This window comes from Chenopodium album, chromosome 8, assembly GCF_948465745.1.
Source record: "Chenopodium album chromosome 8, dcCheAlbu1.1, whole genome shotgun sequence".
In the NCBI taxonomy this organism is placed as follows: domain Eukaryota; kingdom Viridiplantae; phylum Streptophyta; class Magnoliopsida; order Caryophyllales; family Amaranthaceae; genus Chenopodium; species Chenopodium album.
In genome coordinates, this window is record NC_137841.1 from 56,925,143 (window position 1) to 56,997,231 (window position 72,089).

At 37.2% G+C, this 72,089-nt stretch overlaps 1 protein-coding gene and 2 non-coding genes across 5 annotated transcripts; 1 reads left to right on the forward strand and 2 right to left on the reverse strand.

Annotated features, from left to right (window-relative positions):
- Positions 1–18,980: 18,980 nt before the first annotated feature.
- On the reverse strand, positions 18,981–48,825 carry LOC145641889 (solanesyl-diphosphate synthase 1, mitochondrial-like). Of its 3 annotated transcripts, none has more exons than XM_081692913.1 (13): positions 48,711–48,825; positions 48,431–48,574; positions 48,249–48,341; positions 43,317–43,397; positions 43,143–43,214; positions 42,497–42,613; positions 40,656–40,742; positions 26,296–26,367; positions 26,133–26,218; positions 23,066–23,198; positions 21,182–21,271; positions 20,767–20,865; positions 18,981–19,576 (listed from the first exon to the last, which is right to left on the reverse strand). In XM_081692913.1, exons 2-13 carry the CDS (start codon positions 48,563–48,565, stop codon positions 19,397–19,399), a joined length of 1,245 nt encoding a protein of 414 aa, XP_081549039.1. In that variant the 5' UTR covers positions 48,566–48,574; positions 48,711–48,825; the 3' UTR covers positions 18,981–19,396. The 3 variants fall into 3 exon arrangements, with proteins under 3 accessions (XP_081549039.1, XP_081549041.1, XP_081549040.1); XM_081692914.1 differs by having other exon boundaries at positions 19,445–19,576; positions 20,814–20,865; XM_081692915.1 differs by lacking the exons at positions 48,431–48,574; positions 48,711–48,825 and having other exon boundaries at positions 48,244–48,323.
- Positions 48,826–59,128: 10,303 nt separating this feature from the next.
- LOC145557174 (small nucleolar RNA R71) lies at positions 59,129–59,235 on the forward strand. Its single transcript, XR_014092225.1, has one exon. It is a non-coding gene; the product is annotated as a small nucleolar RNA R71 (small nucleolar RNA).
- Positions 59,236–65,727: 6,492 nt separating this feature from the next.
- Positions 65,728–65,834, reverse strand: LOC145557171 (small nucleolar RNA R71). The gene has a single exon (XR_014092222.1). It is a non-coding gene; the product is annotated as a small nucleolar RNA R71 (small nucleolar RNA).
- Positions 65,835–72,089: the final 6,255 nt, after the last annotated feature.

Below are 72,089 nucleotides of genomic sequence, written 5' to 3' on the forward strand. Positions count from 1 at the left end.
TTATTCCCTATAAAGTTTAGTTATGCATATTAGTTTAGCACTTACTCACACTTTTAGCTCTTTGTAAATATGGTTCTACGAGTATTTTGCTTCTGCTGCGCCGGCGAGACCATCGCCGCGGGGATTTCCAGTGAGCGCCTCTTGGGGCGGCCACCATGTGGACATGTCCACTACACATGTCCGGAACTGGATTATCGCGGTACGACTTTTATTGTTTATTTGCTTTTTCGCGATGTTTTAAGTATACTTCCGCCTGATTGATGTTCGTTGTAGGGTCCTGAGGTGGTGTACCGGCCGTAGGGCGGTTGGACAGTCCCGGGGTTAGCCGCAAAACATTCTGCTGAGCGTCGCTATTTCTTGGGGACTTATGGAGCGATCGCGTACTTAGGAGAGAGGGTTGCTAGACAGCATTCCTCTGATGTCTTCGTCGTTCCTGCTGCTCCACCACGTCATATGTTCGACAAGGCGCGTTTGTCGAGCTTGTCTGAGGGAGCTGGTACCCCTTGGCGGTCCTATGTGATCCTCGGGCGGTGCTATGCTGAGGAGCTACTACCTTTGTTAGCTCCAGCCCCCGTACCGGCAGAGGATGTGAGGGTAAGCTTTTTCAGTTCTTTACTTTCCATGAAGTAACCCCCAAGTAATGTTTTACTGACTTTTTTGCCTTATCAAGATGGTGCTGCTGAGTTCGTGCCACCCCGTATGTTCATCCACTATCAGGGGATGTACGGGCCAATTGAGGAGATGATTTCTCCAGCTCCCGAGGGTGAGCGCTTCGTAGAGCGGTCGATTCCTCGCCACCAGACTCGAGTAAGCCTAGTTACCCACAATTTTTTGTTTTTGTCCTTATATCATGCATGTTTACTGACTTATTTCTCCTGACAGTTTTCACGCGAGGTGGTTTCGGCGATGGCACGATGTATAGATGCCTTCCGGAGCCAGCTCGTCCGGATGAGGAATGCGGCCACTTTCCGTCGGGATGACGTCACCCGAGAGGTAGTCTTTCTTTACATATTTTTTGCATTGCCGCTTTAATTTTGCCTTGTTTCTGATTTAATTCTTTTTGCAGGGCCAGCCTATTGCTTCTCACACCCGCACGAGACCTGAGGGGCGGAGGGATCCGGCGAGGTCCAGCTCGAGACGTCGTCGTACTTCGTCAGGGGGTAGAGGTGGTTGCTCCAAGGCTGCTCGTGCTGACGTTGTAGAGGGCTCGGGATCTTCTTTTGAGGGTGCTCATGCTGCACCGGTAGGAGAGGCTATCTCGGCTTTCAGAGGTGGTGGGATGTACGAGGTAGGCTCGTCATCGCAGCAGCCTCCGCAGCCTCAGCCTCAGGTTGATCTTGGGTGGAGTGGTCCTATATTGAGTCTTCCTCCTCCTACGGACACTGGAGCTGGAACTGGAGCTAGTGGAGAGGTGACTCCTCGTACGGCGCAATTTTATGATATGATGGGCCTACGTCCTCCAGCGCCGTAGTTTGTTCCTGTGTATATTTTATTTTGACTTTTTTATAGAACTTTGCCTTAGACTCATTATTTATAGACACATTTTGTATATTGAGTTTATTTATTATTATGTGTATGTTTGTGTGTGCAAGAGAAGTGTGACAACAATTTTGCACAAAAAAAAGCTGTCATTTTTATTATTGATGGAGGGTATCCGACTCTCTCCCCCAAAAAGAAAATTAAAAAAGGAAAAAGTCAAATGAAATGTTGGGTGTTTGGAATTTAAATAAAGTCCAAAAATATAATAAAAAAATAATAGGTATTTTAATTAATTAAGAAAAAGGATAAAAGAAAAAAAAATGCTTAGGGAAGATAATCGGAGCCATAAAGTCATTAGTCGACTCAAGTTTAGGATTAAAACACAGGTTAATCAAGCGCGCCTGCTGTGACAACTTGGCGCCAGCTGGCGCCACAATATGGCGCGTGGCGCCAGGCGCTACACTTAGCGTGTGGCGCCAATTACGGGATTTTGACGCCAATTGACGCTGATGTCGTATTTCATTCTGATTAAAACTTCTCGCAATTTGTGCATAAATATCCCCCTGCCCAGCCGATTCTTCTCATAATTCCATCGAATAAAATTATTCTTTTCTTTAGAAATATTAACTATGTCTTTAGTCACCAAAACCTTCACCCAATCTACTCATGAATGGTGTCGATCTCTTAATGCTAGGGAGAGAAAAGAATTAGATTTATGTCACTTGGGGGGAATTTATGGCATCAAAGGGGTAGATCTTGACTTAGATTTCATACATACCGCTCTAGAATTTTGGAATATTGATACTCATTGCTTCAGAATAGGGTATGATGAGATTAGCCCTTTGCCGGAGGAATTTGGTGTTATCTTAGGCTTCCCTGCAATAGACCTTATAGCAATCCCTAGAGTAGATGCATATTATTATAAGGATTTTGAGCGCTTCTTTAATTTAAAAGAAAGGGATTTATCAAAAATAGTAGATGGCAACATAGTTAATTTGAAAGAATTTGCACACCATTATTTTGATAAACCTCTTTCTGAATCTTTTCATATATATAGAAGAAGGGCGTTCCTATTTTGCATGCTTAATCAATTTTTTCTTAGTAGTGGTAAATATAATGAAGGCGAATCACTTATAACCACTGTTTTAGAACAAATTGAATCAGGGAGAAATCCAATGCCATTGATAGTTGGAGAGACTATGATTAGTCTTGATGAACTGAAAAGGGACCCAAAAGCACCTTTTCGCGGTTCTCCAATTTTATTACAGGTAGAAAAATAATATTTTTAATTACAGAAATCAAAAAATATATTTTTGTATTGTAATAATCATTTATTTGCATTGCAAATTTTTTTACAGATGTGGCTAATGGAGAGGTTAGGATTAATTAGCCCTCCGGACGATATTGAGATGTATACTCCCAATTGCTTCGTGAGAAGGAAGAAGCGCATCCCTAAAATTGGGCGCCACGGGTGGAGAAAAGTCTTCTAATCACGTGATTTTTCTATCAGGTGGGTCGTCCCATGGTGCAAAATAGAAAGGATGGTTGGTGTTAACAAGTAACCTTTCTGCCGTCTTCCAAGCTTGTCTCGTGTAACTTATTATTACCCCTGCAGGGTAAAAAGACAATACGGCTTGCTTCAGAATATTCCTTCCGGGGATCTTCGTCCTCCCTATGAGTACCCTGTATCTAAAGAAGTAGATAGATTTGATGCTTACTGGAGCGCTAGACCTTTATGGGAAGTGGTTACCCAAAAGGTTCCTCCTTCTTTGCCCAATGATGTAAAGAAGTGGTTACTGAAGAAATCTTCGAAGGATCAGGGTAGAACTGATTTAAAGAATCTTCTAGGTGACAGGGTGATTCCCGCCAAGGAACGCTTAGGTGCAAGAATTGAATTCAAAACACCTGCAGTGCCTAGGAAGAAAGGTGCTACCAAAGATAAAGGGAAAAGGAAAGCTAACACCACAGATAAAAAGGCTTGGGTGGAAAAGAAGCATGGAGTGTTAGCTGAAGGGGAGACCATCTACTCCAAAATTGAATGTAGGTCCTCTAAAGGATGCCTACTAGCTAAAGTTATGGATAAGGAGGAGGAAGCAGACAAAAATTGGAAAAAGGCTAGAAAGGAAAAGAAAGATTAGGAGCATTGCTTAGCTTTAAAATTTATTAGACTTAGATTATTATTTTTATTTAAATTTAATTCATTTCAGCTTTATTTAAATTCCATCAATAATGTAATTTTATTTTATTAATGAAATTTGAGCTTTCAATTAAATTATTTACTTTAAATTTATTTTATTAAAGCAATGAAAATCGAAAAAAAAAATTAATTTTCCAGAAATTCTTCGAGTACGGAGGTCGAAAATTTTCCGAAAAACACCGAACTTCGCCCAGAATTTATTTCCAGATTGGCGCCGCTTATTTGCAATTGGCGTCTGTCATTGAAGTCTGGCGCCAGGCGCCAATATCATCGGCTGGCGCTGATGATTGTTGGCTGGCGCCAGGTTCTTCTCTGCGACGCCGATGATTCGCCGATCTTCTGTCAAATTTTTAATTAATTCTGGAACGCGGGGATGTCAAAGAATAAAGTGGCCGCACCCGTAAAGGGTTGCCTACGTATCCTTTCTTAAGGAATCAGGCCGAACGTAGCTCTCTTGAGTATCCTACTCAAGTAATTATGGATAGTATTTCTTAAGTTGGTTAAGATTTGTCATGTTTGAGAATTCATTGCCATCCATATCAGTTAATTTTGCTGCTCCTCCTGACAGGATTGTTTTGACAATGTAGGGTCCAGACCAATTAGGTCTAAATTTACCCCTTTGATCTAAAACATTTTTCCTTAATGCTTTTAACACTAAGTCTCCTACTTTGATATTTCTTGTCTTGACCTTCTTATTAAAATGCCTAGCCATACGAGTCTGGTAACACTGAGTGTGATGTAGAGCTTCTAGTCGTTTCTCATCGAGTAGAATCAATTCTTCAGATCTTGCCCTAGTCCATTAAACTTCATCGAGTTTACTCTCCAACACAATGCGTAGAGATGGTATTTCTAGTTCGACAGGTTGTACGACATCCATTCCATATACCAAGGAAAATGGCGTATTTCCTGTTGATGTACGGATTGACGTGCGATAACCCCACAATGCGAAGTGAAGCTTGTCAGGCCAATCCTTATAATTCTCCGTCATTTTCTCGATGATAGTCTTTAAATTTTTATTAGCTGCCTCGACTGCTCCATTTGCTTGAGGTCTATAAGGGGAAGAATGATGATGTTGAATGCCGTATTTTTGTAGCAATTCTTCACATTCGGCCTGAAAGTGAGTTCCATTGTCACTTATCATTTCATGTGGGACTCCGTATCGACAAATAATATTTCTCTCGATAAAGAGTGCTACATGTTTTGCAGTGAGTTTAGCGTACGATTGCGCTTCGACCCACTTTGTGAAGTAGTCGATTGCTACTAGGATAAATTCGTGGCCTCCTGTTCCTGGGGGAGTGACTTTGACAATGATGTCAATTCCCCATGTAGAGAATGGCCATGGCGATGTGTAGGTGTAGAGCAAAGATGGAGGGACATGTTGTAAATTGGCATAAATTTGGCACTTAGGGCATCTTTTTACGTATTGATGGCAATCCCTATTCATTGTAGTCCAATAATATCCTTCTCGCATTATTTTCTGGACTAACATTTTGCCATTTATATGTGTTCCACAGATTCCTTCGTGGACTATTCTCATTGCTCTTTGTGCATCCTTCTTTCCTACGCATAGGAGAGCTCGACCTTTAGGTACCCTTTTATGTAGCTCGTTGTCTATGAGTACATATTGAGATGCCAAAAGTCTTAATGCTCGTTTTGCTCTTTTGTCAGCATGAGGAGGGTATTCTCCATTGGTGACATAATTGAGTATGTCCGTGTACCATGGTTCTTCTTCTTCTTCTTCTTCTTCTTCTTCGCCTTGGACTACTTCGTCGTCTTTTATGGCCTGGATGTATGCTGGTTTGTGCCTTTTTTTAATAGTTAGAGGCATTTGCTCGATTTTCGTGGGTAACCATTAAGGCTAATCTTGCCAGGGCATCAGCAAATTGATTTTCTTCTCTAGGTAGATATGTGTATTCTACCTTCTCTAACTGATCGGTAAGAGTTTCCAGATAGGTTTGGTAAGGGGCTAGACTTTCGCTCCTTACTTTCCACCTCTTAGATATCTGATTGATGATCAAAGAGGAGTCTCCGAATATCCTTAACTTCTTTACTCCCAATGCCAAAGCTGTTTCAAGGCCTACCACGCATGCTTCATATTCAGCAGCATTGTTGGTGACGTCGAAATCAAGCTTTATGGAGATTGGAACATGCTCCTCCTTAGGTGATACTAGTAGTACTCCAACGCCACATCTCTTTTGGTTTGAGGCTCCGTCGAAATATAAAGTCCAAGTATCATCTTCAGTAACCATTAGGTCTTCATCTGGAAATTCATTGTCTTGTATTGGCGTCGAGTCTTCTAATGGAAAATATGCTAGAAAGTCTGACACCACGGATCCTTTGATAGCTTTTTGTGGCATGAATCTCACATCAAACTGGGCTAGATTGACTATCCATCTTGAAATGTGTCCATTGAGTGTAGATTTCTCGAATAGATACTTGAGTGGATCTAATCGGGAAACTACGAAGACGGTGTGCACTAGCATGTAATGTCTTAACTTAGTTGTGGCCCACACCAAGGCGAGGAACAACTTCTCGAGCGGTGTATAGCGTGCTTCGTATTCGAGCATCTTTTTGTGCTTCGTATTCGAGCATCTTTTTGCTTAAGTAGTAAATTGCGTTCTCTTTGCCTTCTACTTCTTATGCTAGCATAGCTCCCATTCTCTCTTTGGTAACCGTCAAATATAACCTAAGAGGTATTCCGGGGAGTGCTGGTGCTAATACGGGAGGATTTGTGAGATAGGCTTTAATCTTTTCAAAGGCTTTATGACACTCGTCATCCCATATTACTGGTACATTCTTCTTGAGTTTTTTGAAGATTGGTTCACATATCGTCGTCAGTTTTGATATGAACCTACTTATGTATTGCAATCGGCCAATAAATCCTCGAATCTGTTTCTCAGTCTTGGGCGGTGGCATGGACATGATTGCTTTGATCTTGGTTGGGTCTACCTCTATTCCTCAAGAGCTTATGACGTAACCCAAGAGCTTGCCTGAGGTGACTCCAAAAGCACACTTAGATGGATTCAACCTCATATTATATTTTCTTAGCCTTTCGAAAAATTTCCTTAAGGCTACTTGATGACCTGGACGGTCTTTTGATTTTACAATCATGTCGTCGACATATACTTCGACTTCTTTGTTCATCATGTCATGGAGTAAGGCAGTTGCTGCACGTTGGTAAGTAGCACCCGCGTTTTTCAACCCGAATGGCATTACCGTGTAGCAGTAAGTGCCCCATGGTGTTATAAAGGTTGTTTTCTCCATGTCTTCTTCTGCCATGAGAATATGGTTGTAACCTGCGTATCCATCCATAAACGAAAGAAGCGCGTGATTTGCCGTGTTATCTACTAGAATATCGATGTGTGGCAAAGGGAAGTCGTCCTTTGGACTTGCCTTATTTAAATCTCGATAGTCGACACACATCCTTACCCTTCCGTCTTTCTTCGGAACTGGGACGACGTTGGCGACCCATTCAGGGTATTTGGATACCTTGATGAAACCTGCGGTTATCTGTTTTTGAACTTCTTCTTTCATTTTAAGTTCTACGTCGGGTTTCATTCGACGTAACTTTTGTTTTACAGGTTTCATTCCTGGAATTAGTGGTATAGTGTGTTGAGCTATTTCTCTATTAATGCCTGGCATGTCTTCATATGACCAAGCAAATACATCGATAAATTCTTTAAGTAGGTTAATTAAATCGGTTCTTTCTTGTTTATTCAACGTTAATCCGATTTTAACTTCTTTTTTATGAGTTGAATCATTTGAGATATCAATTGTTTCAGTTTCTTCAATTACCGGTGTTTTCTTTTCGAGTGTTTCCATTGCTTTAATAATTTCTTTGTCTTTTTCATCGTAAGTTAAGCAATGCTCGTCATCTTGGGTTAGGGAAGAACACAAGAAGTAAGGAGAATGAGAAATATAATTATACTCTAAGATCATTACATCAAAGAGTGATATGTCCTCAGGGACTGGATCACTAACTATCCTAGGAGAAGAAATAAGAGGGGGAGGTGTTACTACTAAAGACTTAGAAAACTCTAGAGGGAGAGACTCCGACTCAGACTCTGACTCAGACGACTCCTCAAACATTTGTCCCTGTCCTATCATGATTGATATCTTTCTTCCGCTTGGAGTAGTCACCTTGATAGTATTGCGCCACCCTTGTAGTGATCCTTCAGCTGGAGTAATTAGCTTCGAGGGGTCGAAGCTTTCACTTTGTAGGACGGTTTGAATGAGCGAGGAGTTATCTTCTTCATAAGTTGGCTTATTCTTTTCTCGACCAAATAGTAATCCCATGACGTTAAAGTCAAAGCATGGGGGTGCTTTCTCCTTGTGGATGGGAGTTGGGATTTCATCAATGAAATAGCAATCCAAGAAAATCTCGGATCCTAGTTGTCGTATGCCGTTTACAACAAATGGCTCGGGAAATTCATGGCATGGATGGTCCTCTCCTTCTTTTATGAACTGACCATTAAGCGTAAGAGGGTACTGATCCATTAGAATTGCTTTCTTTTGAATGCGAGCGTCCTTACGTGCTTTCAAATTTTCCTGGGCTCGCTTGAGATCTTTCCGAGTCGGTTCGAAACCAAGTCCGAAAGTATCTAACTTAGGGAGGCCAGGTGACTCCAGCGGTTTTTCCATTCCTTTCTTCTTTCCTATGGTCATCCCAGGAAAGTGTCCTTGTTTCTTCAGCATGGCGTTGACAATCATGTTGGAATGGGGGTCATGGCAAAGAGGGGTCCTTTCATCCTCCTGGATTAAGGAGGCTTCTTCGTTAAAGCCCCATAAATCTTCATCATCTTTGTCGTGCTCTACATTAATGATTGGATTCTCTATGGATTTAATCCTCATAGGCGAAGCATCGATAGTAATTGGAATTCCCCCAACTATAGCTTTTACTTGTTGGTGGAGGGATGAAGGGACGGCCTTTAGATCATGAAGCCAAGGGCGTCCCAACAATAAGTTGAATGAAGCTTTGATGTCCACTACTTGGAAAGTAGTAGCATGTTCTATTGCTCCTGCCGTTACATTTAAGGTAATCTTGCCAAGAGCTTGACGACGAGTGTTATCGTAGGCTCTTATTCCTTGTGTGGACGGAGTTAAGTCTTCATCCCTTATGTCGAGCATCCTCGCAGTTCTAAGTGGACAGACATTGATAGCCGATCCATTGTCTACAAGAGTCATGGGAACATTCATCCTCTTGCAAACTACTGTGAGGTTTAATGCCTTGTAATGTTTGTCACCTTCTGGGGGTAAATCTTTGTCAGAAAAAGTGATCAAATTAATCGGACTAGGAAGGTCACTTGTGAGGAAGTTGGATAGTCCCTCAGGAGTAGTGTCAGAATCTATCCCGATTTTGTTCAAGGCATTCATTACAGCCAACCTGTGTTCTCGAGATGTTGCCAGAAGTTTCCATACATTCATCTCAACATTTGTCTTCTTAAACTGCTTAACAATATCATTGTCTTCGATGATAGGTATGGGAACTTGGTGTATGGTTGGCATAGGTTGTGTTGAAACGGGAGGTTGCATTCTCCAAGATCTTGTGAGGACGTCTATCGATGAATCTTCTTCACCCCAAATGTCATCTGTGGTATATGACACAGAAGGTGTAGGTCCTATTACATCCTTTAGATATACATCTTCTTCATCACTGTCCCAAACTCCATTAATGGTTGTATCCTCTTCTTGTTGAACTTGGACTAGTTTCTTTTCATCAATCATTTTCTGTACCAAATCCTTGAATTTGAAACAGTTTTCTATAGTGTGACCCCCTGATTAATGATAGTGACAGTAATATCTATCTGTTCTTTTTAATGATTCGAATGGTCTCGGTTCGAGAGGTTTGACTTCGCCACTCTCGGAGAGCATTTCGAACATTTGCACATATGGGATCCCAATTGGAGTGTAGATTATATTGCTCTTCTTGGGTTTTTCAGTGACTTGTAAGGGAAAGTGCTTTGCCTCATGAGTCGTTCTCACTGATGTGGATTCTCTTTTAGGTTCTTCTTTCGGAAGTGGAAGCTCATCATATTTCTTATGGAGTTCGTTCATAACTTTGAGATCTTCGCGTAGTAGTTGCGATACCTCCCTCATAGACAGTGTGAGAAATTGTATATCTTCCTTATTTGTCGGTTCTGGAAGGCTATCCTTGACATCGAAAAAGATTTCCTCTTCTTTTTCTTTGACGGGTTTAATGAGAGATGAGGGGTCAACCTTGTTTTCTTCATCGGAGATAGCTAGGGTATGAGCGAGAGGTGCATTGTCAATGCTTGGCTTCTTACTGGCAGGGGGCAACGGCAGTTTGTTATTTTCGATTAGGTCTTGGATAGCTTCCTTAAGCTTCCAACAGCTTTCAGTGAGATGGCCCCTACCTTGGTGATACTTGCAGTGCGCATTGGGGTTCCAGTTAACCGACCTCTTCTCAACTGGTGGGTCCCCAAATGGTCCAATAGGAGTTATAAGACCTTTTGTATTTAATCGATCAAATGCGGTGTCATAACTCATGCCAATATGAGTGAAGTTCCTCCTAAATGGTTTCTTCTGTCCTTGGTTGTTCATGGCAAGGACTTCTCCTAAATTAAAGGTGCTAACATTATTTGAGTGGGCGATTTTGGAAGAAGAAGGATTGTCGTTCTTTTTTCCTTTCCAGCCACTGTTGGAGTTATTGTTGGCAACTTTTAACTTAGCCAAGTTATCTTCAATATTGATCCCAATGTCATAAACGGCCTTAAAGGTATGGAGATTATTTTGATACTTGAGATGCTTGGAATATTTTTCTTGAAGATTTTTGATGAACAGTCTCACAGACTCTTTTTCACTTGGCACCTCAATCATCTTTGCTGAGGTTTCTCTCCATTTGTTAAAGAAAGAGGTGAAGCCTTCATTCTCTTTCTGCTTGAGGATTTCAAGTTCTCTATGGTCAGTCTCGACTTGAATGTTGCACTTGTACTTATCAACGAAAGCGTTTGCTATGGACTCCCAGGTAGAGGTCTTTTCTTTCTCGAGAGAAAAGAACCATTGTTGGCAAACGGTCTCGAGAGATAGTGAGAACAGAAAAGGGAAGACCTTCTTATCGATACCCTTGATACTCATGATTGTTTCAAATGCTCTTAAATGAAAGTAAGGGTTGTCAATTGCTCTGAATTTTGGGATGTCGTTGGCGCTGATGTAAGCTCTTGAAACTTGTAGTCGCTAGACAACTTGCTTAGACTCTCTTGCATGAGGTCCATCTGTTGTTGCTTCACGGGATCATCAATCTTGAGTGCGAGAAGCTTCAGTGTCTCAGTCACAGTAGCCAGTTGGTTCTTAAGATCATTGACTTCTTCTTGTGTTGCCATTATAGTCTTAGCTTTTCTCTTGCGAGCTATGGGTTTGTCGAAAAGTTGGACTTGTACGAAGAGGTTGTCTTTGATTAACCGTCCTTCCTTTCTTGACCACGCGCTGTAAATTAAACCATTTTGCGTTTTAATTACTTGACTCGAATCAACTTGACTTTACGGTTTATTTTAAGGAGGAAAAAGAAAGAAAAGGGAAAAAGGTGCCTATTTTTGGCGAAAAATAACATACATATTTTTAGGGAACTAAGTATAGTTTTTTTTTATTATTGGAGGATTAATATCCGACTTACCCCCCTAAAAAAAATGACAGAAAAAACGCGCACACAAGACTCTCTTAAACATGGTCAAAGTATGTGGATTGGTGTGTGCGTTGAGTGTGAGTGACATGCTTGGACTCTTGTGTAAGACCATGGGACTCAGTGCCTAAACTCGATCATTGGCTCAAATAAATACTATTGACAGCAAAATTTTAGCCGAATTAATTAGCAAACTGATTAATCAGACTCTAGGTGATGACTCGACCAATAATCCGAACTGTCGGCCAAACGACAGGACTGGCGTCGCACTGTGAAGCTTGGCGCTAGACGACAGAGCTGTCGCCAAGCGCTACACTCCATAATGTGGCGCTACAGCTCAGACCTTGGCGCCAATATTGGAGCTTCGATCTGGGACTGTTTTCGGTGTTATCAGTCAATTGGGGTATGCCTAAAGTCGTACTAGGTCAATTCGGATTAAAATATTAGACTTTAATGACTCAAATTAATTAATTAATTAATTAATTAGGCAAAGTTCTTTAAGCCATTAATTTATTTAGTCTCAACACAAGTCAACAAACGGTTAAGATAGAATATATATGCACAACAAATAATGCACACTTAGTCAAGTAGGCACAATATGATGCAATGCGTTTGCAACCTAACCATGGCTCTAGTTCTCTAAAGTTCGGGATATGGTTTAGTCAAAGAGGGTCCATGGTTAATTTTCCGGATGCACCGCGCGGAAGCCTAACCGTGAAGGGTTGGCGCGAGTGGATGGGACACCGCGAGTTTAGAAAAAACTCGCTTCCATGGTTTGGTGAATTCAACATCTCGGATGTACCCTTTGTTGCACGGAGCGTTCAATCAAGTAGATGGAGCATGAATTCCCAGAGGGTTATGTCCATATGTAGAACACATATGGGTTTCAGAAAAGTGAGAAAAAATTCAATCAGGAAGTAGGATCGAGCAAACAATACGAAAAACCGGTCGAAATTAGAACGCATATTTCTGGCTCGGTTTTGGGGGGAAATTGGCGCCAGCAATCAGAGACTGGCGCCAGCTTTTAGCTGTAGCGCCTGGCGCCAATACTGGCGTCTGGCGCTACGACTAAAATGCTGGCACCAAGCTCTGGCCCCTGACGCTACTTCCCACATGCCTCAGCAGCTTTCTGTGCTCGATAAAATTTTCCAGTTTCGCGCTGTGTTATTTCAGTCCTAGTTGTGAAAGATATTTCTCAAATTTCCTACGTGTAAAATCCTATGTTTTTAACTCATTACGGATGGTCTTTCCAATGAGATCTTTTTTATGCATATGACAATAATGTTAATCAAAATTACGCACATGAAATACTTAGAACTTTTCGAGTCTCATCCACTCATTCTAAATCATTGCCGAAACAAATTCAGGAATTAAAATAGAAATCCTCCCCAGTGGAGTCGCCAAAAACTGTAGGGAATATATTCAAGCATTTAAATCCCACTAGCTTGAACCCCACTGTGATCATACACTAAATTACGGTGGCGTCCAAAAGGGAAGAAGATAGAGAAAAAGAGTCGCCAACAAGTTTTTTAGGAACTTGTAAACCGTTCACGAGGTGAAGGTTACACCCCTTAACGATCCAAGAGATCGTCAACTCCATAAGGTCATGAACCAAATAAGGGTTCGGGGATGAAGGTACAAATCCAACCTAAAATAGATTGAACCTGCCCTAATAATAGGCCTCTACTTTATTCAGATCGTATTCATGTGCGCTTTCTAATTAACATGCAATCAATAGGATTAACCTTAAACCTGTTTGTCTATGTTGGTTGAATATTAATTCACAAATAAATCTATTACTGGCGATCACTTGAATTATAATCATATTAACCCTAACAAGATTATTAATTATCTTATTATGCGTGATTACAAGTACCAATTCCCTTTAAACATGCATAAAGGTGTGATCAAGCAATAAATATCATCAAGCAACATAATAATAATCATGAATAATAATTATAAATAAAATAATCATCATCAAAATAATAGTAATAACAATATTCATAATCATCATAAATTATAACAATTATAATCATAATCATGTTCATGTTAATATTAAAGCATAATAATAATAGCAAGATCCTAGGCATGATACTAACAAGATTAATAACAAACCCTAGCATGTCACTAAACAATAAAAATCAAATCTTTAACCCTAACATGATACTAGCAATCATAAATATTAGGAAGAATATAGGAAGCATCGCAACAATCATATTTAATATTAAAAATACCCTAGACATGATACTAGGAATATCATAATAACAATATAAACATGATTTCTACATCATAACATCAATAAATCAATTAAAGTACTTACTTTGATGCCTCGTACCTCTTTCTAATAACAAAATACACACGTTAGTAACTTCAACGAAAATAATAATTAAACAATCAAATTAAATAATTAAAATAGAGATTTGGGACCAAACCCTCATAAATTAAACCTTTCACGTCTAGGGCGAAGGCAACTTCGAATATGGCTAGGTGTTTCTAGATCTTGTGAATGCGGAATTTTGTATGAAAACAAAGTTTAGAGAAAGAGAGAGAGAAAGAAAGAATTGATGAATGCTAATTAAAACTGATTGTAGATGAATGTAGATGAGAATTAATGATGAATGCATGAGAATTAGAGAATTAATGATTGCGAATGAAAACTGATTGTAGGTGAATGAAAACAGAGTTTTTAATACGATATTTATAGAGAAAATCAGCCAAAAGATAAAATAAACAAAACAGAGTCTGACGCACAAAAAACAGAGTTGGCGCAAACCTTGGCTAACTGGCGCTAGGCACCAACACTGGCGCCAGGCGCCAGGCGCCAGGCCTGGTTCCAGGCGCCAAGGCCTGGGGTTAGGCGCCAAGCCTAATTTTAACGCGTTTTCAAAAATCAGATAAGTTTGCCGTACTGGAGGATAAAATCATATAATTTCCTCGAAAATGCTATTTGATTTTGATTAAAATTCTGAAAAGTCAACAAAAGTCAATTTATCAATGCTAATTGAATTAGGAATGAAATGAACCTTCTAGAAGAATCTAGAAGACTAAAACCATTCCTAATTGCATTAGGAATGATAAATCATATTAGGCCCTCCCCTAGATCATTGGGCCGTACATAAAGCTCAAACCGGGCCCAGTTTGGTAAATTGGCCATAACTTCCTCATTATTCATCGGAATTGGGCTTATAATATATCGTTGGAAAGGTCTTTGCAAGCCCCATCCAACTACACTACTATTGGACCCATATCATGGACCAACCAAACTGGATTGGTTGTTTTCTTAAAATTAGTTTTCAAAAACAGAGAGAAAAGAAAAGAAATTAAAACTTTCCGCAACACTAGACTTTCCACACTTTCGCTTCATTCGATTATGATTCGACGTGAAAGGTACTCATCACCGGGTTTGATTTTGGGGAGACACAAATGGGTGTCTACAAGTAGCATGCTAAATGTGCTTAATTGATTACAAGTAGTATCATGCTAGATTTGGAATGGAAATTATGAATTGGTTGTTGTTGGTGATTTGAATAATGAGGCAAGATTTATTTGTGATGGATTATTTGTTGGCAAATTATAGTTTGGAGTATTGTTTATGAACCACATATTTAATTGTGGCATGTTAGAGAGCATGTTTAATTAAACTAAATGTTTATTTTGGTTTAAAATATTGAAAAGGAATTTTTGTTATGGATCATGTGCTATAAGCATGAGGAAGGAGCTATATAAGAGTGTATGTACACGAGAAATAAATTACAAGTTGGTGCCTTAGTGCACTTAAGGTGTTTTTAACACCGAGGGATAGGATTTGTGGCGCTTTATGTGTTTAAGGTGTCTTTGACACCGATGTAGATTTGAAAAGGGTTCAACATTAAATTTTATGTGGTCACTAATTATTCAAGAATTAAATTGTTATGTTTGATTGTTTGAATAATTATTGTTGAGTGAATGATTATGGTTTGAGAGTCATCACCAAGTTTAATAATATGTAAATAACCTAAAGTGAAAGAGATTACGCACCAACACTCTTGGAACATATATACCTTGAGTACGTATGAACATATGGGGGGAGTTATGTGACTTTATATTTGATCATAACTTCTACGGGAGTACAGGACGCTTTACATTCCTTTTTTTTATTATTATGCGCAGAAATTCCGCCACCCATGAGTGGTTTTGATGCTGGCACGGTTAGCTCCCGTGTTAGTAACCTCATTTATTGGGGGAGGCTGAGTGGGAAACCCGTTCGATGCGTAATCAATGCTATATAAATTATTTAGTGTCTAGTTGAGAAGTTTTGTTGAATGTTGTGTGCTTGTAAACAGGTGCGTTGAGGTAAGTGTGTGTTGATAGGTGAAAGCATGTTAGTGTGTTTAAATACGCTTATGTACTCAGCTTTGCTGATTGTGTTTTTGTGTGTTTATTGGCCTTGTCTTTACCTTGGCCCTATGATGACCCATTTTTAATGGAGAGTAGTGGAAACAAGTAGAGAGAAGCTTTTCAGGTAATGAAGCATATTCATGAATGGACATGAGTGAAGAGCGAATCATGCTAGTTTCTATAAGTATATGATGTGTTTACTGCTTTAATTATTTATGATATTATTATTATTCATGACTAACGAAGAGTTTTTGAATTTGATTTGGTTTTAATAAGGGCCTACAATGGTTCCAAGTTGTAAGTTGATTTTATTTTACTTCGTTGACTTTGGTTTTGACTTTACTTTTGTTTTGATGACTTTTTAAGCTGGCTTGTTTTGAATGGTTTTGAATTTAGTCTTCCTTTGTGTGTCTTTGATGATTGCCTTAGCCGTTTTCACGGTGGCGGTAATATCTTAGATTTTCCTATTTTGAGTTTTACAAAGAGCAAAACAGATATTTTAAAGGAAAGGAATTTCTAGGGTGTTACATTTAGGGTTAACCTATTGATTGTATGTTAGTCAGAAAGCGCACATGAATATGAGAAGAATAAAGTAGAGGCCTATTTTTTAGGGCAGGTTCAATCTGTTTTAGGTTGGATTTGTACCTTCATCCCCGAAAATCTAGTCATGGTTCCATACCACTATGGAGTTAGCGATCTCATAATCGTGAAGGGGTGTAACCTTCACCCTGTGAACGGTTTACAAGTTCCTTATAATTGTTGGCGACTCTTTTACTCTAGCTTCCTTCCCTTTGGACGCCGTCATGCTTAAGTGTATATTCACATTGGGGCTCAAGTGTGGGATGCTTGAAATATTCCCTAAAGTTAGGCTCAGCATTGGCTGCTTTTCCAAGGTCTTCATGGACCACTTCAAGTTGATTGAGCTTGATCTCGGCTAAAGCTCTTTTGTAAAAGACTTTAGTGTTGTTTCCATCAAGCATTATGACAATCGAGAAGAGCTCCTTAGTTTGTACATAATCACGAACCTTTAGGGCGCAAGCTGCAAGGTTTAACTCAAGGGATATGACAAGGTTCCATAGAAGACTATCATCTTCATTTCTCGGCAATACAAAACACAAAAATTTCAACCCTCTGTCATACTAAGCCCTAACAAAAATGACTTCACCCTTCTTGAAAAGGATATTTCCTTCCTCCTTCAAAATCTTGGCTTGATTTAGGATATTTCGAGGACAATTGTTAGTAGCAAAGTTGACAATGCTTTCATCATAATTGTCGTTCAAGTGTGTATGCATAAGGGCGTTATTTAATCTTTGGCAATCCATACCAAACTTCTAAGGAGAAAAGGGAAAGACTAAAAACTTCACTAAAAGGAAGATACGAACAACACCAAGATGTAAACGGACTAAAATAACATAATTGAGGGAAAACCCAATTAAAAGAACACAAGCAAATTGCGACACTCCATATTAGAAAGATTGAAAAGGTAAGGAAATTGACAAGAAATAACACACCAAAGGCCATAATTAAAAAGATCCACAGAGGAAAATACTCACAAAATGAAAAGACAATAGAAGCAAAGATTGGAATCAACCCTAGCAAAAGACAAGACTAAAACAAATTAAGCAACTGAAGAAAAGAAAAGCCCCTCACTTAGCTTAGCCTAACAGGGAAGACCCACAAGTCTCACCTTACGCAACAAGACTAGGAAGACCCACAAATTGAAAATCAAAAAAAATTTCTTATAGAAACACGGCTTGACGGGGAGAAGTGGGGAAAAGATGGTTGTTGCTGCATGATACAACAATCACTGATGGCACCTCGGTGGCCTAGGGGGGTCGCTGGCGATTGAGGAGCAAGCCAACCCACTCTAATCGCCAGCGGCCTATCGAATACTACTGTTTTGAGAAAGCCGGCATTAATAAATCAAAGGCTTAATTTTGATGGTTTTGGGAATTTCCCTAAGCGCATTCTTTAGGCGCGTGAGATTTAATTGATTAATTTTCTTCAACTTTCATTACTTAAACATATATATATATATATATATATATATATATATATATATATATATATATATATATATATATCCAACCAAAATGTCAGAACTTTTCACTCGAGCCCAGGCTCCTTTTCCTCTTCACCAAGAGGATAAGCTAGTCTTCTTTTGATAATATGATTCTTATAGGACATTAAACATCCATAAGGATCCTTTAACCAATAAAAACGGACGGCTAAAAGGAGATTCACACTTTCCATTGACCATGCTCTTTCAAAATAGGATGTGTTGAAATTATTATGAAACGAATGTAAAAGATAAATGTTGTGTTTATTACGAAGCGGAGGGAGAGTATAGAAACAAAAAGCTCAATGGCGCTTATTTTGATGGTTTTGGGAATTTCCCTACGCACGTTCTTTAGGTGTGTGAGATTTAATTGATTAATTTTCTTCAGCTTTCATTCCCAAAAAAAAAAAAAAAAAAAAAAAAAAAAAAAAAAAAAAAAAACCAACCAAAATGTCAGAACTTTTCACTCCAGCCATGCCCCTTTTCCTCTTCACCAAGAGGATTAGCTAGTTTTCTTTTGATAATATGATTCTTATACGATATTTAACATCCATAAGGATCCTTTTACCAATAAAAAAAAGGACAGCTAAAAGGAGTTTAATATTTCCCATTGAGCATGTTCTTTCAAATTAGGATGTGTTGCAATTATTATGAAACAAATGTAAAAGATAAATATTGTTTTTATTAAGAAACGGAGAGAGAGTATAGAAACAAAAAAACTCAAAGGTACCTAGAAAAGCCTTAAAACAAAAATTCCTTTGTAACTATTCCCATAAAAAACAACAATTTTTTAGTGCATGTCACACCATGCGGCATGGGTTACCCGAGTTTTTTTTGCTAGAGGTTACTTGAGTTTTTCAGTCAGGGATTACTTGAGTTACTCGGTGATGGGCTACTTGAGTTACTCGATCAATGGTTACTTGAGGGGTTCGGGCAGGGGATACTTGGGGGTTCACCCGGTTAAGGGTTATTCAGTCAGGGGTCACTCGAGTTTCTCGGTCAGAGGTTACTCGAGTCACGCCTGACCGAAAAATTCGAGTAACCCCTGACCGAGAAACTCAAGTAACCTCGAAAACTCGAGTAACCCCGGGAAATTAAGTAACCCCTGGCCGAGAAACTCAAGTAATCCCGAAAACTCAAGTAATCCTGATCGAGAAACTCAAGCAACCCCTGTCGCACCGTAAAACATGCCGCATATAAAAAATTTGTTTAAATTTTTTTAAAAAAAAGATAAAAAAAATAAAACATTCACTATTGCTACTTTCACATCCAATAAAGTCCTTCTAAACAGCAGCAAAAGTACATAATTGAACCTGTCGAAGAATATTGAGGCCAACCAGTATACTTGGGACTGCCTCATTATACATGTATACAAAAATAGATCAAACAAAGCTGTGGACTTCAAAAGCTTCAAGTAAATCTTTCTTCACTTCGTTCTGTTTATGACTATGAGTGTAAGATCTATAAGTAGGGCTGGGCACAATAGGTTAACCGTACCATTGAGCCTTAACAGTACGGTTAACCGTTAGATCGGTTACTCAAAAATGCGAACCGTAAACCAGTATACTTGGGACTGCCTCATTATACATGTGTACAAAAATAGATCAAACAAAACTGTGGACTTCAAAAGCTTCAAGTAAATCTTTCTTCACTTTGTTCTGTTTATGACTATGAGTGTAAGATCTATAAGGGCCTGCCTTGACCTTCTAACATCATCATCATAACTCTGGGGCAGAGAATCAATAGCTGCAGCCGCTAGGTTTGCATGCATCAATGCTAAATCCTTCGCTCTTTGAATTCCTTGACTTCTCCCAAGATAATCAAGAGCCTATATGCAAAAAATAAAAACAAAAAAAAAATTTATACAAATACATTAAATTTATTAACCAGAATTTTTTTAAAAAAAAATCTATGATATTATGCGAGTATTTAAAAAAATAAATAAATTATATAATAAATAGATGAATAAAACCCTGCTACTAGAAAATAATCTGGTAAACTGAAAAGTTCAAGCATACAATTGTTCTTTTACCAATATACAAAATGAAAAAAAAAAAAAAAAAAAAAAAAACTTTTCTAATGCAAAAGATCTATCTATAAGATTTTGTGATTAACACCCAACCAGGTAAATAGGTTGTATGGCGTTCAAGCCAACAGGCACTGAAGATATGAATACTACCAAAAAATATTTCCACCCATATCTGCCACATCACTAACAATGAGCACACAATAAGAACTTCCCCAGCATATGACTTTGAAACCAAAACCTACCAGGAAATCATAAATTCTTTCTTGATTATCTCCCAAATTTCAGTATTGGGCCATTGGCTAATGCAAAGATAATTGTAGATCAACTTTAACATAATTGTATGACAGGCATTATTCTTGACTAGACATCATAAAACAAATTTCTGGAAAAAAAATACTCATCATATGAATTAAGAGGTCCAGAGAAAACGACCACCATAGATGCATATCATTGGCGCAATGCCTCGATCCAAACCCTAATTTATCACCAAACCCAGGTAACGTTCACAAATCTTCATTCAAAGATTGCAGCTAACGTTCACAAATTGGATCCCGAGCCTTGAAATTATCCAGAAAAGTCCAGAGAACACAAGACATCATTGCCAACAGATTGGTCAATCAGATTATGGAGCCATAATTAAAGCCTTTTGCTAACCAATGTACACTTCTCACTCCAAGTATTTCATTGTACAATATTTTATTGCTCTAGAATTTTTTAAAAAATTCAGAAAGTTCATTACACAATATTTTAGCAAAAATACTTCCTAACTTGTAAGGTAGCATGAGTCAGAAAAAAAATGTTCAATTGACCAACCTACAAAGTCTTAATGCCCAAATGGCTATACTTTATAAGAATTTAACTTTGAATGAAGATGTAACAGAGGTTGACAACAAAATGGCACCTAACACATAATAAAGCATTGATTTCCGCAAGATTCACAAACAAGAAATAATGCAGGATTTTAACATGAGGTTCACACATAAACATACAAGATCAACATCTGCAGGGTTGTCAAGGCCTCGCTGCACAACTTTACCTAGTTGAGGGAATTCTTCTGTGGCAAACAACAAAGGGGCTGTGATGATTCCCTGTAGAAAAGAATGCAAACATGTAGCACTTTGAGTTAAAGAAAATAGACATCTATCACATTAAGACTGAGTTGCAGCAAGTTCTGTGGCAGTCATGCTAAGAACATACTACAGCAATGGGCATTGCTGATTACACTGTAATACGATATCTTTCTAGGTTAGAAAATTTCCCATCTTCCACTAAATTGACCTCCAATCTGACTTGTTAACTTTGTGGCTTCCAGACACTTTTGATGTGTATGAATGAATTGTCATTCCCTGAAGAAGAATATTGGCAAACATGTACAACACTTAATCACAGAAAAGAGGTAATTACATGACGAATATCAGAAAGTGAACCCTTTCCAAGTGATGCAGATGTGCCGGTGAAATCAAGAACATCATCAATCAATTGGAATGCCAATCCCTGTGGAAGAAAAAAGAATTGGAGATGTAATGTGCAATATGTACTGATATTACCAAACTGAAGTTTTCTTAATATAAATTTACTAACACAGTTGTGTTAGATGAACATTATTACATCTGCTAGCTTTCTGCAGCACATTGCCAGGAATCAACTTAAACCTCCACTCCCTTTCACTTATGCATGCCAGAAAAAGGCGTCGAAGTCAGTTAGCTCCACTTAAGGGCAACCCAGTTAAATTTGTTCAGTCAAATATGGTGATTCCTAGATAAGTATGTGGAATTTGTTACGGGAAAATCTGTTGTGGAGAAGTTATGTGCTTTTCATTTATATATAGGGGTTTGTAATAAGAAAAGGGTATGCTGAATGTTTATTGAGAACTTTTCTCTTGATTTTTCTTTTGTGGGATAGCCCTTACCTCTCAAAAGCAAGGAGTCGTATTCTAATTATTTATCATCAATATGACATACTATCCCGGCCTCCTTCTTCCCTATTTTTCTGCTGTAATTTCTTAACAATCCCATCTGTTTCCTTGCACACATGATCTTATAAACAGAAAAACCACATCAGATACAGCAATGCTGCACATTTCACACTCTTTCTTTTTTCTTTACTTGCCTCATTTCCCATTCTTTCTTTTTTTCTTTTTTTTTTTTTTTTGGCAAGTAAGAAGTATATTAATCAAGCAAAACCTTCCCATTCTTGGGGTGTAATTAACACCCATTTTCTTTTTGAAATTGTTTTCTCTATGTTTTGACTGTCCTAAAATCCTGTGCAAAGTGTCGTCGAATAAACAAAAAGTCAAATATTAACAAAAATAAATATTTGGGCTGAACCACCTTTTGCTCCCACATGATTTAAATCAGATTAGTGAGTTTACAAGATCAAGTTTAACCACTAGCCTCAGGTTGTTTTAACGAAAAATCCCATCCAAAATTATAATTGATATCTACCCCTCTATAGTACACCATTAGGAAAGAAGATCCATTCGTTATTCAATTACCAAAAAGTCAAATGAAAATATTGAAAGAGGGAGTTTAAGTTTATTTGTCAACGAAATTACATTCTCCAAGAAAATAACATCTTATTAAGGTTTCATTCACAAATGGTTGAAAGTCACTTTCAGGCAAAAAAAATTAATTAAAAAAAAAAAAAGAGAGAGCTTATGCGACAAGTATAACTAAATTTAGAGATATATAGAGATCGACCCTCCATTCACAACATAGGAAAATGCCGGCACCACACATTTATGCAACCAGAGGTCACAAGCCAAGTGTCCCAAAACCATAAATTCATCATTCCACATGTATTATTAAGAATTTAATATTCAAGGAAAGCTTCCACAAGTCTGAAAATAGATACATTTGGAGGAAATAGAACCCTCTAAGAAGCCGTAATATTCGTATTAAATAATGAACGCTTTACTGAGGACACTTATAGGTTCAAGCAGCTCAAGATATTCAGCATACATGTAGAATACAAGCAAATTAGCAAAATCACTAAACAAAGTATCATGATAAAATATCACTATTTTCAAATCACAAATCTTCCACAAAAGGCTAGTGCTTAATTAGACAAGAAGCGACAAATAATTAAGACAGCACATTCGAAGATTAATAGGGTAGGCTCATTTTGATTTAATTGACATTGACAAATTATCAGCTACTTAACATTAGCATATTCATCTTCTGCGCACCATAAGATATATCCAACACCAAACTTTCCACAAAATTTTTTCTGACAAGTAATTTCATTTACGATTCCAGCCATAATATACACTGACAAAGATACACTCACCAAATTCTTCCCATACTCGTAAGATAACATAGCAGCTTCAGTAGATTGCCCTGCAAGAAGTGCAATGGACTTGCAGCTATTTGAGATCAATGATGCTGTTTTGTAGTAGGTCTTTTCCATGTAATACTGCATGCTGCGAGTAGAAATGAACCAAAATATCAGCTATGCTGCATATTATACATAGCAAGATATTTGAAAATAAAAAAGGAAAAGAAAAAAAAAATAGCATCAACAATCTGGACCATATGAGAAATTACATAAAAAGCAAATGGGAAAACTGTTGGACATTAAACACCACAGCAAGAGGAACAAAAGAACAACTTGAAATTTATGGCAACAGTTTGTATTCAAATATTTAATTAAGAGTTTTGAAAATAGCAAACAAAAATAAATCAGTATTGGCAAGAATTACCATCAATCAAAACTTATAAGCCTCTTCCTAAGCAATGCAAGGATATTAGAATAATTATTACACAAGGTTCACAACAGTAATAAACCAGAAAAATAAATTAGCCTTGACAACACTATATTTAGTCTGCCAGCAAAAGCAAAAAGAATCTTTCTAGCATGGATTCCACTTTTTAACTTGATTTTGGCCAACTAAATAATACTATAACCCCACATATTTGCTAGAAAGTTCAACTAGTGGGAAAATTACCTTTTCCGGAAAATTACCTTTTCCGGATAAATAACTACCCAATATAGAAATAAAGCAAACAACTACCATCAAGAGATTTTTGTTGGAAAAGCACCACATTTGAATTTTAAAAGATCTAAATTACCCAATGAAGGTAATAACCATCATCAATCAGGCCTTTGATGACTCTTTGACTCTCCCTGACCTGGTCAAAAATGGCTTCTGGGACCTCTTAAAATTGTCTCTACCTATTTCCCTCTGATCTGCAAAATCTCATCCTTGGTTGCGCCTTCCTTGTTGAGGCCATGACTTCCCTTTCTTTTATCTTAGCGAGAGAAATGAAATCAGCTCCTTTCTAACTTATTCCCACATCTAGTTTTCCAAAAACCAAATTAATTCCAGGGACTTTCTTGGCTGTGTCTGTGTCCAACAACTCCCAATATTATATTATTCTTTGCTATTGAATGGATTCCATTTATTCTCCTTTTGTGCTAAAGTAGTAGGTTAGCTTCTGCCTTCGACATGTACCATTTTTCAATTTTATAGTAGAATCTAACCTTCATATCCATTCTTAGTCTGAATTCTTTACTCAACCTTTCATAGGCTGGTTAAGTCCATCTTTCAACATTGGTAATATTCCCTGGGGTACTCAATATAGCATTCAGCATTTGGAAAGATGTGAAAAGTAAGAGCCTATAGGTTTTGCAAAGAGTATCCAGAATTCAAAACACCCACTGCAAACATTGCCTCTTGAATGTCGATCAATATAATGGGCCATCACCAAACTCAGAGTGTATCTCCCCAAATGTCAGTTGTTCAAAAGATCTTGACTATGTTAAGGTCTCACCACACAGAAATGGCAGTTATCGAGCATCCTGAAAGAATTTCAATGAAGCAACATAATGGTCTGTAGCATCAAAATACACAAAGGATGGTGAAGAATATCCACTGTTCTCATCATCAAATAGGAAATGGTTTAACAAAATTTTAATGGGTGAGCAGGAAGGCTACCTATGTAGCAAGGATGCAGTTTTCCAATTTTGACACTTTGTCTGACCTTGTCGTCCACCATCCTGTCTGTAATATATTTTCCACTGAAAATAAGACAAGTGACATCCATGAAACTTTACCCCCCTCCCACAAGTTGGGTACTAGAAGAATTGCTCCCCCCCCCCCCCCCCCTTTTTTTCCCATCTCTAATAATGACACAATAACTGTCATTGTTCTTTAAGCTTCAAATGGCGAGATATTTGAGGTGAACATAGGTTCTTTAAGCTTCAAGATAGCATTAAAGGAAATTTCTTATTGGATAGTTGAATGGAAAAAAGAATTATGGTAGTTGTGTTGACAGAATGATGTATGTATATACAGGTTCTTCTACACATTTTTGCCCAATCAAACAATCATTTCTATCAGCTTGAAAGAGCTATAGCTACTAAATATTCTCATTCTAACAAAACTTACAACACCTAATTTCAAGTAATTCCAAAGCGCGTCCATGTCTTCATAGCTTATACACATCTAAAGCATATCAAATATTGTACGAAGATACCCATGAGATAAAACTCTTTATTTAGCACATATATAGTTACTCAATAGAATTACCCAACACAATTTTCCTTCTAATAATTAATATCCACAAAATGCTCTTTTATTACCTGCAATGAACCCACACCCAACCACCTGTTACCTTGGTGCACACAGCCACGGCAGGAGACAGAAACAGAAACAACAGGCGCAACAGAATAGCAGCAGCACACAACCACTATGAGCACAAGCAACATAGGCAACAACGTTTCTCTAAAGTGGCAGGCATCTTTGGATTATTAGCTATTGTACTGTAGTCTGTAAGTAATTTAGCAAGAAGACAAAGGATAGTAAAGGTAGCAATTAAGGCACTAGGCCACTTATGCATTACAATTGAGTAGTATAAATAGAACTAGCCTAAGAGAGAGAAGGCATGCAGAAAATTATTGTAGAGAACTCTTGGAGAGTAATGGCCAAAAGCCATTGTTATGTACGCAAGCTTTACGCTTTATCAATCGAAATTGACCTTCCGACTATTTCTTGCTAACTAAACCACCATGTTCGTTGCATTACCCTTTTGTTTCCTAAAATTCCACCTTCACTTCCACTATTCCTTATATATTCATAACCTTTAAAAACTTATATCAAACAAGCAAAAAAAATTGACATATTGAAGCATTAATCCTAATATCATGTCAGAAAACTCGAAATGATGAATCTGTGCAAAGATAAGATGAAAATATTGCACCCGTCAACACAAGCAGTCTTAGCTTTCTGAAAACAACTTTTTTTTTTGACAAGAACAGCAACCTTTTTGTACATAAAATATCTAGCCACACTTTCCAAGCATAGCATGACTGCAAAAGGTGCACAAAAAATAACTCCCAGAGCATAACTACATACTTTAATCGCTGCTCAGACGTTGTTGTCATCTGCATTGTCTCACCGGTGACAAGATGCTGTACAACCTCAGCTATTAATGACACAACCTGCAGAATGCATCCTCATTTGAAAACTGCCACATGTTTTTTATGGTTAATTTGAGTCATGATGTCAAATGTCTTACCTCATTATTTTGCAAAGAGGCTAGAGCTACACAAGCCCTAGAGAGCAACAAATCACCTGCTAAAACTGCTAACTGCATTGTATGAATAGATGGAGTCAGAAGCGTGCTAAAGAAATGTCAGAGTAATATGCAGTAATACAGAAAGACACCCATATACTAGGTTAAGGGGGGTATCTTCTCCTCTTTATGTTCCAATTTCATCATCATACTTTTCTTTTACATCCATTCCAATTTATTTGTCACACTTTCGTTTATGGCACATGCTCACAAATAGCTACGTAATAAACTGACCTAAGGAGAGGGGAATCATAGGTAGTGCATAAAACTGATAAAAGTCTATTAGGATTAGCTTGGAGAGGAAGCAAGCAATGAATTTGTTCTATAAATAAAAGAAAATTAGGGATATATTCTCTTTTAGCCTTACTATGTATTTTGATAATCCATAGCTCCATCTAATTAAAAATTAAGTCTCATTCACTGATATCTGCTTAGCCACATTTAGTTTTCCTCCATCTAGTAAGACCCATATAGTGGGAGTTGTTTATAAATCTAACACATATAACTGTTGGGTATGTATGCAAGAGTCTGACTTTTTATGACTGGAAGTTGAGGACATGAAAGCACTGTCCTAAATATGGATACAGGTGCAGGGACTTTCCATTTAAAACCTAATATCATAGTAATAGCAAAAATGACCTAAATCGGTTGTTCAGCGAACAAGTAGAAAGTGGAAGAGAAAAATCACCTCCTAATTATTGTGTGAATAGTAGATCGACTATAATGAGTCAAATAAAGTCCTCTCAAGCTTATATTCACCGGCCTCTAAATCTCTCTATAGTATGAGGTACTTATTGCAGGTCAGATCCCACATTCATACCGTTGTCATGTCATGCCTAATTCCTAGAAATATTAAAATTAAAGAAACTAAATGACTAAACTTTGAAGCTCTAACTTCAATACACCCTTTGCTTCAAAGTTAAATAAAATGAAATAAATGAAGAACGTCTCTTCACCCAAGTGCACTTCTCATCTCATACAAATGTTGTTGATGCACATTATCATCAACCTCTACACTTTGAATAGAACACTCTGTTAGAAAAAAATTATGGGGATGAGGAATTAGGGACGTGTTTACACTGTCCTTTAAGCAATTTTAACCCCCACAATGATTGCTATGGGTTACCGGTTAATATGCTCCGAGGATTTCCCTAAGTTAGAGAACAATTAAAGCAATGTAACTGAACTCCCTAAGAACACTTTAACAATAAGAATAGATAAGGAAGAAGAAAAAGTAAAAAGGTTAGTTATAATTTTGGAGTAATTAACTATATATAATGAATAGTCTTTTAAACCAAGAGTCACTATTTCCTAAAAGAATTAATTAAGATAATCTGACTTTTAATGAAAAGTCATTATTAACATAATCAATTTAACCGTAAGAAAGTGATTGTTGACACTCGCCCGATCGGCAAATAAACGGACGAATCTTTTAACTAGGCTCGCGCCCGATCGGGCAATGCTCGCCTGATAAGGCCATCTACACTTAAGAAAATAAATTTTCTCTCGCGCCCGATTGGGCTAACTTAGCTCTATCGGGCAGCAAATATTATTTTCCTAAGTTTATATTCGCGCCCGATTGGGCAAAGCCCGCACGACCGTGTCCGTGGTCATAACCATGACTCACGTTAAAATTTTGTTTTGCTCCAAATATTAAACTTATAGACTAGCTCCAAGCTAAACTTTTCTATAAACCAATGTGAGAGTTTTTTTCCCAACATCAAGTTAAATAGAATAGAGTAACTTATAGACTAGCTCCAAGCTATACTTTTCTATTTAACCAATGTGGGAATTTCTTCCCAACTTCAAGTTAAATAGAATAGAGTAAGCTATCATCCTCTATTCAACTAATGAGGGACTTTCTTCCCAACATGTTAAATAGAATTGAACAAGGTAACTTCTTCTATTATACCAATGTGGGACTTCCATCCCAACATTTTAAGCTATATAGACTAACCTATACAACCAACTTTTATTCTACTAATGTGGGACTAATTTCCCATCATTCACAAAACACCTATTATGAAGACTACTCTAACAATAATCTTAAAGCAATTTTAATAGAAAATTCTTCATGGAGAATGTCATGAAGAGTGTTGGTGACGCTGGAAAACTTGATCGGTTCGATGGTTCCAATTTTACTCGTTGGAAGGAGACCATGAAGTTCTTACTCATCACAATGAAGTTGTTCTATATCCTTGATGTTGATCTTAAGCCCATTCCCGAAGGAAGATGAAATTGATGTTGTGAAGGCTGAACGCAAAAAGCGTGTTGAGAATGAAGCACTATACAGACGATACATTCTGAATCATCTTTCAGACCGTCTGTGATGAAGAATCCAAAGGAAATCTGGGACTCTTTGGAAACTAAGTACAATTCTGAAAAACAAGGGGCAGATAAGTTTATTACTATGCAATTTTTTGAATTTACTATGAATGATTCTTCATCAGTATTAGACCAAGTGCATGAATTTCTTATCTTTGACCTCTAAATTTAAGGATCTTGCTATAACCATTCCGGAAAAACTACTTGTGGGGGGAATAATTGCAAAATTACCCACTAGTTGGAATGATTGTAGGAAGAAACTTTTGCATACTTCTGAGGATTTTACTTTGGAACAAATTCAAAAACATTTACGGATTGAAGAGGAAAGTCGAAACAGTGATAATGATCATGGTGATTCTAGTTCCAAATTAAATTATGTAAGTAATGATCATAAGGGGGGAGGCAAGAAAAAGAAAGGCTAATAAGCAGAATAAGCAGAATAATTCCAACAAGAAGCCTAGAAAGAATTTATCTGATGTTGTTACAAGTGTGGCGAAAAAGGACACATTAAGAAATATTGCAAGAACCCTAAGAAGACTAAAAAACAGAAAGAAGGTGGTGAGGCAAATGTTGTAGAGAATAACACCAATGATATTGTTGCCATGAAATCTGAATTAAACATTGGTATGATTCAAGAAATGCATATGGCTTCGCTCACTACAAGTGATGATTGGTGGTATGATACAAGGCTCTTTTCAAGACCTACACCGATTCTTCCCTGATCATGAAGTTCTTATGGGTGATCATCATTCTTTCGAGGTCCAAGGTTCTGGTACAGTTGAAGTGCAATTTACTTCTGGGAAGAAAGTCATTCTCACCAATGTACTTCATGTGCCTCAAATTAGGAAGAATTTAATTTCTGGTTTTATATTGTCTAAGAAGGGTTTGCAAGTTGTAATAAAATCTGACAATGTAATTCTATCTAAGGCTGGAACCTTTGTTGGAAAGGGCTATGCTTGTGATGGAATGTTCAAATTATCTATCAATAAAGTTGAAAATTCTGCTTATTTTGTTGTGCAAAATGTAGAATGTATTTCTTTTAATTTATGGCATAATCGTTTAGCACATACTAATTATAAGACTATGAAAATTATTTCAAAAAGTGGTATGATTTCTTATGGCAATGATAGTCATGATAAATGTGAAGTTTGTGTGTAATCGAAAATGAAGAGAAAACCTTTTCCTAAAGTTGATGGAAATATTAGAACTTGTTCATTCTGATATTTGTGAGTTCAATGGAAATTTGACTAGAGGTGGTAATAGGTATTTCATAACTTTCATTGATGATAGTTCTCATTTTACCTATGTTTATTTGTTAAAGACAAAAGATCAGGCATTTGATATGTTTAAAGTGTGTAAAGCCATGGTAGAAACACAAAAAGATAAGAAAATTAAGATATTACGAATTGATAGAGGTGGAGAATATTTTCCCACGGAATTTGCTGATTTTTGTGAATCTAATGGCATTATACATCAGGTTAGTGCCCCATATAGACCCCAACAAAATGGAGTGGCCGAAAGAAAGAATGGTGTATTAGGTGATATGGTAAATGTCATGCTTGTTGATGCAAATTTGCCGCTTAATTTGTGGGGGGAAGCTTTACTAACTGCATGTCATGTACACAACAGAATTCCTTCTGAGAAAAATAAGGTATCTCCATATGAGTTATGGAAAGAAAAGGAAAGGAAAGAAACCTAATATTAGTTATTTTAGAGTTTGGGGTTGTGTTGCATATTATAAGGTTCCCGAATCTAAGAAAACTAAATTAGGTACTAGAGCTTTAAAGAGTGTTTTTCGGGATATGCTAAAAATTCAAAAGCCTATAGGTTTTTGGATTTGGATTCTAATGTTATAGTGGAATCACAAGATGCTGAATTCTTTGAGAATAAATTTCGTGGGGATTCTATAAACATTGATGATTCAGCACTACCACAAGTTTCTCTTAATGATGTTTCTAGCTCTTAGTAATGTTAGAATAACGTTCGATTTCTCTAGTGAACCTAGAAGAAGTGTAAGGGCAAGGAAGGAGAAAAATTAGGGTCCGAATTTTATTGATTCACAAGCTATTCTCTTTCTTGTCAAAGGTGTAATAAGTGTGAGGTTACTAAAAAGATACCCATTCTACTTAATGTTGATGTTAATGTAGAGGATGATCCAAAAATGTTTAAAGAAGCAATGGCTTCTAGAAAAGCAGCTTTTTGGAAGGAGGCAATAAAGGATGAGATGGATTCCTTGGTTTCAAATAATACTTGGTATCTCACGGATTTGCCACCTGGTTCCAAAGTTGTTGGATGTAAGTGGGTGTTTAGAATTAAAAAGGACACAAATGGGAAGATAATATCTTTTAAGGCTAGGTTGGTAGTACAAGGTTTTACTCAGAAAGAAGGGGTGGATTATTTTGATACTTATGCACTCGTTACTAGAATTACATCCATGAAAGTCCTTATGGCTTTAGCTTCTATTTATGACTTGCTTGTTCATCAAATGGATGTAAAAACAGCTTTTCTAGATGGTGATTTAGATGAGGAAGTGTACATGAGGCAACCGGAGGGTTTTGTTCTTCCTGGTAATAAAAGTAAAGTTTGCAAATTGGTTAAGTCTTAGTATGGATTACAATAAGCTCCAAAACAGTGGCATGAAAAATTTGATTCTGCAATTTTGTCACATGATTTTACTCATAATTTTGCTGATAGATGCATTTATTCTAAGTTTACAAAAGATTATGGAGTCATTGTATGTTTATATGTTGATGACATGTTAATCTTTGGGACGAATATAAAAGGCACTAATGAGACTAAGGAATATTTATCTTCTTGCTTCCAGATGAAAGATTTGGGTGAAATGGATACAATATTAGGAATCAAAGCTATAAAACACAGTCGGGGTTATGCTGATTAAATGCTTGATAAATTTAAGCATTTGAATATCAAAGAAGCCAATTCCCCTTATGATTCGTCATGTAAACTTGAAAAGAATAATGGTAGAGCAGTTGCTAAACTTAAGTATGCAAATGCAATAGGTAGTTTAATGTACGAAAATTTCACCAAATGCCCGTGAGTTATTTTTTTATTCGCCATATACCCATGAACATTTTCAAATTCACCGAATACACTTGAGTTTCACAAAAATATCACCAGATGCCCTTAATGATTAACGGCGGATAATTTCGTTAGTCCTTAAGGTTAATTATGCCACATGGCAGCATTTGGTTGGTTGTTTTTTTTAATAGATTAAATTACTTAATTAATTAAAAAAACTAAAAAAAAAAAAAAAAAAACTCACCCCAGCCCCCCTACCCACCAAACCAACAACCTGCGAGCGTCCGCTGGCGCCGGTGAACTCCTACCCCTAGCCGGAACCGGCGCCGGCACTCGATATTCGCCAGCAAGGCCAGCCCCCCCCCCCTTCCACCCTCGACACCCACTCCTTAATTCCCAAACCCCACGACAACATTTCTCCTCCCCTAAAACCACCCCATACGCTTATTTCTTCCCGAAAACAACCCTCGTCCCCTATCCCCCACCCTAAATCGACCCCCCCTCCTCTTCCCCCACCCTTAATTGGCCTACTTGTTGCGCCCTTAACCCCGGAAACACAACCTGAAAACCTAACCCCCAAATAGAAACCTTAAATTTTCGATTTGGGGGTTTTCCCGTTTGGGTTTTTTAGGGTTTCTATGTAATCCCCCGTATTTTTAAATATTTTATAAATGAAATTTTATTTTATCTATAATATTTATTTGTATTTTTCCGTAATTTAATTATAAAAGTTTCAAATTATTAATTTGGGTAAAAAAAAAAAAAAAAAAAAATTATTTTAGCACGAATTATTTTTGAACCTATATCCTACAATCCATGATCATAAAAACAAAGCCTAACCCATTGGTTTATTTAATTGGCCCATTATTTTCACAAGGCCTGATTCTACCCTACAATTCTCTCCTATAAATACCCCACGAATCCCTAAAAATTTCCCACACAAAAAGGTTAGTCATATTTTCTTTCTCCTTTGTTTTATTAATTTGTGTAATTATAATTATTGATTAATCGATTTTGATTTTATTGTTTGAAATTAATTTAACTAGTATCAAATTGTATTTTGATGATTAAACTTTATAATTTCAGATTTATAAATGTTATAATTTTCAGATTTTGTAAATTTTTATAACCTAGGGTTTTTAATCATTGAAAATCATGATTTTAGGGTTTTTATGAACAATTAATTTAGGGTTTTTATAGTAATGATGTTTTGAAATTTTGGTGATTATAACTACTGGTTAGTTTAACTTAATTCCAAATTATTTTGAACACGTAAATTCGTGTTTTAATTTTTAGATTTCCGTTCGTTAATATTAATCCCGTTTTAATCCCGATTAGGTTCTGAACTCATCCGATTTTGATAAAAAAAATAGTGTTTTCCATGTGGAAACAACGTTTTAAGAAAGACTCGTTACCTTTGGTAGTGAGAGCACCACCCTCTCGTGACCAAATTCAGCCTCTAAGTATGATTTTCGGCCAGTTTTTTATTTTTAACGAAGTTTTATTTATGCTTAAAATTTTATCCTTGAGTTTGATTAATATAATTAATTATGTTTAAAGTTAATTAAGCATAAATATATGTTTTTATTGAAGTTTTAAAAGATTTTTCATCATGATATATTGTTAGAAATTACTTGGGTTAGTAATATTAATTGTTCGTTGTTTTTTAGGAAGTGATTATTTCCTAGGAGACTTTTAATTGAGTATAAAAGTGATGTGTTGATAAAGTTTTGAAGGGTTTTTAATTAATCTAAAGTGCTGGAAATAGATTCTATGTACTACTTTTGATGTTATATAAAGAGCGTTTAATCACCCATTAAAAAGGGAGATTATTAGGGGTTTTAAAAAAATTTCAGATTTTAATTAAACTTTAAACTTGATGTAATTTCATGTATAAGAGTGTATTTTAAGATTTTTTATGAAGAAAATTTAAAGAACTATGTATAAGCCTTTAATTTTAACAAAAGGGAAGGTTTTAAAGTGTTGTTTAATTGGATTTTGAAGGTTTTTAAGTAAGTTAGTATTGCTGTAAATTTAATTGCTTGGGTATTCATTAAATTATTTTTGTTTTGTTTAGGGGAGGACTTTATAGAAGATGACTTCTAGTTAGTAAAGTGGCATACCAACTCGTGTATTCAAGGTACGTACGAGTTACGAAACCTTGCTTTTAGGTGGATGTTTAAGGACGGATCGAGAATTTAGTATAGGGATGACTGGGTTAAATTGTTTAGTTATACATTGTGAATTTTTGTATGACGTGCACTATTCTATATTGCAAGTATTGTTTATGCTTTAATTATGCAATGTGCGATTAGAGGCAAAGGTATGTGATTGGTGAAATGATTAATTTATTATTTATTCATGATTATGGAAACAGAAGGAGTAAAGGAAGAATTTAAGTCTTATATGACGAAGTTAAGTTTGTGGGGTGCCTAATGCACTCAAGGTGTTTATACACTGAAGTAGTTAAAGGATTTAATAATAAATGTTGCTTGTCACTAATAAATCAAGAATTTGACTTATTGTGTTGTTTACAAATGAGTCATCACCAAGTCTAAACTTGTAAATCACGTAAAGTGCAAGATGGATGAGCAATAAAACTCTAGATATGTGCACATCTGGAGTAATGACAATCAGGGGTTGGTTTTCTCGAGGCCGTCTGATCTACGAGTCTCTTATTTCAAATACTTTTCAAAACTAGGAGTTAGATGAGATCTCATTCTAGCTACGGTCACGGAGTTGCGCCCGTGGTCATTTGATGTTTATTGATGCTTCCGAAAGGAGGCATGGGGTTTTCTTTTATTGATGTTCCAAATGGAGCATTGGATGGACAACCTTGTCTATTGCTTAATCCAATGAATAAAATGAAATGAATTACCTATTATTAATTAGTGGAGTCTTAGTAATGTAAACAGTTGAGTCATGTGTTTGAGTTTATAATTAAATTGTATTCGATGATTGATTGTTAGTAACATGCTAGGAATTTCTTATTATTTTTCGTACCTTGTATATACTCAGCTTTGCTGATTGCTTGCTTTTGTGTGTCTTTTCTTTGGTCATGGCATTCGCCTTTCAATGACCCTGTAATGATCCAATCTTTACACTTGTAATATTGGGGAGCAGACTCATCACAGGTGTTTACATAGTTTGGACTTGCATCAAGGTGGTGGGATTTTGTATAGAGAGTTGGTTATTGTTTACAGTTTATTTCTTTTCATAAGTTTGAATTTATTTAAACTCTGGTTTTATTTATTTACTACTTTGTGGGGTTTTGAATAAGGGTCTTAATGGTTCCAAGTTGTAAGATTTAATTTGGTTTTGGTTATTGGTTTTGAAACTTATTTATAACTGAGTTAGTTTTTCCGCTGCTATTTTCTGATAAAGTCTTAACGTTTGAACACGTGGCGGTAGCATGCCAATAATTCTCTTGAATATTGTTCAGGCAGGGTTACAAGGTTCGCGGTACGTAGCCACGAACCGCGAACTGAGTCGCGCGTATCGGAACGCGGAACAAACGCGACTTGAGTCGCTAGGGTTCAGGGTAGCAACAAGGCGACCGGCGACTGAATGGGTTCAATGGTTTTTTGCGATATTTCCAATGCATTTTCTCTATCTTCTGGTTTTATATATCTTAGGAATTAGGAGTAGTTTTTTCTCTCTCCTCTCCTCTCCTCTCTCCTTTCTCCAGTAGTACTATTAAGCAGTACTATTAAGCCAGTAAGTTTATAATGTTGTTTTTATTTATATTTATTATTTATTTATTTGTACTACATAGGGTGGCGGCTAGGGTAATATTCCAAATGGGCTTAAATCTTTGGGCTTTATATTATATATATTATGTACTTTATTTTCTTAACCAACCCACATAAATTCAAGCTAAGATACAACTACGTTTTATATTATTTTCCAAATCAAAATCTTATTAATAAAAATCACCATATATTTTATTTATTTGGTTTCCAATCATACCGGATTCATCGCGGGTAGCGTGTCGCGTATCCGTTTCCGTACCACGTTTCGAATCGAATCGTGAACCTTGCAACATTGGTTCAGGGTCCTCACATGTTTAAAGAGAGAATTATTGGGGTGTTACATTCTAGGTGGCCGATTAAGGGTGGGGAACGGGAGGGGATCGATTTAGGGTGGTGGATATGGGACGAGGGTTGTTTCCGAGAAAACGTTGGCGGATATGGATGGTTTTAGGGGAGGAGAAAGGGTGTCGTGGGGTTAGGGAATTGAGGAGGGGGTGTCGAGGGTAGGGGATGGCCTACCACCGGCGTTGGTTCCGGCTTGGGGTGGGGGGCCACCAGCGCCGGCGGCCGCTGGCGAGAGGTCGGTTTGTTAGGGGAGGGGGTGGCTAGGGGGTGGGTTTAATTTTATTTTTTTTGTTTTTTTTATATTAATTAAGTAATTAATTAAAAGAGAACCATTTGCAGCATGTCACGTGGCATAATTAAGCTTAATGACTAACGGCGGGTCGGCGGAGTTAACCGCCATTAGTCATTAAAGGCATTTGGTGACATTTTTGTGTAACTCAAGTGTATACGGTGAATTTGAAAATTTTTATGGGTATATGGTGAATAAAAAATTAACTCATGGGCATTTGGTGAAAATTTAGTTTAATGTATGCATCTCATTGTACTAGGCCCGATATTGCATTTGCAGTTTGCAAACTTTCTAGATTTACTAGCAATCCTAATGTTGAACATTGGAAAGCTATTGGTAGAGTTTTTGGTTTCTTAAAGAGAACAAAAAATCTTAGTTTGCATTATAATAGAATTCCATCTCTTAAGGGTTTTTCAGATGCTAGTTGGATTACTAGCACCGGTGATAATAATCCAATAGTGGGTGGGTTTTTATGCTTGGTGGAGGTACTGTTTCTTGGGCTTCAAAGAAGCAGACTTGTATTACTCATTTCACCATGGAGGCTGAATTTTTAGCCTTAGCAGCAGCAAAAGAAGCAGAATTGCTAAGGAACATGTTATTAGATATAGAGTTGTGGCCACAACCAATGTCATCCGTTCTGAATTGTCTGTCTAAAGCATATAATAAGATTTATAATGGAAAATCTAGACATATTAGTTTAAGACATGCATATGTACGTCAGTTAAGGTCTTGCAATAATTTGGCAGATCCTTTTACAAAAGGATTACCAAGGGACATGGTGCAAACAATGTCCAAGGAAATTGGTTTGAAACCAATTATTTAATCAAGAACAACAGATCCCAACCTTTCCTATAGTACTACCCCTATATTAAAGGTTCAATGTGGTAAAAACAAGTTGTTTGTTGATGATATATTGATTATTGTTGAGTATAATTAATATATATGTGTAAGGGTGAGTTTTAGACTCTAAATGAAGTATCAAAGGTTATTTTTGTACTTCACCTATATGAACATATAGGAATGGTGTTGTTCCTAGCAAAAGTGTGTTTTTACTTTTGGAGATGTTCATGAATACTAGGATGAGCACATGGCCATAATAGTGCTACCATTTCTAAAAACATTTGGTTTAACAAAGTTGTGTGTGTAGAATTTCCGGCAATGACATTTAAGATTATGGTTCAAAGCTACATGCTACCATTAATTTTGTTGTTACTTTGAAAGTTTACACTAGGTGGAGGTTCAAATCGATAAGATACCTTCATTGATGCATAATTTGTTGGTTAAGAACATACACCAAATTTGAAGACTAAGTGGGGGATTGTTAGAGTAGTCTTCACAATAGGTGTTTTGTGAATGATGGGAAATTAGTCCTACATTGGTAAAATAAAAAGTTGGTTGTATAGGTTAGTCTATATAGCTTAAAATGTTGGGATGGAAGTCCCACATTGGTATAATAGAAGAAGTTATCTTGTTCAATTTTATTTAACATGTTGGGAAGAAAGTCCCACATTAGTTGAATAGAGGATGATAGCTTACTCTATTCTATTTAACTTGAAGTTGGGAAGAAATTCCCACATTGGTTAAATAGAAAAGTACAGCTTGAAGCTAGTCTATAAGTTACTTTATTCTATTTAACTTGATGTTGGGATGAAAACTCCCACATGAGTTAAATAGAAAAGTTTAGCTTGGAGCTAGTCTATAAGTTTAATATTTGGAGCAAAACAAAATTTTAACGGGAGTCATGGTTATGACCACGGGCCCGGTCGGGCGGGCTTTGCCCAATCGGGCGCGAATATAAACTTAGGAAAATAATATTTGCTCGCCCGAGTAAGCCCGATCAGGCGCGAGAGCAAATTTATTTTCTTTAGTGTAGATGGCCTGGCCCGATCGGGCGCGAGCGTAGTTAAAAGATTCGTCCGTTTATTTGCCCGATCGGGCAACTGTCAACAGTCACTTTCTTACGGTTAAATTGATTATGATAATAATGACTTTTCATTAAAAGTCAGATTATCTTAATTAATTATTTTAGGAAATAGTGATTCTTGGTTTAAAAGGTTATTCATTATATATAGTTAATTGCTCCAAAATTATAACTAACCTTTTTACTTTATCTTCTTATTTCTTATATATTCTTATTGTTCTTAAAGTGTTCTTAGGGAGTTCAATTACATTGCTTTAGTTGTTCTCGAACTTAGGGAAATCCTGGGAGCATATTAACCGGTAACCCATAGCAATCATAGTGGGGGGTTAAAATTGCTTTAAGGACAGTGTAAACACGTCCCTAATTCTTCATCCCCATAATTATTTTCTAACACACTCTCCATAGTGAATATCTCACTCACAACTTTAAAATAAAGTTTCATTAACGACCACTTGTTCCATACTCTTGATCATCATTTTAAAACCTGCAATTCTTTGCTATATACCCAAAGATATACCCAAAGTTGATAGCTGAAGGCTTGAAGCATTTAGGTTTTCCCTTATGCCAACAATCTTTTTCCTCATGACCGATCTTATGAAAATTGTTGAATTAGAGAGATTTACCTTTCTTTTTGTGGTAAGATGACTAAGCCAATAGGCCACCTCCAACTCTATCACCATCTCCATTTTTCATACTTCTTTGATACGTAATGAATTGATTAACTCCGAAAATGTCAACTTTGAGAAATAGTTAGTACTACCTCTGTCCCCTATTAAAAGCCCATTTCTCCCCAATGTCTGTCCTTATTTAAAAGCCCCATTTTTCCTTTCAGTTGAATTCATCATCCACTAACTTATATTTTTATTCACTTTTAATCAACAAAACCCCTTAAACCCCACCATATCTTCTCTCTTTCCCTTAATACAATAAAATATATCAACTACTTTCTTTATTCAACTTTAATCAACAATAGCCCATCAAAATGAATCTTCTAAATCTATGTGCCTAATGAAATAGGGCTTTTACATGGGATGGAGGGAGTTTCTTCAATGGAACAAAGATAAATTTCATACCTTTTCAATAAACTGACAAGAAGTTTTCCACTACTCTTTGACTGTCAAATTCTCTTCCAATGATGGACATTAGCCAACTACCGTATTCCAAGGTACCTTCACTATTTTTCATCCTCGTCATCTCAAACTCTCTCTTAAGGTTCAAAATTGCATTTGTTTGATTTAATGATTTCCAGTGCTTCGGAGCTTAGTATTTTAGTTTCTTTAATTTTAGTATAACTAGGAATTAACGTGAGTCTTAATTACTTAGTCAATTGTAATGTTTATACTTAGTTGAGAATTGAGATATTGTACAGTGTAGTAGTTGTGATATGTTATCCTTATTTAAAGCTTTGTAATCTCCAACACACATGTGAGTGGAAGTGTTATCTTGCAAATTAACACGGGATTAAGGGTATTTTTAGTTTTTAGGTGTTTAGAGAGCCACAAGGGCAGACGGTGAGAATCGATCCCAAGATCTATTAGAACCGAGAGGGAAGCTCTAACCACTTGAGCTATCCCTCACTCTTGAATTAAGGATATTTAGTACTATTATCATAAACATTGATTATTGGTTGATATTAATGTTTGATGCATCACATTTCATACACGTGAAAATTAATCAGCACCTATTACCAACAAAGGGGTTGTACCTCAAGGGAATGAGTACTTGGCATTATTGTATGAATGAAGAAAAAGAAATTTTTCTACATTGTTAAGAAATTTGAGGTGTTTGGGTGTAAATATCACCACTAAGGTGTACAAGAGATGTAAGATCAGCTAGGTGTATGTATTGGTAAATATATGAGAGATAAGCAAAACCATGGGAATGTATGTAAAAAAGTAAAATGTTTTCTCGAAAGTATGTATATCCATGCTTTCAAATGAAAACAACAAACACTACCAAGTACCCAGATTATCTAGACCAACGCTAAATCATGCTGGGCATACTCTATTACACTTAAAGTTGTGCACTAAAAATGTGTGTGAAAAAAGGAGATTTGTGAGCATAAAGAACAGGAAATAGCTTACACATTTTGAGCATAGAGTGATAGTCATGTATTGAGCTATAGACACATCGTTGTACGTTGTACCTATTCTTTGTGATAATGAAGTTATAGGTATTTTTAGTGAATGACATTATATATAGTTGAGTGTTATATTACAAATCTGATTTCCATAAGTGGGACCACCAATTATTTGTTGCAAGAGAATCTGAAGGCTGCTGAAACAAGACCGAGAACTGTATTATCAACAGCCTACCAAGCCTAAGATTACTTGAGGCAGGAGATGTTTCAAAGCTTCAAATCACAACAGGCCAGTTTTGCAATTGGGCCTAGCACCTAAGTTTCAGTACTCTGAGCGCTGTTGGACTCCTTATTTGCTTGGTGTGAATGTCAATTTGATTCTGTTTTACAGATAATCATTTTCCCCTTTTAAGAAAGTTTGGTTTATTTGACAATTGAGCTCTAAGATTATTAGAGGAGGCCAGATATTTTATTATTTGGAAAATTAATAAATCAGATTTTATTTTTTTATTACCAAATTTGACATGCTGCATAAGAAGCTGAAAACATTACCTTATTCCCCATTACAGAGTTTAATGATCTAATACCACGTCTTGTATTAGCATCATCCAATACATCATCATGAAGAAGGCTTGCCACCTAAAAGAACAAAAGTGTCCCAGTTAAGCCAATAGATGATACCCATTTCAATCATAAATACTAAGATTTCTACACATTAATAGTTAAGAGAATGCCTTAAGGTCCAGCTAATACAAAATTTGGTAAATCATCAATAGATCAAATACTTAGAATACTCAAGCATGCATTCCTGTACAAAAGATAAAGCTTACAAAAAGGTATGCTACAGCTTGCATAGTTGAAAAACGAGGGACAACAAATGTATCAAGTAAAGCAGAAAGAAGATAATGTTATATTGAGAGTTTGGGACCAATACAATTTAGAATCAAACTTACAATGTCAATTCTATACCAGCATAACAAAACAATAACAGAAACAGAGACAATATGGAGATAGACCAATTGATATAATTAGAGCTCATGTTACTAAAAAAAAATGAAAACAGTTTCCAAACGCTGAAAAAAAATGGTGTTAGGGAGTGCGTGAGAAGGGGGGAGGGGGAGGGGGGGTGTAATAGCATACTTAATACTGAATGTCTAGCCGATAGAAAAAATGGCAATTAAAGTAAATTCAATAGCTTTAGCACATTCATCATAACATCCCTCTCTTTTCCATCCTCTCTCTCTCGGAAACTCTATATCATCAACTGAATATTAAAATCAAGCAGAATGCTACATTCTCTTCAGAACCCAATGCACATCAATAAAAGTATCATAAATAAGAATATCAAAATTGCATACCCCGAATATCAAAATGCTGCATTCTCTTCAGAACCCATAACGCCTGCAACACTTTTCTTTTCAAGTAGACAACTAATTTTTGAGTTTCAAAGGATGTGAATTGAGGTTGAAATATAAAGAAAATTATGGCTCCAATTTTACTTTTTTCTCTTAATTTTGTCGATGTATCTTTAATATATACTTGATGTATCTATACCAAATTCTTGATATATCTGGATTTCTCACGCTTCTCACCTTATGTTCCCTTCTCAACAGATCCTAACCTATATTTATATAATTTTTTTTTTTTTTTTTTTTTTTTGGGGGGGGGGGGGGGGGGGGGGGTTGATATTCTTGCTGACGTTGTTTTGCATTAGTATTTATATTCTTCTGAGTGCACAATAAGCATTATGCACTTAAGTTGGCGAACAAGAGGTAAGACTATAAGGACTTATAGGCTTATAGGATTATGAAAAAGTTATGGATTAAAAAAAACCTTTTGGAGAAAAGTAAATTGAGAGCTAGCATTAAAATTAAGAGTTAGCCTTAGGTTAATGTGATGAGAACCATAACACTAAATCTCGGACATCTATTATCATTCACTTCTCACATACATAAGAATGAAGAAAATAAAGGAAAGGAAAGCTTCTTCAATGGCCAAAGATTGTGACAAGGAGTAGGACCCCCCTCCCCCTCTCTCTCGGCGCCTTGAGTACCAATTTTCTAGCATTTGACCCTAACGTGGGCCCAAAGTGTAAGTTTTTCATTACAAAATTTGTAGATCTTTGATATAGGTTACCCAAAAGCTTTCCACAGTTCACAGCTATATCGACTTACTGATTTGTCTCAAAAGTACCCTGAACTACATACACCATGTGTTACAGGCTTAAAAAAATTTAGAGAGTAAAAGTCAACATATATACACACAATTTACTTGACACCATAATTCAGCATCCATTTTGGTAACTTGAACTTTGAGAAACTAACAAAACAATTAACAAAAATGCACATAACAATGTCGAGGAAAGTAAAAGAAATAGAAAAATATACACTTACATGGATCATTTCTGTGATCTCAGCAATGCACTGTTGTCTTCTACGAAGCGGTGTTTCCAAATAATCAAGTGATGGTCTATCGGACATGTTCAAAGCTGTTGCCATCAACAATAAAACCTGTACACTTCAATTTCTTAGAAATAATATATGGAGAGATAAGAAATTAAGACAAAATTTTCAAATGTCAAAACTTTTAGCCAAACTGACAATAAAAATCTACCATAAATACAGGAGAGGTAAAAATCCAGTGTCATAACATTATACTGTTTCACAAACGCCACAACAAGCAAGCATGACGTTCGAAGAACAGTTTTATTCCTTTTCTGAAAAGGCAAATTATACATACTATGACAGATTAAGAGTAAGTCATGTCAGAATATCAGTAACGTAGACAAATCATCAACACACCTTAGTTAACTACACATATCTATCAAATTTTCAAAGAAAAAGAAAATGTCATAAATTGTCACGTGTTTGAGGACTATCTAGACAAACTCTCAATTTCCAATGAAACTATTGACATCATGCCACTCATCCTTGTAGTTCATGTTACATAATATATATATATATATATATATATATATATATATATATATATATATATATATATATATATATATATATATATACACACACACACACATACTGTGGGACGAAAGCGCTTTCCTTCAACTCCAATTTTGAAGAAATATTCAGCAGCAAATGCCAACTTAGGGACCTGAAAGAAATCGGTACAATGAACATCAGATGCCCATTCTTTAGTTGCCTTATTTGATTCAAACATTATTTATTTATCACAAAAGATGAGTAACTATTGCACCTCTGTGACTACCATTGACCGCAATCTATCAGCTACGAGTGATAACTCATCAGAAACAAGGGAAAAAGGATCTGATCGGACCTGCAAAAGTAATTTAGCAAGTTTCAGTGGAGAAATAAAATTACATACAATGTTAAACCATAATTGAAATTTTGAAATTAAAAGCCTCTTCAAAAGAATGATACCATTTGACCAAAAGATGAAAATTTAATATTCCCTTTAGAACAACAAAATATTTCACGTGCACACCCATCAACTACCGGCTTACATGAAAATTTTCAATTCATCAACTAGTTTGCATATAAGGTTGGGTTTAAGAAATAAAACTTGCATCAAAAAATAACTAGTGTCCCACTACAACATAGTGCCCCTTATGGCATGAGTACATAATTGCTTAGTTTAGACCATACAATATCATATCTTTTTATTTGTGTTTACTTATTGCAAAATATACTTATTCCGTTGCTAAAAATTACTGAAATTTTATTTTTACGAAAGTACGCATAAATTAAAATCTAATGATATCCACAACAACAAGGCTCAGTTCCAATCTTTTTTGGGTTAGCTAACAAGAATTGTATTAAGGAGTCATCCGCGAAATAATGGAACAGATAGAACAGTGATAAAATGTAAGTGGAAAAAAATGGGAACACACACATCAAAAAACGAGCACAATTAAAAAAAATAATAAATTGGATTTGAGAAAGATTTATGAAAAAGGGCCCAGGTTAGATAAAAAAAAATTGAAGGAAAACATGGGAGCAAAAATCTTAACAGAAGAAAATAATTAGAGTTTGCAAAACACAAAAATCAAGGAAAAAGAGAAGAAAAAAAAAGTAAATGTATGGGCTTGAGATTCAATGAAAAGCTTCATAAAATGAAAAAAATGAGAAGGATGAATGTACATATAAATTCTACTAAGTGCAAATTCAATTTCAACTTGTTAGAAGTATGGGTTAATGAAAATTATGCACATTATGTACAAAAATATGCACATTGAATTACAATAAACTTTTTTGGACATTTAGTTCATAAAACATGCATTTTCAGTAGAAAACATATGCACATAAAACCCTTCTCGTTATAGTCATGACATGTCCTCGGAGTAGATTTTCTCCCTACAGTTTGCCTTATCCAAGGCCCTCACTCAATCCCTAAAAGACACATTTCACTCTCAATCACTCAATCCCTACTCTTACAACTCCCATCTCTTTGACCCTCTTATAGCCAAACCATCTTAGTTGATTTTTCCTCTTTTTTTAGTTATCTCATCCCATAATTGATTATTTCTTCTATAGCCACATACACATCTCCACCCCAATCAACTTATGAATGTGACAATGTATCACTGCCCAACATTCCAAACCATATAATAATGCAGGCTAATGGACATGCGGTGAAATTTTTCCTTATAGTGGGTTCCATAATTACACTTTGTAGCACTCTTCCACTTCAACCAACCTACTTTGTTTCTATGAGCAACATCTCCATCTAATTTTCCATCTTGAAATAATAAATACTAGATATCGAAATAAATCTAAACATTAAAAAAAAATCTCCCATCCATTTGCCCTGCCACTTATTTCTAACTCTACTAAAACTACATTTTTAATATTCCGTCCTATTTCTAATTTGCCTAAAGCCTCAAGTTTGCTTCACAATGCAATAGACCCTGTGAGACCCAGTGGTCGTCACCTACTCCACTAAAGGTCTGTTATCATTGACTCAACTCACCTGAACTGAACTTATTAGAACTGAGCTGAACTGAAATGAATATTTTATAAAAGAAGGAAATTAGGAGCTGAACTGAACTGAACTTATTAGAGCTGAACTCAACTGAAATGAACTGAAAATAATCGTATGAGAACAGGCCCTAAGAGGATCACTAACAAACCTCTGACTACAGCAGCCAAATGCACCCACCACAAGCAACACGGAACAGATGGCAGCAAATGATGGGAAAGACAGCAGCACAGTAGACAAAATCAGCAACCAGTAGTAATCATCAAGGGAATTGCTTGTACATATAAAAAGGGGAGAGAGAGATTGATGAGGTAGGTAATTTGTGAGTGAGTTTTGTGGAGATTGGTAACCTAAAGTTACCCTAGGAGAGTGGTGGGCTAAACCCACCGTTTGTAAGAAACTTTTGGCTTGAACATTTAATCAAAGATTCAATCTTTCTCCCTCAAATATTGTGATTTGTGTCTTTAGTTTGAGAACTAATTTGTGTCTTTTAGTTTGAGAGCTGATTTTTGTCTTTAGTTTGAGAATTGATCTGAATCCATTGCAAGTGATTAGCTTTCTGGATAGGTATGAGGAAGATGGTGGGAGAATATGTGCGGAGATGTGCGACCTGCTGGCAGGACAAAGCATCTCAACTAAGCTGAGGTCTTACCAGTGCCTACAGCCATCTGGGAAGACTTATCATTAGATTTCATCAAGGGCTTACCGAGGTCTAAGGGTTTTGACACAGTGTTGGTAGTTGTGGATAGGCTCTCAAAATACGCTCACTTTTTTGGGTTGAAACATCCCTTTAATGTCATGATTGTAGCGGAGGTTTTCATTAAGGAATGGGTTTCCCTCTTCTATTGTGTTGGGCAGAGATAAGGTTTTTGTGAGTCACTTCTGTAATGAGCTGTTCAAGTTGCAAGGGTCTGAGTTGAAGAAAGTACAGCCTACCATCCACAAACGGATGGTCTTAGAGACCTACTTGAGATGTTTTGCAGGAGAGAAAACCAAGCAGTGGGCTGCCTGGTTAGCCTGGGCAGAATTCTCTTATAACACTGCCCCTCACATCTCTTCAGGGATGACTCCTTTTAAGGTACTCTATGGTCGGGATCCGCCCAAATTGATTAAGGTGGGAGCAGACGACAGTGGGGTGCTTGGATGAGTGGTTACAAGAGCGGGACTTCATGATTGATGAGTTGCGTGTGAATTTACTTATGCTGGCAAAAAGAGGAGGGGAGAAGAATTTCAGGTTGGAGAGGAGGTATACTTGAAAATCAGACCATATCGCCAGCACACCTTGGCTAAGAGACACTTTGAGAAACTTGCTGCGAGGTACTATGGGCCATTTGCAGAGGTACAGCGTGTAGGCAAGGGCTTGCTCTACCCCCCCCCCCCCCCCCCCGACTGTCAATTACACCCGATATTTCATGTATCCCAATTGAAGAAGTGTGTTGGCAACCACCCTATACCTCAGCAATTAACCCTGGAATTAATAGCTGAACCAGAAGAGGTCCTGGAAAAAGAAACAAGGCAGAGAGGTGGTGACTGAACACTGAATTTTTGATCAAGTGGAAAAAAATTGCCCCTGTTTGAAGCAACTTGGAAAGAAGCAACAATGGTGCGTGATCGTTTTCCCTCCCTTCACGTTGGGACTTCTAGGCGGGGGAGATGTAATAGACCCTGCCAGTGGTCCTCACCTACTCCAGGAGGAAGGAATGCACTAAGAGGATCGCTAACGGACCTCTGACTACAGCAGAGCAGCCAAATACACCCACCCCAATAGCAATTGATGGGAAAGAGAGCAGGACATAAGACAAAATCAGCAGCCAGTAGCAATCATCTAAGGAATTGCTTGTACATATAAAAAGGGAAGAGAGAGATTGATGAGGTAGGTAATTTGTGAGTGAGTTTTGTGGAGACTGGTAACCTAAAGTCACCCTAGGAGAGTGGCGGGCAAAACCCACCATTTGTAAGAAACTTTTGGCTTGAACATTTATTCAAAAATTCAATATTTCTCCCTCAAATATTGTGATTTGTGTCTTTAGTTTGAGAACTGATCTGAATCCATTGCAGTATCTTACTCAATACTTCATCATAGGTTTCTTTTCCAAATCAATACAAAACATGTGTAAACCATTCTTCTCTATTAGTTGTCTCATAACATGAATGACCTCCATCATTGATTTCCCATACAAAAAGCTAAATTGATTATCCTTGATCTTCACACCTACTTTTAATCCAATGTCATTTCATATCCTTATTTGATAATTTTGTTTTTTCTTGAAGGTTAGTATACAAATAAGGTCAAAGTTTAGTCTAATTAGGAAAATAAATCACACCAGAGATGAAAAGTAAAAATTCGGATTAGATGAGCTGAACATAGCCTATGTCTCTCAAATCATTATAATGACTAAAAATAGTAAATTGGACAGCACTAATCATCCCTATGCTATACTAAAGACTAAAGAGCCTTTTAAACAAAGGTTTCACTTATGTGATGCTTTACTTCAATGACAAGATTTTTTCTTACTGATGGACTCATCTAGGGAGTTCAATAAATTACATCGCAAGAACAAGTACCTGAGTGTCTCACTATTAGCAGAACACTGGACACATATGAGGAGATATCATCTTTGATTGTTTTAAAGTTGTGAGGTCTCACCGTCGTCATTAATTAACAAGTTTTTGCTAAATGTATTTTCATAGATACATAGCCATCCAAGTATTCAAATTCCATACATTAGCAATCTATTCAAATTCTAAGGACGGTAACTCTCCACCTATCCGCATCTTTCATTTTGGTTGTTATTAATAAAAAATGAATGCCATTATAGTATAAATTTAACCACCTCCACCCTAAAAAGATGCAACCCAATCCAGCAAGCAAAGAGATCGTTGCTTTGTGTTCATTAAAATTAAAACAACATTTTGGCTCCGGAAGAGAATAGTAGCTTCACCTTTTGATTATTCATGTTATCTATACTTCAATATAGTGACTCCTACGATTGGTGTAGTAACAAGTGACTAAAATTATTTGTGATTCCTAATGTCATTCTTGAACAACCCTTTGAATTTGTATGAACTTATTAATCCTGAAATAAGTAAATTATAAGGTGAAATCAATATAATTTACGTCTTAGCAAGAGGAAACAAGTAGCGAGTGTGATAAATTTGGAAGTTGAATCTGCAAAAGTCACACCTAACCTCAATTGTAGACGTTGCAACATGATGTATATAATGTCTTGCATCATCACGAAAGAATCTCCCAGATGTATTTTCCGTAAAACCCCAGATATACTACACATAGAAAACAATGCGAAAGTCGCGGGATTACCAACAATATCTACAATACTTGACCTATGCAAAAAATATGAATACCCATTTACCTTAGACAACATTGAAGAAGAATTGATAATGGCGTTAGAGTTGCATAACAATTGATGATATGTAGCAACAGCTGAATATCGAAACTGATTCAACCCAGTTCTTGAAATCTGGGAACATCCTCTTGAGAACAACATGGTTTAATTCTAATGCCAAATCAAATCAAGCTTGAAATGAGTGACAATAATTAAATTAACGATTAACAATAAAATGTGAGATTAATGTTGGATGATTTAAAAAAAAAAAAAAAAAGAAGAAGAAGAAGAATACATGCAATGTTACCTGAGAAAGCTGGTTGAATGGAGAAGTCAGATGGTAATGGAGAGAGAGTGGGAAGGGTGCAGCGTAACCGTTGAAATAACTTTGAAGGGGATTTTGTCTTTTCACGTTAGAGCATTTTCACATCAGCTCCTAATATCTTTTTCTAATAAAATATTTATTTCAGTTCAGATTTTATAAATTTAGTTCATATCTAATAAGTATAATTCAATTCACTTCAGTTCAGTTCATTTCAGTCAATAAAAAAAGAGCCCCTTATAGAGGAAGTTAGGTTTGAGACTTTGAGTTTCGTTTGGTAATGGAGAGAGAGTGGGAAGGGTGCAGCATAAACGTTGAGATAACTTCCGCTATTTCACCAAATGCCACTAGTACTTACAAAATTCACCGAATGCAATCAAAGTTTTCAATATTCACCAAATGCTAATACAATGACACCTCGTGCCACTAATAGCATATGAACGTTAGTTTTCCGTTAATGCAATTCTTATTTCACCAAATGTCATTACTTTGGAAAATTATTTCAACAAATACCATTACTTTTTAAAATTAATACACAATAATTATTTATTTTAATGGAATAAAAATAATACTTTTTTCAATTTTCGTGACAATTATTGTTCGGGTAAGGTTTTGGGGGTCATTTTGACCCTATATGGGTACAAATTAAACTCGAAATTGGCAAAAAAAAAAAAAAAAAAAAAAAAAAAAAAAAAAAACGTAAATACCCCATTTCGCATTTTTTCCGTAAAAAAAATTACAATATCAACATACAAAACGGGGCATATGTGTTATTTTTTAGTCAATTCCGAGCTTAATTTATTCTCATAAAATATCAAAATGACCCCCAAAACCTTACCCGATCAATTTTGATGGTTAAAAAATAACGACACGCTAATCGAAATATTTTTCAACACACAAAACAAAGCATTTACGTTATTTTTTGTCAATTCCGAGCTTAATTTGTTCCCATAAAGTTTCAAAATGATCCCCCAAAACTATACCCGAGCAATTTTTGCCACGAAAATGAAGAAAAAAATATATTATTTTTATTAATTAAAATAAATAATTAAAATGAACTAATCATATTTTTGACACTTGTCAAGATTTAATCTTAATGGCTAACGGAGTTAATGGCCGTTAGTCATTAATGGCATTTGGTGAATTTTTTAAAAACTCGATGGCATTTGGTGAATTTTGAAAACCTTATGGCATCTAGTGAATTTTTTAAGTACTCAGTGGCATCTGGTGAAATAGCCGATATAACTTTGAAGGGGATTTTTCAAAGAGTTTAGGATCTGTTCTCATCAGATTATTTTCAGATCAGCTCCTAATATCCTTCTCTCATAAAATATTCAGTCCAGTTCAGTTCAAATCAGATCTAATAAGTTCAGTTCAGTTCAACTCATTTCAGTCAATGAGAACAAGCCCTTAGAGAGGGAGTTAGGTTTGAGACTTTGAGTTTCGTTTAGTTTCGCTCTTTCTTTCAGTGCTTCACGTGTTTTGCGTCCGCCACTGGGGATTTATATGACACGTTAGCTTGAACTCGCGACTCCCAAAATACCCCAAAACCACCCCCTCCATAATCCTTCAGCTGCTCATCGGCCAACCTCCCTACTCGATTCATTTCCCTGGCCCCTTACCGCTGCCTTCTTCTAATCTTGGTGGTGGCGTCTCGGCCCGGGCTGATCACTGGTGTTGGTGGTCGTGACTCAATTAGATTAGCCAGTAAGTCAGACCATCATTGTTGTTGTTGTCCTTTATGTGTTCTGCTCTTGTTAAGTTTTCTGTGGATTTGATTAAGTTTTTTTTCGTGAAGCACTTAGTTTATTTCCCTTTCTTTAGCAGTTGTGCCCAGTTTATCTTCCAAATAAATTTGTTTATCTGAGGGTATAATCGTCTTTTCAAGTACTGATATGTCTATTTTATATAGTGATTTACCCCCGTCCCTTGGTCATAATTAGTAGTGTTTTGACAGGGTAAAGTCGTATCCCCTAATCAAAAATAATTCCTAAGTCCTCTAACTAAAGTAGATAGGGAAGTAGGGTCGATCTCCACAGGGAAACAAGTCTTTTTACTCCTAATTAATTATTATAATCTAAATTATCTAAGTAACCAATATTTATATTCGAATAAGAAACTAAACTACTAAGATTGAGAATAGAGAAAAAGCAATATACGAAAGGATCTAGGGTATAGGTTCACCAATAAATAATACTCCAGGGTAAAACATAGTAATCAATCATTGACATTGCATAAATAACACGATTAACAGGCTCTCGCAATTTACTAATCACCATAGATCTAACAGGCTCTCGCAATTTACTAGATCTAAGTTCTTATTGAAAATAGCCTTTAATATCAAATTAACATCTGCTCGATTCATCAATTTAATATTGCTATACTTTTACAAGCCGCAATTGTAAAACGTTATAACAATTCAATAAGAAATTATCATGCAATACCAATAATCAATAATAGTCAATCATCAATGCATCAATTAACCAGATTGTAAAGGGCTTTCGCTACGTATTACAATCACACAATTAATTTACCGGTATTAAATCTCATCTCTCGAATCTCGACTTAACCATTTATAAATTAATCTGCCTATTGAAACTAGACCTAAACATTAATTCTCATCTGTCGAATCTCGAATCAATTTTGTTAAACTCATGCATAAAAGATAGGCCTAATCTAGTCACAGAGCATTAAATCAATCAATAGGAAATTAATCTAGCATTGATAATTAACAACAATAAATTACCCCTTCATATTATTTATGGATCCCCATAAACCCTAGAAATAAAACTACTCACACATATTAAAAACTAAACTAATCAAAGCAATAAAATAAGTCATGATGAAAGGAAATAAGATTAAGAGAAGAGAAATCGTTACCAAACTAATTTGTATTAATGGAAATAATCAAGAACAAGGTTTTAGAGAAAAGTTAAGAGAGAGAAAAATCCTAAGTAGAGAGAGAAAGTCTAAGAAAGAAGATAAACAAAAATCCGTACAAAATCGTATATAAACGTTTCCTAAAACAAAAGTTAAGCCTAAACTAATCAGGTCTCTTAAAAACGCGCGCCCGATCGGGCGCGCCTTTTTCTTCGCGTTCCTTCCCATCAGCGTCGCCCGATCGTGCTAGAGGCTCGCACGATCGGGCGCGCTATAGCACGCTCAGCAACAAAGCCTTGCCGCGCCCGATCGTGCTAGAGGTAGCCCGATCGGGCGATTGCTTCACTTTGAGGCTTGGACTTCGATTGGGCTTGATTTCTCGGCCCAATTCGGGTTTCCTCCTCGGGTCTTGAATACTTGGTCCAAATACCTCGGGATCCCAATTACCGAGCCCTTAATCACCGGCTCTCACCGATCTTGGGCTCCAAAAGTGGTCGTGTCTTTCTAGCTTCCGTAGTTGATCCATAAAGCCCGGGAAAATGCTCCAAGAGTGCAATTTCCAGTAAAAATACAACTAAAACTGCAAAAACACTAGAAAACATAAATTAGTAATAAAAGTGGCCCGAAAGAGCCAAAAGTACTAATAACGACCAAGGGACGGGGGTAAAACACTATATAAAATGGACATATCAAACTCCCCCAAGCCAAACTTTTGCTTGTCCCTAAGCAAAGATCTCATCAATGAATCAATAAATATGCTTCACCCCAAAAAGTAAAAATCAAGCACAAACGATTCAGGGTAAATCAAATAAACATGCTTCAAAGTCAACCAATCAAATCCATCTAATTACCAATCTCCCTAACAATTGTCAAATAGAGCAAACCACGAGAGCATATAGAATTCAAGACTAGTGCTCACACACTCAACTCTCATTTATGTGGCGAGTAAAAGATGTACTCGATCGCTCTCCATCCAACCCCCTTTAGGTGAACAATGCCCTCCCAACTCACACTCTCGTGTGTATAAAACAATGAACGCTCAATCCTACTAGTCGACTCGAAATATGCCAAGTCATAACTTGCATTGATAAACAACACTTTCACATTCATACAATTCTATGCACAAAGGTCGGAAGGTCTTTAAACCTTGTAATGTAAGGCTAGGGTAAAGGGTAGTATAAATTTGGGAATAAGTGAGACAAAATCTATGCTTAAAGGAGTCATATCCTAATAAAACCCATGATCAAAATAAATAATGATCATACATCTCCTACATAACCAACTCTAGCATCAACCAAATATACTCCAATCACAATAAATAAACCCAACTCTTACAATTTCACTCATAAGATATAATAATGAAGAAGTAGAGTGAATAAACAAACTTTATTTTCCAAACTTGAATTTTTCATTGAGGCTCAAAATTATTTTTCTTTTATCAACCTCCAACTAGAACATTTGAATATTTTTTTCCTTTTGAAGTTCACTTATTTTTTCAACATATTTTTCTTGAACTTCTCTTTTTTTTCATAATATCATGCTTTATTTTTTCAAGAAAATATAACTCTCAAACTCATCAAAAATAAACATGAATAACAACAAAACAACTTCTCAAATCCCACCCAAATTGTGCAAATAATAAGCACACTACAAACTCCCTTACCTCACTCACTAATAGCTCCCCCAAGCCAAGCTTTGGACTAGTAACCAATGGGGCAAAATAGGCTTGTAATGCGGCTAATAAACAACAAAAGGTCAAGGCAACAACATGGGTAGCAAGAAGGGAACAAATGTATCTACAATTTCTGGAGGCTACCTAAAAGAACAAATGCCTTCGTCCTCCTCAATGTGCATAATGATGAATCATATAAACATTACTTATAGTTGCAAACCAATACTCAAATTCATTGACATACCAGGAATTATGGAACTATCACACATTTCCTAACCAAATCAACTAGTCAAGCACTATATTCACAAGTAGTTGGACAAAATTGACGCATGTAAAGGTTTCAAGGCAATCAAACATCAAATCATGATCAACTAATCCACAATGCCTATCATCAAATACCAAGAATCAAAACAATTTCCTCAAGTAAGGGGCACAGGGAAGCATAATTTATAATTCATTGGAGCGTATTTTTGAATTTTTTTATTCATTTTTTTATTTTTTTGTATTTTTCATAAATAAGAAATCAATAAAAACTACACTAGGAAAGCAATAAATAGAGAAAAGTGAAAGAGGATTACCATATATACAAGAAATCTCCCCCCAAGCCAAATCAAGCAATGCCCTCATTGACTTGGGAGGGTAGCTAGGAAGAGTTACTCCTCATCGTCATCCATCCTCTCATATCCTCCTCCATGACTCGAGTCGGCACCACCCTGGCTCGGTCCAGCACCACCATAACCCGAACCACCTGCAAAGTAGTTAGGGTCCACATTCCCCCCCATAACCCCAAAAGGAGCATCACCCCCATATTCGTGGACTGAAGAGTAATCCACATAAGTACCATACGCACCGGGGTGAGAATACCCTCCTTGGGGGTATTGGAACCAGTTGGGAGTAAGTGAATCGGGAGGAATAGCCCCCCGACGGGCATAATCGTCATACATGGGGTATAGACCCCTCCCGAGGTTCCTCTCTATGTAATCAACCCGCCCATCTAAGGTGCTTAACCTAGAATCTAGGTTTTTCATCATACCCTCAACTCTCCCTTGCCCCGTCTCGATACGGTCTAATTGGCTCCTAAAAGCCGAAAAGTCATAGGGGGCATTGGGGTCGACGTTATAGTCGACCGAGGAAGTGGGTATGCCATAGGTGAAGGGTGGAGGTGGTTGGTAGTGTGGTGAATGGTGAGTGGGGGAATGGTCTAGGGAGGATTGGTGGGGTTGTGGTGAAGGGTGAGGTGGTTGAACCTCGCCTTGACCATTAATCTCGAAAGTATAAGAAGGCTTTCCCTTCTCAAATTTGGTCAAGGCGGGGTTGGGTAAGGTGAAGGCTTGATCCCTCCTACCCGATTGTCGGTGGACTATCCACCAAGTGTCACTCCCCACGGGTTGCACCCAGTTCAAACTCCCTAAATAGGCTAGGTCCATGAGGTTTGATCCTACAACTTTCCTATGCCCATCCGGGTTCCAACCTAGGTGTTTTCTAGCAATGTGAGTCACTAACCCCCCAAAATAAATAGGTGCCCTAGACCTACTAGCCTCGGCCGCATTGGACGCCCTTTGGAAGTGATTGGCTATCCTATGGGGTATGTTCAATTTTTTCGGCGGTAAGAATTATATAAGATGCCAAAAGTTCCAACTCATCTCTCCTAACATTTGCCGGTTCATGCCTCCCAAAAATAGTGAGGCCGGCAAATCTTTGCCAAAGTTTTGGGACGGGATGTTGAATCCACGTCCCTTTGGCATGCTGGAGGTTAACTAAATCCTCCCCAGTTAGCCTCTTATAGACCACGACGGTGTGGTCTTGAGAGGGTTCAATCGGTTTATCCGATTTTAAATCAAACAACTTTCCGAATTCTTTAAGAGTTAGTCTCACATCGTTGTTTAATAATCGGAATTGTACATGAGTAATTAGTGCATTCATTTTAATAACATTAAAACTTGAAATAATTTCTAATGTTAAGTAGTCATACGTATCATGGCACATTTGAAAGAAACCACTCATGCCTATACCTTTGAACAATTTTTCCAAATATTTATCTAAGCCTAACCTAACTAGTGTGGGATGATGAATAAAACGGGTAGAGATTACCTGGCGATCGATAAGGTTTAGCATCCTAGCCCGTTGCTCCTCCGAGGTAATGACAACCTCCTCCCATCCCGGAATTTGAAGATCCGGGTTGACCGTTGGTTGTGGTGCCCTCGAACCCTCACCCCTTTGTGTCCTTGAACGTTTTGAGGCCATTATATGTGGAAAAATTTGATGCTTGGAGCTTTCTCTCTCTAGGGGTTTGAAGGAAGTATGAGAGAAAGTGGGAGAAAATAGGTGGGAAATGTAGAGGAAGATGTGAGGATTAATAATATGTAAGAATTTTGAGGTTTTGATGGATGAATTTGAGGAGATCTTGAAAAAGAAGTGAGTTTGAAGGTGTAAAAATGGAGGTTTTAGAGAGAGAAAGTAATGGAGAAGAAGATGAAATAAGAAGAAAGTGAGGAAAGAAAGAAGAGGAAAAGTTTAAAGGGACGGCTAAAATAGGCGCGCCCGATCGGGCGAGGCTCGCCCGATCGCGCGGATAAACTTGATTTCCAGAAACTCAGTTGCGCGCCCCATCGGGCGCGAACACGAACGAAATTTTCGCCCTCTTACTCGCCTGATCGGGCGAGCTTCGCCCGACATATCTTTTCCTTCAGTCGATTTACGCCCGATCGGGCAACCTCGCCCAATCGGGCAAAAGTTGCTCGACTTTCCAGCCCTCCTTGCGCGCCCGATCGGGCAGCCACGCCTGATCGGGCGAATTTAAGACTGGAATTTGCCATACTTGCGCGCCTGATCGGGCGAGCTCCGCCCGATCGGGCCCGTGCCCGGTCAACATTCCTTAGCTTTTTCTTCGTCTTCAAATTTCATCTAAGTCTTTCGACCTCTTAAACCTATACCTGTACAAAAACACTTATAAACGGTAAAATTTCACTCTCCTCACCTCTCAAAAATAAAAATAAAGATAAATAAAAAGGAAAACTAGTCTAGAAAGCAAGAAATACGGGTTGCCTCCCGCAAAGCGCTGGTTTATCTAGGTCCCGCACGACCTTCTTACCACGTACAATATCTAGGACCCTTAGCCTAACGCTTGATCGGGTGGTTTCTCACCCGGTCTAGCGGTGTTAGGCTGCGATGCGGCTTCCTGACATACCCTGTGGGACGCCAAATCACCTTTTCTGGTGGATCCTCCTTGACTTGGACTGGGGGATCTTCAATGCTACGCACTAAAAATCCTTTTTCGATCGAAAGTTGCTTCAAATTGTCATTGCGTTCAACACTTGCAACTCGATCTGGCGGAACACTTACCGTAGGCTCGATTCGCACAACTTGCTCGATCGGTTCCACCTGTTCATCCTCGAAACCAAGACCAACATTGTAAAGCGCTCTTTCTATTGCATCGACTTCCTTCTACCATTTGTCTATCTCATCTGAAAAGGATGAAACACAAGATACCGCCTCCAAGGGATCTTTTTCAAGAGCTTGGGGCTTATTAGAACAATTTTCAACCACATTAATACTGAAACATTTCTCCTCAGTCATGGAGCTTTTAGGGGCATTATTCAGATTAAAAACAACTTTATCATCCCCTACTGATAACGTTAACTTACCACTTCTTACATCTATTACTGCTCCTGCAGTGTTTAGGAATGGTCTACCCAAAATAATTGGGGTTTGCATATCCTCAGCCATATCAAGAATAGGGCTGTGCACGGTGCGGTTTGGATCTCAAACCGCATCAAACCGTAAAATTGCGGTTTGTGATTTTTTCAAACCGCACCAAACCGCACCGCAAAATACGGTTTGGTGCGGTGCGGTTTGCAGTTTTTCCATAATTTTTTACCTCACAAATAATGATTATTTGCTAATCTTTTGTTATGAATTTTTTACTTGGAAACTGTACAACTATGCAAATAATTCAATAAAGAAGTAGTGCTTTACTTCAATGTTAATAGTGACCCAGTAACATGCCAAGGCAAACATGGAGCAAAATCATTAAGTAAACCACAACCACTCCATTACAACTCCAAAGCACAAGAAACGGAGAGTAATAAGAAAGGAAAACTTAGGTTTTCTTAATAATGACCCACACAATTCAGTACATATAAATACAATATAAGAGTCTTTGCATTAAATTGCGGTTTGCGGTGCGGTTTGGTTTGAATTTTTTTTGAAACCGCACCAAATCGCAAAACGCGGTTTGGTCAAATTTGAAAATCGCACCGTAATTTCCAAACCGCACCAAACCGCAAAATTGCGGTTTGGTTTGCGGTTTGGTGCGGTCTAGACCGTACTCTACACAACCCTAATCAAGAACAACGAAATCTACAGGTATATAAAATTTACCTACTCTAACGGGGACATCCTCTAAAACACCTAAGGGGTATTTGAAAGAACGGTCGGCCATTTGTAGAGTTATATTGGTAGCTTTTAATTTACCCATATTCAACTTAGAACACACAGATAGTGGCATGACGTTAACACTAGCACCCAAATCACATAATGCATTATCAATCAAGAGATTGCCAATATGACAAGGGATAGAAAAACTACCCGGATCTTTTAATTTAGGTGGAGACTTATTTTGAAGTACGACACTACACTCCGCAGTGAAAGCTACCGTCTCTACCTCACTAATAGACCTTTTTCTCGTCAATATTTCTTTCATAAAATTTGCATACGAGGGGATTTGTGTGATCAATTCAGTAAAGGGAACTGTTACCTTCAAATCTTTTACCACCTCCAGGAACTTACCAAACTGCTTATCCAAGTTTGTTTTCAATTGACGATTGGGGAATGGAAGTTTGATAACTGGCTTTGGAGCATTATTACTCTTGTCTGGAGTAGCCACCTTCTCTGGAGTTGTACCCTGCAATGTAGAATTAGATATGTTAGTATTATCTTTTAGCCCTGCAGGGCTATTAACTACATTGTTTGGTTTAACGGAATTAAGATTAGCATTATTTAACAAAACAGGTTCATCAACTCCGGGCATAGAGGGCCCTTCATAGTTTGAACCACTCCTTAGAGTAATTGCAAATGCTTGATCCGTAGGCCTAGTCGGCTGTGCCGGTAGAGCTCCCTGTTGGCGGGATTGTAGGGTAGCGGAGAGTTGCACAATTTGATTATCTACAATTTTATTAAGCGCTAGAATTTGATCAATTGTCGCATCTCTGCTCTCCATGTGCTTTTGCATATTCACCAACATTGCTCTAATTTCCACCAGAGAAGGGTCAGAAGTTGAGGAGGGTTGTTGTGGTTGGTTCTTCTTGCTAGCATTGGGATGATAATATTTCTTCTGTTGTTGCTGTGGCGCCTGTGGTTCTTGTGGTGGTTGATTTTGAACATTAGTGCTCCGGTAGGAAAGGTACGGATGATTCCGATACCCAGGATTGTAAGTGTTGGAGTATGGTTATTCTGCCTATAAGCTTGGAAGGCATTAACTTGCTCCACGGAACTCCTGCAATCTTGCTCCCAATGACCTATAATACCACAATTTTCACAGAAAGCCTCATTAGAATTATTATTAATCGCAGAAACATTAGCTACATTAGCAGTGCTCAGATTATCTAATTTTTGGCAAATAGAGGTTAGTTGAGCTTGCAAAAAGGATACAGATTCGACACTATGCTTCCCCTTGTTAGCAAATCCTCTAGGGTTCCCATATTGGGAATTGTGTATTGCCATGTCTTCGATAACCTGACCTGCATCTTCAACATCAAGATTCATAAACCTCCCACTAGCTGTAGAGTCTAAAATTATTCGAGAAGAATTTCCAAGGGCATTATAAAAGGCTTGGATTAACTGCCATTGTGCTAAATTATGGTGGGGGAAATCTCTTTGTAAATACTTAAACCTCTCCCAAGCCTCATATAAAGATTCATCGGCTTCTTGGGCAAAGTTCTGGATCGCACTCCGTAGTACGGTTGTTCTCTCTGTAGGGTAATACTTGTTATAGAAATTCAGAACAAGAGTTTCCCAGTCAGTTATACCAAGTGTAGTTCTATTTAAGCCATTAAACCACAATTTAGCTTTTCCAGTTAAAGAGAAGGGAAAGAGAATCTCCCTGATTTGGTCTTGAGTGACCCCGGCTTGCCTGATGGTGTTGAAATATTGACAATAGTCGGCAATGTGAAGATTCGGGTCTTCACCCTTGGCTCCACTGAATTGCTTCCTCTCTATCATCGTTATAAATTGAGGTTTAATTTCAAATTGAACCCCATTAAGAGCTGGAGTAGGGGTGAGATGTGGAAAATCCGTAAGCTTTGGTTGTGAATAATCACTAAGCTTCTTTGGAGCCGTCATCTCTGATTCTGCATTTGATGATACCTCTGAATCGCTAGAACCAGTTGGAGGATCTCGGTGATTATTGTTATTATCACCAGAATCCGCCAGGATTTGCTTGTAGAAATTTTTCTGTCTATGGAAGGAACGTTCGATCTCAGGATCGAATGGGATGTAACCTGATCTAGAACACCTGGGCATAAACAAAAACTAGAAGCAAATGTGAGATTTGTCTCAGAGAACTAACGCTCTCTAAGACAGAAGGGAAATAATCTAGACTACGAAAACAATCAGAAATAAAAATAAAACCGTTTCCCCGGCAACGGCGCCAAATTTTGACAGGGTAAAGTCGTATCCCATAATAAAAAATAATTCCTAAGTCCTCTAACTAAAGTAGATAGGGAAGTAGGGTCGATCTCCACAGGGAAACAAGTCTTTTTACTCCTAATTAGTTATTATAATCTAAATTATCTAAGTAACCAATATTTATATTCGAATAAGAAACTAAACTACTAAGATTGAGAATAGAGAAAAAGCAATATACGAAAGGATCTAGGGTATAGGTTCACCAATAAATAATACTCCAAGGTAAAACATAGTAATCAATCATTGACATTGCATAAATAACACGATTAACAGGCTCTCGCAATTTACTAATCACCATAGATCTAACAGGCTCTCGCAATTTACTAGATCTAAGTTCTTATTGAAAATAGCCTTTAATATCAAATTAACATCTGCTCGATTCATCAATTTAATATTGCTATACTTTTACAAGCCGCAATTGTAAAACATTAAAACAATTCAATAAGAAATTATCATGCAATACCAATAATCAATAATAGTCAATCATCAATGCATCAATTAACCAGATTGTAAAGGGCTTTCGCTATGTATTACAATCACACAATTAATTTACCGGTATTAAATCTCATCTCTCGAATCTCGACTGAACCATTTATAAATTAATCTGCCTATTGAAACTAGACCTAAACATTAATTCTCATCTGTCGAATCTCGAATCAATTTTGTCAAACTCATGCATAAAAGATAGGCCTAATCTAGTCACAGAGCATTAAATTAATCAATAGGAAATTAATCTAGCATTGATAATTAACAACAATAAATTACCCCTTCATATTATTTATGGATCCCAATAAACCCTAGAAATAAAACTACTCACACATATTAAAAACTAAACTAATCAAAGCAATAAAATAAGTCATGATGAAAGGAAATATGATTAAGAGAAGAGAAATCGTTACCAAACTAATCTGTATTAATGGAAATAATCAAGAACAAGGTTTTAGAGAAAAGTTAAGAGAGAGAAAAAACCTAAGTAGAGAGAGAAAGTCTAAGAAAGAAGATAAACAAAAATCCGTCCAAAATCGTATATAAACGTTTCCTAAAACAAAAGTTAAGGCTAAACTAATCAAGTCTAAAGATGCTAAAACAAGAAATAAAACATTAAGGCACCAAGGGAAATGGGTAGGTGAAGTTAACGCTTGATCATGCAATAACAAAGTAGCATATCAATGGTAAACTAAGCATGCATGAATATCGAAGTAAAGGGTCCAATCTAGCCGCCTTCCGGGGTCAATTGGCTTCTCCTAACATAGCCTCTATGTTTCTACATTAGAACCATATACTAGGAGGTACTATTAAATAACAATCGATAGTAATGAATCTCAACTAAGTCAAATTCCGTTACTTGTTAGTAAAGACTCATCTTTGATCAACTAACAATGTGCACTTGCAAGAAAGACCAAAGAATATCAAGCATGCAAAGACTTTAATCACCATTAACATAACCCCAACATTAAAAGCATGAACAATTAGCAACTACACCATCCCCACACCCTTGGCTAGGTGACTACTCACAAATCATGTTGAAAACAATATCAATCATCAAATCAATAAGCATCAACATGATTAATAAGCAAAGAAGAAAAATAAAAGCAAATAAGCAAAATAAAAAACAAAGGTAAAGAGAAAGAGTAAGAGATTGCTCATTAATTGAAGATGAAGGTCTACAAAGGATTGAACAAGCTCCTTCTTCAAAATCCAAGTTCATTAATGAAGAAAATCACACTTTCTCTCTCTACCAATGAAGACTAATCCTAACCTAACCTAAAACTAATTAGAGAGTAGAATAGATAGTTATTGAATATATCTCCCAAAATTGGGTATTTATACTAAGCTAGCCAAAGTAAGAAAAATAAAAGAAGGAAAATAAAAATAAAGAAAGAATAGTAAAATTAAAAGAAATAAAGTAAAACTAAAGAAAGAAAATAAAAGAGAAAAGAAAAAGGAAATAAAAATAAAAATAAAAGAAAATAATAAAAACCCAAATCCCCCCACCAAACAATCAGGCGCCATTCCTCTTCTTCGAACTTCATGGCTGCTCTGATTTTCGATCATCATACCACCATCATCAATCATTATCATTAAATCACCGCCGTCAATCATCATCTCTTATCATTGAGCATCAATCAAGGCCGTTCGATCTTCATTAAAAACCATGTGCGAGGCCTGTGGAGTGGTTCGATCGAACCGATGGTTGGTTTGACCGAACTACGGGGTAGGTTCGGTCGAACCATGGGTGTGTTCGACCACTCCTCTTTGAATAACAAAACCCCCAAAGTCTTTGACTCGAAGTTCGGCCGAACCCTCAACGGTTTGCTCGAACTTGATTAATTTGCAATTTACTCTGATTTTTGCTTAATTGAGGGGTCGATTGGTTGCTTAATTGTTGCTGGTTATTGACGGTGGTGCAGGTGCGCTGATTGTGGTGGAAGGAGGAGGTGTTGCGAATTGGAGCAGGGGATAGTTGTAGCTGTTGTTGCGGCTGCGCGTGAAGGTGGTGGTGCTGGTGGTCAGGTGCGTGTGATTGTTACGGCTGCTGTGTGTGCCGATTTGGGTGGGTAAAGGTGGAGATGTGCGTGTGATTGTTACGGCTGCTGTGTGGTGGTGTTGGTGGCAGCAGCTGTGTTGGTTGCTGGGGTGAAATTGGTGGTGTTTGGTGGTAGATTGGAGGCTGGTGGTGGCTGAAATTAAGGGGTTATTCTGGTGTTGTTGTGCGGTGGTGAAAGGGGAAATGAGCTGTTGTTGGTGTCAAGAGAAGGTGGTCAGGTGGTTGCAGCAGGGGGGGTTGCGTGGCTGATGATTGGGTTGATTGGAAAGCTTTGACTTGGACCTTGAACTCGAGCCTACACACAAACAAACCCGAGGATAAAAGTGTGAAACCGAGACAAATAAAATAAAATAAATAAAAAGGAATTAAATAAAATAAAATAGAAAAAGAGAAGTAACACTAAACTAATAAAAATAAATAAATAAAAGTAAAAATAGAAATAAGAGAAATAAAAATAAAACTAATAAAGACATAAAATTATACAATTAAATAAAATAAACTTAAAACTAATTAAAATTATGAAAGTAACAAAGGAAAGGAGCGAAATAAAATAAATCGAAAACAAATAAAATACGAAAATAAACTAATTCTAATAAAAACTACGAAAAGAACTAAAACACGACAAAATTACCAAATAAACAAGAAATGTTATTAAAGAGAAAACAAGAGAAAGAAAGGGAAAATAAGATAAAATAAACACGAAAATGACTCTAAAACTACTCCCTAAGAGTGAAATAAATGTCACTCATCATCTTGAATACTTGGTTCAAATACCTCGGGATCCCAATTACCGAGCCCTTAATCACCGGCTCTCACCGATCTTGGGCTCCAAAAGTGGTCGTGTCTTTCTAGATTCCGTAGTTGATCCATAAAGCTCAGGAAAATGCTCCAAGAGTGCAATTTCCTGTAAAAATACAACTAAAACTACAAAAACACTAGAAAACACAAATTACTAATTGGTGTTTTCTAGTGTTTTCGTAGTTTTGGTTGAGTTTTGTAGGAAATTACACTTTTGGAGCATTTTCCCGGGTTTCCATAGATCAACTACGGAAATTAAAGGAGCACGACCATATTTGAAGCCCAAGACCGGTTAGAGTCATCAAGCCGGTGATTAAGGGCTCAGTAATCGAGATACCGAGGTATTTGGACTGAATGATCAAGACCCTAAGTGGATATCCGGATTGGGCCGAAGAAATAAGCCCAATCGAAGTTCCAAGCCTTGAGGTGAAGCAAGGGCCCGATCGGGCAAGCTTAGCTCGATCGGGCGTGGCGTGCAAGAGTTGTGCTGGTGCATGGCCAAAGGCGCGCCCGATCGGGTGAGCTGCTAGCTCGATCGGGCGCGGCTGTTTATAAGAGTACGAGGAGAAAAAGGCGTGCCCGATCGCGCGGCCTTCAGCCCGATCGGGCACGTGTTTTTGGAAGAGCTCTTTTGTCGAGCAATTAGTTCTAATTAGGAAGTTGTTTAGAGCTTTGTTTAAGTACGTTTTAGGACGATTATTTTCACGGATCTTCTCTTTTAGACTTTCTCTCTCTACTTAGAATATTTTCTCTCTCTTAAATTGTCTCAACTTTATTCTTAATTCCATCCTTTAATCCAGATTTCTTTTGGTAACAATTTCTTCTCTTTTGATTTCAGTTATTCTCTTTAATACTTGCATCATGTCTTGTTTTATTACTTTGATTTGTTTAGATTTAATTATGTGTGAGTAGTTCTACATCTAGGGTTTATGGGGATCCATAAATAATTTGAAGGGGTGATTTATTGTTGTTAATTGTCAATGCTAGATCAATTTCCTATTGATTGATTTGATGCTCTGTGGCTAGATTTGCGCAGATCTTTTATGCATGAGTTTGACAATATTGATTCGAGATTCGAGAGATGAGAATTGATGTTTAGGTCTAGTTTCAATAGGCAGATTAATTTATAAATGGTTAAGTCGAGATTCGAGAGATGAGATTTAATACCGGTAGATTAATTCTGTGATCATAATACGTAGCGAGAGCCCGTTATGATCCGGTTGATTGACGCATTGATGATTGACTATTATTGATTATTGATATTGCATGATAGTTTCTTATTGAATTGTTTTAACGCTTTACAATTATGGCTTGTAAAAGTATAGCAATATTGAGTTGATGAATCGAGCAGATGTTAATTTAATATTAAAGGCTATCTTCAATTAGGACTTAGATCTAATAAATTGCGAGAGCCTGTTAGATCCATGTTATCTATGCAATGTTAATAATTGATTACTATGCTGTACCCCAGAGTATTGTTTATTGGTGAACCCGTGACCCTAGTCTTCCTTATTATTGATTTTCTTCCCTTTTTTTACTCCTCGTAGTTTAGTTCCCTTTTATAATAATAATCTTTGGTTAACTTGATAATTTAGATTATATTAATTAATTAGGAATAGAAAGACCAGTTTCCCTGTGGATTCGACCCTACTTCCCTATCTACTTTAGTTAGAGGACTTAGGTATTACTTTTGATTAGGGGATACGACTTTACCATGTCAAAATTTGGCGCCGTTGCCGGGGAAACGTTTTTATTTTTTATTTCTGATTATTTTTGTAGTCTAGGTTATTTCTTTTTGTCTCTGAGAACATTAGTTCTTTGAGACAAGTCTCATATTTGCTTTTTTTTTTTTTTGTTTATGCCCAGGTGTTCCAGATCAGGTTACATCCCATTCGATCCTGAGATCGAACGATCCTTCCATAGACTAAAGAATCTTTACAAGCAAATTCTGGCAGGTTCTGGTGATAATAATAATCACCGAGATACTCCAATTGATTTAAGCGATTCAGAGATATCATCAGATCCAAAATCAGAGATGACGGCTCCAAAGAAGCTTAGTGATTACTCACAACCAAAGCTTACAGATTTTCCACACCTTACTCCCACTCCAGCTCTTGATGGGGTACAGTTTGAGATTAAACCCCAATTTATAACGATGATAGAAAGGAAGCAATTTAGTGGAGCTAAGGGTGAAGACCCAAATCTTCATATTACAGACTATTGTCAGTATTGTAATACCATTAGGCAAGCTGGGGTCACACAAGACCAAATCAGGGAGATTCTCTTTCCTTTTTCTTTAACTGGAAAAACCAAAATATATATGGTTTAATGGTTTAAATAAAACTGCACTTGGTATAACTAACTAGGAAACTCTTGTTTTGAATTTTTATAACAAATATTATTCTGCAGAGAGAACAGCTGTACTACGGAGTGCAATTCAGAACTTTGCCCAAGAATCCGATGAAACTTTATATGAGGCTTGGGAGAGGTTCAAGGACCTACAAAGAGAATGTCCCCACCATAACATGGCAGTTGATCCAAGCCTTTTACAATGGCATTGGAAATTCATCTAGAATAATCTTGGATTCTGCAGCTAGTGGGAGGTTTATAAACCTTAATGTTGTTGATGCAGGTCAAGTTATTGAAGATATGGAGATACATAATTCCCAATATAGGAATCCTAGTGGCTTTTCTAACAAGGGGAAGCATACTGTTGACTCTGTATCCTTTTTGCAAGCTCAATTAACCTCTATTTGCCAGAAATTAGATAATCTTAGCACTGCTAATGTAGCTAATGTTTCTGCAATTAATAATAATGCTAATGAGGGTTTCTGTGAAAATTGTGGAATTTTAGGTCATTGGGAACAAGATTGCAGGAGTTCCGTGGAGCAAGTTAATGCCTTTCAAGCTTATACGCAGAATAACCCATACTCCAACACCTACAATCCTTGGTACCGGAACCATCCGTACCTTTCCTACCAGAGTACCAATGTTCAAAATCCACCACCACCACAAGAACCACAGGCGTTACAACAACAACAACAGAAATATTACCACCCCAATGCTGGCCAGAAGAACCAACCACAACAACCCTCCTCATCTTCCGACCCTGCTTTGGTAGAAATTAGAGCGATGCTGGTGAATATGCAGAAGCACATGGAGAGTAGAGATGCCCAAATTGATTCGATCCTAGCACATAATAAAATTGTAGATAATCAAATTGCGCAACTTTCCGCTACTCTACAAGCCCGTCAACCGGGAGCCCTGCCATCACAACCAACCAGGCCTACGGATCAAGCCTATGCAATTACTCTAAGGAGTGGTTCAAACTATGAAGGGCCCCCTATGCCCAGAAACGATGAACCTGTTTTAATAAATAATGCTAATCTTGATTCCGTTAAACCTGACAATGTAACTAATAGCCCTGTCGGGCTACAGGGTAGTACTAATATTTCTGATGTTACTTTGCAGGGTAAAACTCTAGGGAAGGTTGTGACTCAAGACAAGAGTAATGATGTGAAACAACCAACTATCAAACTTCCATTCCCCAATCGACATTTGAAAACTAAATTGGATAAGCAGTTTGGTAAGTTCCTTGAGATGGTGAAGGATTTGCAGGTAATAGTTCCCTTTACAGAATTAATTACACAAATACCTGCATATAAAAAATTCATGTAAGAAATATTGACTAGGAAAAGGTCTATTAGTGAGGTAGAGAATGTCGCCTTTACAGCAGAATGTAGTGCCGTACTACAAAATAAATCTCCACCCAAACTAAAGGACCCTGGTAGTTTTTCTATCCCTTGTCATATTGACAATCTAATGATTGATAATGCATTGTGTGATTTGGGTGCTAGTGTTAGTGTCATGCCATTTTCTGTGTGCTTAAAGCTAAAAATGGGTAAATTAAAATCTACCAACATTACTCAACAAATGGCCGATCGTTCTTCTAAATACCCCATAGGCATATTAGAAGACGTCCCTGTTAGAGTAGGTAAATTTTATATACCCGTGGACTTTGTTGTTCTTGATATGGCTGAGGATTTGCAAACCCCAATTATTTTGGGTAGACCTTTCCTTAATACCGCAGGAGCAATTATAGATGTAAAATGTGGTAAATTGACACTATCGGTAGGGGACGACAAAATTGTTTTTAATTTGAATAATACCCCCAAAAGCCCCATGCTAGAGGATAAGTGTTATAAAATTGATGTGGTTGACAATTGTTCTAACGAGCCCCAAGCTCTTGTTAAAGATCCCTTGGAGGCAGTATCGTGTGTTGCATCTTCTACAGGTACAACTAAAAGATGGAAAGAGGAAGTGGACGCAATAGAGAGAGCCCTATACTGTGAAGGTCTTGGTTTCGAAGATGAGAAAGTGGAGGCAAATGTACAAGTCGCGGAAACTGAGCCTACAGTGAGAGTTCCATCGGACCGTGTTGTAATAGCTCAACTAAGTGACAAATTGAGGCAACTAACGGTTAAAAAAGGTTCTCAACCGAGCAATAGCAAAGTATCACCAGTTCATGCCAATGAGAACCCACCCGATAGGGTGAATTGGAACCTTAGAGGACGCGTGAGGAAGCTGAGTCGCGGTCTAAAGATTGCTCGACCGGGTGAGGAACCACCCGACCAAGTGATAGACCAAGGGTCTTAACTTCTCGACATGTGGTAAGAGGGTCGTGCGGGACCCAGATACACCAGCGCTTTGCTAGAGGTCACCCGTATTTCTTGCTTTCTAGACTAGTTTCCTTTTTACTTTATTTTTATTTTTTTTAGAGAGGAGAGGAGAGTGTAATTTTACCTTTTACAAGTGTTTTTGTACAGGTATAGATTTGACAGGTACGGAGACTTAGAAAAAAAGTTGAAAAATAAGAGATCCCATTTGGGCACGGGCCCGATCGGGCGCACAAGTGAGGTTGGAAATAAGGCTATTTTCGCCCGATCGGGCGAAGCTTGCCCAATCGGGCGCAATTTTTTAGAAATCGAGTAAGGAGAAAAGATATGTCGGGCGAATCTCGCCCGATCGGTCAAGCAAAGGGCGAAAATTCCCTTCGCATTCGCGCCCGATCGGGCGCGCAATTAATATTTCAGAATAATTTATTTTCGCCCGATCGGGCGAAGCTTGCCCGATCGGGCGCGCTACTTTTTCCCCGACCTATTACTTCCTTTCCCTCCTCTTATTTTCTTACTTTCTCCTTATTTCATCTTCTTCTTCATCACTTTCTCTCCCTAATAAAACCCCCATTTTCATACCTTCAAACTCTACTTCTTTTCAAGATCTTCTCTAATTATTCCATCCAAACTCAAATTTTTTTTACATATTCTTAATCCTTTCATCTTTCATCCCTTCGATCTACACTAAATTTCTACCACTTTCTCTTAATTTTTTTCAAAACCCTAAGAGAGAGAAAGCTTCAAATTCCACCGTTTCTCACAAAAATGTCCTCCAAAAGATCTAGGACCGTAAGGGGTGAAAGCTCAAGGCAACAACAACCACCATTGGTTGACCCGGACCTCCAAATTCCGGGACGGAGCGAGGTGGTGATACCTTACAAGAACAACGGCAAAGGATGCTCAACCTCATCTCGAGGCAGGTAATTCCTATACGCTTTGTTCATCATTCTACGCTTTCTAGATTAGGAATTGATAAACCGGTAGAAAATTTGTTTAAGGGTATTGGAATGAGTGGTTTATTTCAATTGCATTATGATACTTTTGACTATTTAACTTTGGAATTTCTTTCTAGTTTTAATGTGATAAAATCTAATGCTTTGATTACTCATGTTCAATTTCTTTGCTTAATAATGATGTGAGATTGACTTTGAAAGAATTTGGTAAATTATTTGAGTTGAAATCGACTAAACCTATTGAACCGTCCCAAGACAACATTGTCGTTGTCTATCAATCCCTCACGGGGGATGCTAATCTAAACCTCCAACATGCCAAGGGCACTTGGATACAACATCCCGTGCCAAAATTTTGGCAACGGTTTGTTGGCCTCACTATCTTTGGGTGGCATGAACCCGCCAATGTAAGGAGGGATGAACTAGAGTTATTAGGGTCTTACATGATCCCTAGGAGTGACAAACTAAACATACCTCATAGGATAGCCCAACACTTCCAACGGGCGCCCAACGCGGCCGAGGGTGGTAGGTCTAGGGACCCTATTTATTTTGGCGGTTTAGTCACCCACATAGCGGTCAAGCACCTTAACTTTGTTCCTAACGAATTTAGGAAGGTAGTAGGCCCAACTCTTATGGACTTACCCTAATTAGGTAGCCTCAACTGGATCAACGTCATAGGGGGTGAAACTTGGTGGGTAATCCAAAGGGAGTCGGGTAGAAGGGACAATGCCTTTACATTGCCTAACCCCGTCTTGACTAAGTTTGAGAAGGGTCAACCTTCTTACACCTTTGATTTAGGTAACCAAGGTGAGGCTCAAGCAGCTCACCAAGCACCACCTTCACCACAACCTCAATTTCACCCTCAACCACCACCCCATCCCTACACTTATGACATTCCCACTTCTTCCACGAACTATAACATCGACCCAAACGCCCCTTATGAATTCTCGGCTTTTAGGAGCCAACTAGATAGGATTGAGATGGGGCAAGGGAGAGTGGAGAGTATGGTGCGAAACCTAGATACTAGAGTAGGGTCCCTAGATAGGAGGGTAGGGCATGTGGAGAGAAACCTTGGGAGGGGTTTATACCCCATGTATGATGACTATGCATGTCGGGGGGCTATCCCCCCCGAATCAATTGTTCACGATTGGTTTCAATATCCTCAAGGAGGATATTCGGACCCAAGTGCCTTTGGTATCTATGTGGACTACTCTTCGGTCCACGGTTATGGGACCGATGCTCCTTTTGGTGGGCTTGGGGGGAATGTAGACCCTAACTATTTTACAGGTGGTTCGGGTTACGGAGGTGGTGGTTCGAGCTATGGAGGAGCCAGTCCTAGCCATGGGGGAGGCTATTCAAGGATGGATGAAGATGAGGAGTAGTTACTCTAGCTACAATCCCTAGTCAATGAGGGCATTGCTTGATTTGACTTGGGGGGTGATCTTGTTTTTGGTAATTCTCTTCCTTTTTCTCTATTTTTTTGCTTTCTAGTATAGTTTTATTTGCTTTCTAGTGTAGTTTTTTTTATTGCTTTCCTATATTAAAAATAAAAAAAAAATTAAAAAATAAAAAATTTCCAAAAATACGTTCCAATGAATTATAAATCATGCTTCCCTGTGCCCCTTACTTGAGAAAATTTGTTTTGATTCTTGGTATATGATGATAAGCATTGTGGATTAGTTGATCACGATTTGAAGTTTGATTGCTTAGATGCCTTAACAAGAGTCAATTTTGCCCAACTGCTTGTGAATATAGTGCTTGACTAGTTGATTTGGTTAGGAATGTGTGTTAGTTCCTGGTATGTTAAAGAATTTGAGTATTGATTTGCAACTATAAGTAATGTTTGTATGACTCATTATTTTGCACATTGAGGAGGACAAACGCATTTGTTCTTTTAGGTAGCCTTCAGATGATTGTAGATACATTTGTTCCTTCCTTTCTACCCATGTTGTTGCCTTGAATTTTTGTTGTTTATTAGCCACATTACAAGCCTATTTAGCCCTATTGGTTACTAGTCCCAAGCTTGGCTTGGGGGAGCTATTAGTGAGTGAGGTGAGGGAGTTTGTAGTGTGCTTATTATTTGTACAATTTGGGTGGGTTTTGGGAAGTTATTTTGTTCTTGATCATGTTTATTTTTGATGAGTTTGAAAGCTATATCTTCTTGAAAAAAAATAAAGTATGATGTTATGAAAAAAAGAGAATTTCAAGAAAAAAAAAGTGAAAAAAATAAGTGAACTTCAAAAGAAAAAAAAAGCAAATAAAAAAAAATTGTTCAATGTTCAAATGTTCTAATTGGAGGTTGTTCAAAAGAAAGAGAAAATTGTGCTTCAATGAGAAATTCAAGTTTGGAAAATAAAGTTTGTTTATTCACTCCAGTTCTTCATTATTATATCTTATGAGTGAAATTTGTCAGTTTGGGATTGTTGTTTATAATCAGAGTATATTTGGTGGATTTTTGTTAGAGTTGGTTATGTAGGAGATGTTGATCATTATTTATTTTGATCATGGGTTTTACTAGGATTTGCTCCCTTAAGCATAGCTTTTCTCTCACTTGTTCCCAAATGATTCCTACCATTTGCCCTAGCCTTACATTACAAGCTTTAAAGACATTCCGACCTTTGTGCATAGTGTTGCATGAATGTGAAAGTGTTGTTTATCAATGCAAGTTATGACTTGACATATTACGAGTCAACTAATAGGTTGAGTGTATGTCTTTTTAAACACACGAGCGTGTGCGTTTGGGAGGGCATTGTTCACATAAAAGGGGTTGGGTTGGAGAGCGATCGAGGACATCTTTTACTCGCCACAAAATTGAAAATTGAGTGTGTGAGCACTAGTCTTGAATTCTATATGCTCATGTGGTTTGCTCTATTTGACAATTGTGGGGAGGATGAGTGATTGGATGAATGAGATTGATTGATATTGAAGCATGTTCATTAGATTTGCCTTGAATCGTTTGTGCTTGATTTGATTAATGGGGTGAGGCATGTTTTATATGTTCATTGATGAGCTCTTTGCTTAGGGACAAGCAAAGTTTTGGCTTGGGGGAGTTTGATATGTCTATTTTATATAGTGATTTACCCCTGTCCCTTGGTCATAATTAGTAGTGTTTTTGGCTCTTTCGAGCCACTTTTATTACTAATTGGTGTTTTCTAG

Bases quoted from the DNA above. Each gene is read 5' to 3' on its own strand.
- LOC145641889 (XM_081692913.1), bottom strand. From the start codon at position 48,565: ATGTTGTTCTCAAGAGGATGTTCCCAGATTTCAAGAACTGGGTTGAAT. The intron at 26,368-40,655 runs GTAATGTTTTCA...CATACAATGCAG, and splicing joins ACTCTGTAATGGGGAATAAG to TTAGCAGTTTTAGCAGGTGA. The intron at 21,272-23,065 runs GTGAGTGTATCT...TTTCTTCCACAG, and splicing joins ACGAGTATGGGAAGAATTTG to GGATTGGCATTCCAATTGAT.